The sequence below is a fragment of the Neophocaena asiaeorientalis genome, unplaced genomic scaffold (genome assembly GCF_003031525.2).
Source record: "Neophocaena asiaeorientalis asiaeorientalis breed wild unplaced genomic scaffold, Neophocaena_asiaeorientalis_V1.1 scaffold184, whole genome shotgun sequence".
Taxonomy (NCBI): Eukaryota; Metazoa; Chordata; class Mammalia; order Artiodactyla; family Phocoenidae; genus Neophocaena; species Neophocaena asiaeorientalis.
In genome coordinates, this window is record NW_020185325.1 from 7,306,377 (window position 1) to 7,378,465 (window position 72,089).

A 72,089-nucleotide genomic window follows, 5' to 3' on the forward strand; every position below is an offset into this window, starting at 1 on the left:
TTCCAGGTTGTCCATTTTATTGGCATAGAGCTGCTTATAGTAGTCTCTTAGTATGCTTTGTATGTCTGTAATGTGTGTTGTAACTTCTCCTTTTTCATTTCTAATTTTATTGGTTTGAGTCCTCTCTCTCTTTCTTGATGAGTCTGGCTAATGGTTTATCAATTTTGTTTATCTTCTCAAAGAACCAGCTTTTAGTTTTATTGATCTTTGCTTTTGTTTTCTTTGTTTCTGTTTCATTTATTTCTGCTCTGATCTTTATGATTTCTTTCCTTCTGCTAACTTTGGGTTTTGTTTGTTCTTCTTTCTCTAGTTCCTTTAGGTGTAAGGTTAGATTGTTTATTTGAGACTTTTCTTGTTTTGAGGTAGGCCTGTACAGCTATAAACTTTCCTCTTAGAACTGCTTTTGCCACATCCCATAGGTTTTGGATCATCTTGTTGTCATTGTCATTTGTCTCTAGGAATTTTTTGATTTCCTCTTTGATTTCTTCAGTGATCTCTTGGTTATTTGGTAACATATTGCTTGGTCTCCATGTGTTTGTGTTTTTTATGCTTTTTTCCCTGTAATTGATTTCAAATCTCAAAGCATTGTGGTCAGAAAAGATGCTTGATATGATTTCAATTTTCTGAGATTTACTGAGGCTTGATTTGTGTCCCAAGGTGTGATCTATCCTGGAGAATGTTCTGTGCACACTATCCCCTGGGTCCCAATGTGCACACTACTTTGTGTGTGCCCTCCAAGAGTGGAGTCTCTCTTTCCACCAGTCCTGTCAAAATCCTGTAATCAAATCCCACTAGCCTTCAAAGTCTGATTCTCTAGGAATTCCTCCTCCCATTGCCAGAACCCCACATTGGGAAGCCTGACATGGGGCTCAGAACCTTTACTCCAGTGGGTGGACTTCTGTGGTATTCTCCAGTTTGTGAGTCACCCAGTCAGCAGTTATGGGGTTTGATTTTATTGTGATTGAGCCCCTCCTACCATCTCATTGTGGCTTCTCCTTTGTCTTTGGATGTGGGGTATCTTTTTTTGATGAGTTCCAGTGTCTTCCTGTCAATGATTGTTCAGCAGTTAGTTGTGATTCGGGTGTTCTCGCAAGAGGGAGTGAGAGCACATCCTTCTACTCTGCCATCTTGAACCAATTCAACAAATAAATATTTTTTTAAAAAAAGTAAAGGAAATAGGAATGTAAGCATCTATTTCTTTCATCCTTACAATAACATTCCTAATACATTCCTACCACATTCTTAATATTGTAGGAATTTGTTTCATTCCTACAATAATAATGTAGGAATTATTATTCTCATTTAATTGATGAGGAAACTGAGGCTCAGAAAACTTATTACATTTGCTCACAGTCATTCAGCTAGTAATTGGCAGAACTAGAATTCACAACTCAATTTGATTTCCAAGCAAATAATCTTTCTACTATATCACAAAAAGAAACATCTCTAATAAAATCTGAAAAAGATAAAATCAAAATAGTCAAATGAAGTTTTAATTATATTAAAAGTAAAAACAGAGCATGAGAGGCAAAAACAACCTTAGAAATTAAAAGCAACTCAAATAGCACTGGACTAGAAGTAAGGAGACCTGGGTTCTAGATTATTTCTCACTTTACACCTCTTCACTCTTCTAATACCTAGCTCATCAAAACCAGTCATTAAATATTCATTGCCTCATCCACTGACTGCAAGGTACAAATAGAATTCTTAAAATCAATCAACAAACTGTATTATAGTAAAGTTTCAATTAGCCAGAACAATTAGGAGATTGTTCATTTTAATATAATCCTTGGTTAATTAACCATAAATGAGAAAATCCTTTTTGTAGGTTCAAGGTTGCCATTGGAAATCTTTCCAACTCTATTTTACTAAGCAGAGCAAATTTTATTGTACAGAAGCAGCACTGGAGGACTTGCTACAATGCAGATTCCTAGGTCCCACCTCAAGAAAGTCTTATTTGGTATGTATGTCTGGAGAGATTCTTGTTCAGATCTTAAGATGAAACTAAGAAGCATTAAGTAAAGGATACAAAACATAATAAAACCTTTTTTGATGGCAAGACTTGACAGTACCTCAGCCATCATTCTGACCACTAATCATTTTTTCCAAACCTCTGAAATTAGAGGTTGAAGGCACAGAATCCTGGACAAGAATCTAAGAGTCATTAACCCTGGCTTTTACCTTTGTCCTCTAAGGAAACTATATTTTATAACTTCAAACTGAGGTTAGTTGCCTTCTAGTAAATTGAGGTTTTGAAATTTTTATTAGATTTATGTAACATGGAATACAAAGTGATATTTGGGATTATTAAAAACAATGTTCATGATACATCATACCTCAGGAATTAATAGGAATATGCCAGTGTCACACAAATGGTGTACACCAGATCTACTATTTCACACCTTCCTATTTCAGTAGATCATAGGCTCAGTATATTCATGGTTACAACACAAAGTGCATGGTCAATAGCCATGGGTTGCTAATGGATATATTAGGAATTAGTCTATAAGTAGCAGAATTTAAATGATATGTTAAACAGCTGGTACCGATATTCTTCTTAAAGAGAGAAAGAACAGTCTTTGTTTAAGAAAATGTCCTGATGAGCCACTTGGATGGGAAAATATAGATCAGAAGAAAACAGAAGAACAAAGGGAAGATTAAATTGTTCTGGATGAAAAATGTAAGAAATTTGGGAAAGATCTTCCTTGAGAGTGGAGAAAGAATGGAGAAAGATAAAGGTAAGCAGTATGGCAGGAGGTTAGAGTACAAGCTATGAGTAATAGCTAAAAATTTTCATTTTCTTTAAGCACAGCAATGTTCAATACAATTTAAAATTATCTGTTTTGGCTAAGATAAAAACTTTTTCTCTCTCTCCAAACATTCACTGAAGTCCACTACTCTCTAAACTTATACTTTTCATTTTAATCCCTTCTGAATTGTTCTATTTTTAATGTATACATATATATTCATAAAAAGGAGACAATATTCAAGTACTAAGCTCTTCAATATTTATTATTTCATTTAATCTTCAGACCAATTGTATAAAGAAGGTACTATTATCAAATCCATTTTATGGATGAGTAAGCTGAGTTTAGAGAGGTTAAATAACTTACTCAAGGTCACAAAGCTACTAAATGATGTACTGGAATTCAAACCATTACTAGATCAAACTTATGTTCACAGCTAAATAGGTACATACAGACATATACACATATATACATATATACATACATAGAATAAAGAGACATCCTAGTATCTACATTTAAGCAAAATACATTTTTATAAAATAGAAATATTCAAAATATGAGTAATATTCAAAATACTAGCAACAATGTTATATTACGATTCTTTTCAAAATCTTTCAAAATCACTAAAAGTGAAAGTATAGTAATAATGAATTCTAGCTATTGAATTCTGGCTATTCTGCATTTCTACTTTATTCCTTTATCATATTATCATCTTTGAAGAGTTAACCACTAACTAATTAATTAATTGCTAATATTAGTAAATAACTAATAACTACTTAGTTAAATACTAATTATAGAGTATAATCTGTACATTGATTTTAAAATATGCTCACGAATTTTTTTGACACTCCTCCCTTTAAAAGTGGATCCTAATTCCCCTTCCCTTAAGTGTGGACTGGACTCAGTGACTCTCTTTTAATGAATAGCATGTGGCAAAGTGATGGTATATCACTAGGTCATAAAAGTCTGTAGCTTCCTCATTGCCCTCTATCTTGGATCACTTGCTCTGGGGGAAGCCTGCTGCCATGACATAACGACACTCAAGCAGACCTATGAAGAGATGCAGATAACAAGGAACTGAGTCCTCCTGCCAACAGCCAGTGAGGAATTGAGGCCTCCTGTCAACAGTCAAGTGAGTGGGCCACATAAGAAGTGGATCCTCCAGCTCCAGTCTAGCCTTCAGATGACTGCAGCCCTGGCTGACATTTTGACTGCAACCCTTTGAGAGACCTCAAGCCAGAACCAGCTAAAGCACTCCCAGACCTGTGCCCACAGAAACTGTGTAAGATAATAAACATATGTTTTAAGTCATCTAATTTTGGAACAATTTGTTATACTAGCAATAGTTAACCAATACACTCCCTGCATCAGTGATTCCCAAAATGTGGTCCCAAGGCCAGCAGGATCAGCATCTCCTAGGTACTTGTTAGATGTGCACATTCTCACTCTCTACCCAAGACTTACTGAATCAGGAACTCTGGAGTTGCGGGGCAGCAATTTGTGTTTTAACAAGGCCCCTAGGTGATTCTAATGTACACTAAAGTTTGGGAACCACTATGCTAAGCCCTCAATAATTTGGCTAACAGTTAACAAACCTCAAACCTCCTTAATACCAGCCCTCACTCTCCACTTCCAGGGAAACCTGTATTTATTCTTGGAATATGGTATGATATTTCAGCATCAGATTGTGGACACCCTTCATTCTCATGACAAAACACCAGCTCGGAAAGGGCAGAGAATCTGCCTATCTCCACATTATGCCTGGCACATAGTCAATGTTAAATAAATATTACTTGGATAAATACATGAATAACTAAATACACAACCATTGTTTAGTGAAGATTAAAATGAAGTCTTATCTTTTTTCTTTTCCATTTATCATCACTTGAACTTGAACTCTTTTAAATTGACTTCAGCCAATATCATGTTTGCTATGATATCCATGGAAATGAGATGCTCCCAGTATATAAAAGTAGAGATTAAAATGACTAAGCTTGACTTCACACAGACACTCACTTTGGTGGGTTTTGGAGTTGTAGAACACAAAATGAAGTCCATCAATTATCAGTAATGTACAATATGTCCCCTGGTCCTTATTAGGGACCTTATTTGGTGTTTGAACACCAAAAAGAGAGCTTGAGGAACCTGACAAATGCTAACATTTGCCTGACATTTGTTCATATCATTCCTTTCTAAAACATGTATTATTAGAATATGATAACTCCAACTGAGTACAGGAGTGTAGGAAAATTAACAGATAGTGATATGAAGCCCTCAAAATCAGCCAACTTGCTGAGCTCATAACACTAATTCTGTAGCATTTTTAATTAATTAAATGATAAAAATCTGTATTCAAACAATTGTGGGTTACAAGGTAGAACAGCCTTTTTTCCTAGTGAACATATCAGAGCCTTTGACATACACTAATGTGAAAATATGGAACCTTTTAAAGGAGCAGCTTGTAAAGCTAACACTTTAGTAAACAACAGTCTATTGTAAACCTTTAACAATTCCTTTACTTTGTTTCTTTTTTTTAATTGGAGTATAATTGCTTTACAATATTGTGTTAGTTTCTGCTGTACAAGGAAGTGAATCAGCTATATGTATACATATATCCCCTCCCTCTTGGACCTCCCTCCCACCCACCCCCATCCCACACATCTAGGTCATCACAGAGCATGCAGCTGAGCTCCCTGTGCCATACAGCAGGTTCCCACTAGCTATCTATTTTACACATGGGAATATATATGTCAATCCTAATCTCCCAGTTCATCCCATCCTCCCCTTCCCCTCCTTGTCCACACGTCTGTTCCTACATCTGCGTCTCTATTCCTGCCCTGCAAATAGGTTCATCTGTGCCATTTTTATAGATTCCACATATACGTGTTATCATATGATATTTGTTTTTCTTACTTCACTCTGTATGACAGACTCTAGGTCCATCCACATCTCTACAAATGACCCAATTTTGTTCCTATTTATGATGAGTAATATTCCATCGTATATATGTACCACATCTTCTTTATCCATTCATCTGTCGATGGACATTTATTTTAGTTTGCTTGCGTGTCCTGGCTATTGTAAATAGTGCTGCAATGAACATTGGGGCACATGTGTCTTTTTGAATTGTTGTTTTCTCAGGATATATGCCCAGTAGTGGGATTGCTGAGTCATACAGTAGCTCTATTTTTAGCTTTTTAAGGAACCTCCATACTGTTCTCCATAGTGGCTGTATCAACTTACATTCCTACCAACAGTGCAAGAGAGTTCCCTTTTCTCTACACCCTCTCCAGCATTTATTGTTTGTAGATTTTTTGATGACGGCCAATCTGACCAGTGTGAGGTGAAACCTTGTTGTAGTTTTGACTTGCATTTCTAAAATAGTGATGCTGAGCATCTTTTCATGTGCCTCTTGGCCGTCTCTATGTCTTCTTTGGAGAAATGTCTATTTAGGTCTTCTGCCCATTTTTTGATTACATTTTTGGCTTTTTGATATTGAGCTGCATGAGCTGCTTGTACATTTTGGAGATTAATCCTTTTTCAGTTGCTTCATTTGCAAATAATTTCTCCCATTCTGAGGGTTGTCTTTTGGTCTTGTTTATGATTTCCTTTGCTGTGCAAAAGCTTTTAAGTATCATTATGTCCCATTTGTTTGTTTTTATTCTCATTACTCTAGGAGGTGGGTCAAGAAAGATCTTGCTGTGATTTATGTCAAGGAGTGTTTTTCCTATGTTTTCCTCTAAGAGTTTTATAGTGTCTAGTCTTACATTTAGGTCTCTAATCCATTTTGAGTTTATTTTTGTGTATGGTGTTAGGGAGTTTTGTAATTTCATCCTTTTACATGTAGCTGTCCAGCTTTCCCAGCACCACTTATTGAAGAAACTGTCTTTTCTTCACTGTATGTTCTTGCCTCCTTTGTCATAGATTAGGTGATCATAGGTGCGTGGGTTTATCTCTGGGCTTTCTATCCTGTACTACTGATCTATATTTCTGTTTTTGTTCCAGTACCATACTGTCTCGATTACTGTAGCTTTGTAGTATAGTCTGAAGTCCAGGAGCCTGATTCCTCCAGCTCCGTTTTTCTTTCTCAAGATTGCTTTGGCTATTCGGGGTCTTTTTTGTTTCCATAAAATTGTAAAATTTTTTGTTCTAATTCTGTGAAAAATGCCATTGGTAATTTGATAGGGATTGCATTGTATCTGTAGATTGCTTTGGGTAGTAGAGTCATTTTCACAATATTGATTCTTCCAATCCAAGAATATGGTATATCTCTCCATCTGTTTGTGTCATGTTTGATTTCTTTCATCAGTATTTTATAGTTTTCTGAGTACAGGTCTTTTGCCTCCTTAGGTAGGCTTATTCCTAGGTATTTTATTCTTTTTGTTGCAATGGTAAATGGGATTGTTTCCTTAATTTCTCTTTCTGATCTTTCGTTATTAGAAAGTGTGCATACAGGGAACCTACCTCAACATAATAAAGGCCAAATATGACAGACCCACAGCAAACATCATTCTCCATGGTGAAAACTGAAAGCATTTCCTCTAAGATCAGGAATAAGACAAGGATGTCCACTCTTGCCACTATTATGCAACATAGGTTTAGATGTCCTAGCCATGGCAATCAGAGAGGAAAAAGAAATAAAAAATACAAATTGGAAAAGAAGAAGTAAAGTTGTCACTGTTTGCAGATGACATGATACTATACATAGAAAATCCTAAAGATGCCACCAGAAAACTACTAGAACTAATCAATGAATTTGGTAGAGTTGCATTTGATACATGGCATTATATTGTTGGGCGTTTAAGGAGATTATAGTTTTATGCATTATAAATAACGATGCAATAGGAATTTGTGTGCATCAATCTTTGTACAAATCTCTAAGTATCAGATTAGATTAATAAAAATATAATAACTAAATTAAAAAGTGAGGACCTTTTTTAAGTTCTTAATGCATATTTCTCACCTGTAAAATCCATAAGGTCAGGAACTTTGTCTTATTTGCCCCTGGGTCAGCAGAGCCAGAAAAGTGACTGGCACATAGTAGACCTTCACTAAGGATGTGCTAAATGAATGAATGAATATATTGCAAAGAGACTTTCCAAAATAAACTGTACTTTCAAATATTATTTTTCCCACAGAAAGTTAAGTCTATCACTTGTTGCCATCTTGATCTGATTCGTTGTTTAGCTAAGTTCTTTCTTCCTGATACTCACTAAAGGAATAGGTACATTTAATGAGAGCCATTTCCTGGGAAGTAGTAAATGAGAGGATACAAATTTACTTTTCCCTCTAAGTCCTCCCCCAAATTTCCCTGAGACCTTAGGATTCAACAATTTATTTGACAATTTTTCAGCAGGAAAAAGAAATACACTCCATAGGAAAATATTTATATTTTCCTAAAGCCTGGGTAGGGGATAGATGCTTATAGTTGAATGAATATAAATACTATAAATTACTGGTGTGTGTGTGTGTGTACACCCACTAATGGACACAATAACACCAATTACATTTTGCCTCAGATGAAAAAATGTTTAAAAAAATTGTTCATATTCTTCAAATTAATCCACGTCCAAAATGCATATATTGTTTTCCATTTCTAAACAGTACTATGATCTCAGCTAGACCAGCCTTTGACAAATGCTTTAGTTTGCCTGGCTCACTTTTCTCTAATAATACAAACGAAGTATACATGTAGTAGTTTGATATGAGCTTCTATATCTCAATTCCTAAATTAAGACCTTTCACAGAGCTTTTAATAATACAGTCCCATGCTCCTGGAATTACAAAGTTAAAAATAATTCCTTCTTTGCCTTTCAACAAATTTCAGTTCTCTCCTCTGTGTGCATGTAAATTCTATTAATGCTAATGGAGGCAATGCATGTGCATACGGAGTGGAATATATCTCTAAACCACACTTTAATCTTTAGCTACATAACTCTGGCACCTGTTCAAATGATGCATGTGCCTCAGATACACACTGTATGTCTGTGGTTTCCGGTCTGGATATTAAAATTTATTCACGTATTTTTAGTAGCTATTACAACATTTTGGCCAACTAATTTTCCTATTATTATTACACATGTGTTGAGTTTTCATTGAGTGCTAAATGTGACTGTAAACATTCATGATTTATTATAATGTAATTAGAATGTAAACGCAATTCCTGACCAGGTTATATTTGTTTTAAAAAATGGAAAATTTCTGTTGTTTTCCACCTGGTTAAACATAGGTAGTAAAGAGAAAACATAACGCAAACAAAATAAATATAAGTAACCTGGTTGCTTGTTTCTGTACTGAATCATGGTTATCCTTACATTAAAAAAAAAAAATTAATGCATGTATTTAAAACCCAGTTAAATGATATCATATTAGGTTTACTAAAAATATTTTATTAACCATATTAACTTTTTGGAGAAAGTGGTTAGCTAAATAATTTTGCACAATTTTTATATAATCCTAATTGTTCTGTAAAACCATGTAGCAATTTCTCAAGAGAGCCCTACACAACTCCATCTTTACATTTCTTCTTTCCTTTTCCACTTTTTACAATATTGCCCCAAAAGATTAAAAAAAAAAAAAAGAAGATAATCCTGAAATATGTAAAACATTGCATGGCCAAAATTTATATACTTTGAGGTGAAGAAAAATGGTAATTTTTCTCTATAACTTATCTCTTCTTATTCTGAAGCCCTTTTTTTCCAGTAGAAAAAAAATTCCCAATTAAATGTAATTCAGTCTATTTGCGTTTTGAAATGTGAATATTCAGTCAATGCAAAGTTCAAAATCTCTGTCAGATCTGTTTTTCCTCTTCCTTCCCCTTTCCCTTCCAGAAACAGTAGAGGGAGTGTGAACCTTTCATATCCTCAGGCAGTGATGTAGGGAAGCTCTCCTGTGATCCATGCAGTTTTGTCAGTTCTTTTGGTTGCAGCCCAGTCATTGGCCTCAACCAGTCTTCAGGCATAAAAATCCACCTTCTACAGGAACTTCAAATTATATGGCACACACATACCCTCTCAGACACCTCTCACTAGCCCCATTCTTCAGCGATCTAATCTCTTACACAGTGGCATGTTGGATGTGGCTTTATTCCAATTTCAGGACTTCTCTAAAAGACTTGCAATGTCCTAAACGATGTCTTAAGAAGCCAAGACTAAGGGTCCCTTCACTAGGAACCTGTGTGTTTCCATCACCCTTAACCTCTGCCTGCAAGGCCCCTTCCCAAGTTTAAACCCTAAGGTGTGAAGTCAAGACATTCATTCATCACTGACCTTTCGCTGCCTTTCTCTCTCTCCTCCTCTCAGTGAAAGAATTTTCCACTTTCCCTTCCTATCTCACCAGAACTATTGCTAAAATGTATATTTCTTCTTTTCTATTCCACGGCATTTGCCTTTCTCCTCCCTTATTCCTTGCTAACATAATCCTGGCTATATTCAGGTATGAGTCAGAGATGTGTTTCAGGGGAGCCTGAGCCCCTTACCAACTTCAGAGAGCATTATTTGGAGTAAGCCAACCTTGGTAATTCCATTACTCTAGTGACTAGTTTAGGAATGACATGTGATGCAATTATGATCGTTGAGATATGAGAAGAGACACCCTGGGGCTTCTGGCAAATGTTCAAATGTGAATGTCTTCTTCTCCCATGCTGCCTTTGGATATTTATGAGGACATAAGGTCTGAACTGCTGCAGTCAGTTGTTTTGTACCTATGACAAGAGTAGCCACCATGCTAAGAATGGCACACAGAATAAAACAAAAAATCTGGTCCCTAGTAATGTCATTGGGCCATTGAGCTAGACATCCTACCTAGAACCAGTCATCTCAAGATTTCTTTTTATGTGAGAGAATATTTCCTTACGGTTAAACACTCCTAGTTGGCTATTATTTGCAGCCAAAAGCATACTAAGTGATTATATCTTCTCTGGGGTAAAAATGTCAGAACAGCCACACAGAGAGAAATCAGAGACCAGACAAGGAAAACTGTATAGAAATATAGTGTAAAAAAATTTATACCTATAACAAATATGCTGTTGTCAAGTGAGGTGAGAGATATGTAGTATCATGTCACAATTCTCTCTGAGGAGGCTCAGCTATAAAAGAGTTATTGGTGGACTTCCCTGGTGGCACAGCGGTTAAGAATCCGCCTGCCAATGCAGGGGACACGGGTTCGATCCCTGGTCCAAGAAGATCCCCCATGCCACAGAGCAACTAAGCCCGTGCGCCACAACTACTGAGCCTGCACTCTAGAGCCCTCAAGCCACAACTACTGAACCTGTGCCACAACTACTGAAGCTTGTGCACCCTAGAGCCGGTGCACTGCAACTACCAAGCCCACGTACCACAACTACTGAAGCCCGCGTGCTCTAGGGCCCGCACGCCGCAACTACTGAGACTGCATGCTGCAACTACTGAAGCCCGCGCGCCTAGAGCCATGCTCTGCAACAAGAGAAGCCACCGCAATGAGAACCCTGCTCACCGCAACTAGAGAAAGCCCACGCGCAGCAACGCAGACCCAACGCAGCCAAAAAAAAAAAAAAAAAAAAAGAGTTATTGGTGAATTCAGGTTCCTACCCAGGAGTAATGAGTCCCAGTTGGCTACCTGGACATTATAGAGGCTAGATTTTAATCTCGCCTGCATTAAAAAAGAGTGCGCAAACCGCTATTAGCCCCTATTTAGTGGCATCTTTGATAGAGACCCAGATGTCTACAGTGCTTGAAAGAGAACTCCAAAGTGTTCTTAATGACTCAGATAAAAAAAGACAAGAGATAACTCTGATTTATCAGATGCTGCCTTCCATTTTTTTTTGTTTGTGCTTTTTTTCAGTTATAAATATACATAGTTTACAGAATCAACGAGTTCCACAAAGTTTTCATTAGGAAAAAAAAAGCCATCTCTCTTCTGTACTGCTTCCCAGAGACAACCACTCTTAGCTCTTTAAGGTAAATCTTCTGGAATTTGATAATGTATTAGTTTGCTAGGGCTGCTGTAACAAAATACCATAGATTGTGCCTTAAATAACAGAAATATATTTTCTCACAGTTCTGGAGGCTACAAGTCTAAGATCAAAGTGTCAGCAGGTTTGGTTTCTCCTGAGGCATCTCTCCTTAGCTTGCCTTCTCTGTGTGCCATCTGTGAGAAGGACACACTTCTCACATATCCTTTTCTCTGTGCCAATGCATCCCTGGTGTCTCTCTGTGTATGTCCTCATCTTTTCTTAGAAGCACACCAGTCAGATTAGATTGAGGCCTACCCTAAAGGCTTCATGTTAACTTAATTACCTCTTTAGAGGCCCTAGCTCCAAATACAGTCTCATTCTAAGGTACTAGAAATTAGGGCTTCAACATATGAATTCGGTGGTGGGGGAGGGCACAGTTCAGTCCATAACAAATAATGTAAATTGAAAATATTTATATTGCAGTTACTACATAGCAGTACAGTGGTGATCTAAGCTCACTTACATATTATCCTCACAATAATTGTGTGTGATGTGCATCATCATATCTCCCTTTTATAGATGAGTATTGATATACAGAGAAGTCAAGTAACATGCCTAAGGTCACACTGCTGGAGAGCAGCAGAGCTATCTTTCAAACCTAGGCAGTCTGAACCCAAAATTCGTGTTCTTAATACTAAAGTATGCTCCATTCTTACATTGCTACTTCTCTCTATAGAAGATGAGCATTTAGTTCTCTAAGACAGCAAATACAGACACATGAACACATGCATATACACATGTGCACACACACACCCATTCTTCCCTCATCTTCTCAATATTATTATTTCATCAATTTTGGTTAGATCAATATTCAACATTTAACTTTTATGATTATGTATGTTTTTACAGTTAGGCAGTAAAGACATTATTTCTCTTTCTTGCATAAGTTTTCATTTCCCTGGAGTTAATAGCAATCTTGTTTTTACATTTACTTAGTTTTATGTGTAGTTATCACCAACTTAACCCCAAACTCTCTGAAAATTATTAAATCTCTTCTCAATTTTTTATTCACGGTAGGTGTTCTAGTGATTTCATCTTGAATAATTTCTGCCAGAACTTTCGGACTTACTCAAATCTGGATTGGTCATTCCCTAAAGCCTAGGGCACAATCAACATCTTGGCATTTGCTTAATCCACATCACAGAGATTTTGCTTTGCTTCTTCTTTCATGGACAATACATCTTATAGTTTCTTATACTATGTCCTCATTTTACGGGAGTATATCTTCCAGGAGCTTCCAAAGAAGATAAATGGGGAGGTAAATTTTTTGAGAACTTTCAGGTCTTCAAATGTCTATTCTATCTCACACTTAACAGTTTGCCTGGCTGTGGAATATTAGCTTAGAAGTCATTTTTCTTCACCATTTTGAACCTATTGTTATATAGTCTTTAAGCTTCCAGTGTGCCAAGAAACCATTCTGATACTTAATACTCTGTATATGACCTATCTATTCTCTCTGAAAAGTTACAGAATCTTGTTTTTGCTCCCTAGTATTCTGAAATTTTGCTGTGAGGTGCCCTATATTCACAACTGGGCCAAGCACTCAACCTGGAAGCTCATATCTTAAGTTCTTAGAAATGTTATTATTTTACTGATGATTGCTTTCCCCTTATTCTCCCCCATGACACCCATTTCCTCTATTGTCTCTTTCTGAAGCTTTTTTTATTCAGATGCCAGATATTTACTCACCTTCAGAACACCTTTCGTTGTACTTTCTGAGATTTCCTAAACTTTAAACTTATCTATTGAGTTTTCTACATTTCTACCATCACATTTTTTTTTTAATTTTCAGAAGCTCTTTTTTATTCTTTCGATTTTTCTTCTTACAGTGTCTTGCTTTTGTATCATGGATGTAATATCTTCTCATATTTATTTGAGGCTATTAATCTTTTTCTTTCCATTTTTTTTGTTTGTTTTAGATTCTGTAATAGATAGGGTTTCCTGAGGCTGAGATTTAGGGGCAGGTGGTTAATTGGGGAGTGCCTTCAGGAACAATATCTTTAAGTGAGTGAGGAAGGCAGGATTGGGCCGACCCGAGAAGCTGACCTCTGATGCAGTTGCAACAGCCAATCCCACAGGGAATTCTGAAGCCAGAATGGCCCTTTAGAGTTGTTCCCCATTTTTGTCCCCAACTGAGGCAAGGGAACCATGTCTTTGTGACCACAACTCAATATCTTACCTCTTAACCAGATGTGGTCTGGTCTGAGGAGAGGATGTAACCCTAGGCAAAGTGACACTTTTCAGCCACTCAGCTGAAAGTGAGCCCTCAGTAGTCAACATTACCAGCAGCTGGAGGAAAGCTTGAAGGGCCAATCTGAACAGTGCAACACAGCATCTACTACAGTCTTTATCTTTCAAGTTAAAAACTTTCCTCAGTTAATTAGTGATCTTTGGTTTTTCATATTTAAGAGTGAGGTACTAAAACATTGTCTGAAAGCTCTAAGTTCATGTTAGCACTTGTCAACTGTGAGCTTTACTGTACTGTGTTTGGGCCGGTCATTCCATTGGATTCCCCAGATGTCTTTTCTCTTGACTGATCAGATTTCATCAAGAAGCATCTTCAGCCTAGACTGGACTGTGAACACTCTGTGCACCAAGTGGGAAAAGAGAAATGAGAGAAAGGGTCTTGATATTCAGTATGCAAATGCTCAGTTAATCACTTTGTTTTCAGCAAGTTACCTACCCCTCCCCTACCTCTTCCTGGTACATCTTAATCCAAAGAGTTTTGTGGGATTTTTTCTTTTTTTAACCCAGTCCAGAAACTAAACCAGAAGATTGGGGAAGGGAATTTGCCTGGCTGTGAAACTGGGAACTTAACTGCTTAAAGAGGCTTTCAACCATTCTTCCTATTTTTAGCCCCACCTTCAATCGCATTTCCAGAGGTAACTGGAGAAGCCAATTCCTGAACCTTTTGGATATTCTGCAATGTGAAAGCTTCTCAGCTTTTCCCACTGTCAGCGAAGAATTTGGCTTTCTGGGTCTGCTGAGTCAGTACCATTCATTCATCTGCTTTCCAGCTTTCAGAAATTCGCTATTTCTTCCTCTTCCAATCTCTCTGTCCTTGTTGGTGTATGCCTTTTCAAAAATACCTCTTCTCATTTTAGGAAGCAAAAGTATATGTGTCTACTTAATCTCTGACTTACATATTCTCTTTTTCTTTCCTCTTTCTCACATACACACTTTTAAAATAGGTAGAATATTCTCCTGGTTTTAAAGAAAGTGTCTTTTTTACCCATCTCTCAGCTACCCAGTTGCCTCTTTTGCCTCTAATCCCAAGCAGGTAATCACTTGTATTAATCCTTTGTGTATCCTTCAAGAGTTTATGAATATCAAAGGAAATATGAATATGTATTCTTATTCTTTCCTTTTTAGACAAAAGGTAGCTTAAGACTGTTCTGCATCTTGCAGTTTTCATTTAATATTGCTTAAAGCTTTTTGCATATCAGTGTAAAGCTTTCTCATTCTCTTTAACAGCTGTGTAGTATTCTATTTATCCAACCTCCTATCAAGGGACATTTATTTCCAACTTTTGCTATAATAAACCTATGAATAACCTTAAACATAAATAATTTTGCATGTGCACAAGTATATCCACAGGCTAAGTTCCAAGAAACATGTTGCTGGAACAAGTAGTGTCTATCATTTATAGGGCTGATAGATGTTATCCATTGGTGGATACCAATGTACCAATTTTTAATCCTAGCAGTGGAAGAATGTCTAGTTTATTTATTATCACCCCCCAACACACACACCTTCTAGTGTTTAACAGAGTATATTACAAAAATAACTGAATAGGCTTCCCTGGTGGCGCAGTGGTTAAGAGTCCGCCTGCCGATGCAGGGGACACGGGTTCGTGCCCCGGTCCGGGAAGATCCCACATGCCGCGGAGCGGCTGGGCCCGTGAGTCATGGCCGCTGAGCCTGCGCGTCCGGAGCCTGTGCTCCGCAACGGGAGAGGCCACAACAGTGAGAGGCCCGCGTAACGCAAAAATAAATAAATAAATAAATAACTGAATAGGTGAAACTAATATCTCACAGTACTTTAACTTGGCATTTCTTTTAGTATGAGTAAAACTTTTCATATGTCTGAAATACATTTTCATCTCATTTTGCTTGAGCTGCATTCAATTCTTCATAATGTAGAGTTAAAACTTTTTGGGGAGAAAAATGGTGTGTGTGTGTGTGTGTGTGTATCTGTAAACAGAAATTCAAAGGCATCCTTAAAACACTGTTGAGTCAAACGTATTATTACGGTATGAACAAAAAATATCTCTTGCTACAACTAAAACACCATGTGCTGGTATTTTCTAAGGACAATGGAAATTATCCAAATACTTAATCTAGAGCAAGGTATTTCTCATACAGAAAAACATATCTAGTCAGAAGGTACACTAACTCAAATTATGAGTTCACTAGTCTTGGTTGAGAAATATGCTTGGAAAGATGGTTAGTCCATATCTGGAATACCTTAAAATCAACTGTGGTATTGTGGAGAAAATACTGGGCTTAGAATCAGAAGTCACAGTATATTACATTAGTTAGGTGATGTAATCATTCTCAGCCTCAGTTTCCTGATCTGAAAAATGGAGATAGTAATATCTGCCCCACAGAATTTGTAAACTGTTCACCACTGAGAACCATTAATGTAAATTACTACTAATCAGTAAACTCAGGAAGGAGGTAGTAACATGAGTCAGGTAAAAAACACCTAGAATATAGAAACAGAATTACTTGAACCATAAAAAAAATTAAGGAATATTAAGAAATATTAGTACAAACAAATAGAATAGTACCTGATGCTAAGAAAGCATGTATAATCTGAAGGCACAAAAGAGAATGTCTTCACTAGAAATGAGGCAAAAAGATTTACCAATTTTGTGATTACATAACTTACCCATTTTATGATTATAAATATTATAGTATAAATAAAAATGTTCCATAAAAACTATAAGCCTTTACATCACAGACAAAAGCCAGTAGAGTAGGGAATAAAATATACTGAATTGGCAAAATTTAGAAACGTGTTTTGTGAAAAAGATTTTTCTGTTTTATGTAGGTCATCCTATATATAATTTTAAATACAAATTATTCTCAAATAAAGACTGAATTTATATTTTCATTTTATAATTATTTACTAAAAAAAGTTTGTTAAATCAAGAAAACCTCATCTTATTTCCCTATTTTTATATTTTTACATATAATGTAAAAATAAAATTATGAGAAATATTCATATGGAATATAAAAGCATTTTTTCAAATGTGTGTATACCTCAAAAAAAAAAAAACTAATGTCATGTAACTGTCTGTGAAATGCATGTTCTTCCTCAGATTCAATTTTTTAGTTGCAGTAATAGGTCCCCCTGGTGGAGGTTGAAAGTATATTTTGTCCTATTTTTCTCTCTCCGAATACTATTCTAATTTGAACAGATTAAGTACATTTACATTCTTCCTTGAAGAAATGCATAGAGAAAGGTTTAAGAGAAGAACTGGTTGATTAAAATAAGTTAGAAGGCCTGTGAATTAACTGTCAATTGCACCACATGTAAATTTGTTCTTAACACATTCATAATTACAAGAATCAAAATCCCTCCCCCTAAAAAGAACATCCTCAAAACATAAGATTTAGTTAATAGAGATTAACAAAGTTGAATATGTAACAAGATGAAGCTTTAAAAAATCAGACCCATAGATTACAAGAATGTAGCTAATGACTCCTCTTATTGGTCTACATCTATTAATGTATACAAGGCAAATGGGCCCCTAGAAACAAAAGTGCAATCACTGTTCACTGAAAACTCACAAGAATATTACCAAATTGAAGTACCAAAAGTTATTACACTTCTCACTTTTAGGTTACATGGGATGATACCCTAAGTGATACAAAATGGGAGAAATAAGTGTGCCAACTTCTTCTATGCATGAATGAACAAGTTTTTGAAATGAAACCAGAACCAGGTGTTCCCATTCAATCCCATCAGTGGATTCCCACCCAATCACCTTAGAACAGTATGGAACTAAGATTTCATTCTGTGCTCTTTTGAAAACTGAGGTCAAGCAAAGTCAGTCTCAGGACAAAAACAGAAATTTGGATGATATTGTTTTCCACACCCTAGAGGTCCTAGAGATCCCAGAACATCCAAGATCAGATTGTAAATGCACAAGCCAATGACTACTGAGCAGTCCTTTGCCATCAGTGTCTCTCGGCCACCCATCCTTTTCCGACAACTCCTTCCAGCTTCTCCCACACCACTCCTAAATTTCTGGCTTCCTTGAGGCTTAGGAACCCCTGAGCAGCTATTGATATGGTTAGCAGCTATTGAATTGGGCATTCCTCAATGCCCAATTTATCGGAATCCTGAGCCACGTTTTAAGATACTGGGCCATACATTACAGCAATCCTAATTTCTTTTAATTTCATGTTTCTAGACTTTCTTTAGAAAGTAGTATATGGGATATGTCACTGGGCAAACAATGAGTCTGTGAATTACTGTGCACTTCGGAAACTTCTACATCAACACAGTTAAGTCAGAGTAAATCAAGCTTATATATTTTTTACCTCATAGCCCTCACCTTTTGCCTTGGTCTGGATTCCTGGAACAAATGTCTTGATTATGTAGGAAGAGGTTAACTACTCTGTAGATTAACAACACTAAGGTATAGCAGGAATCCAGTATTTTCCCTCCCCTATAGTCTAGGAGTTGGAGGCATGTACTGGAGAATAAGGGGCTGCTGTAGGTTCTCACCCCCACTTCAACCAGAGATGCTTCTCAGTTAACTCAGCACTTCTCCAATCCCAGGGAGACAAAAGGAAGAAGGAGAGACTAAAAGGGGTAAAAAGCAGCTATTTGTGATGGGGAGATAAGCCTTGTCCCAGGTCTCTGCTAGCCAGTTAATTTGAAACCTCTTTCAAATTAACACTGAATAACTGAAGTTGACTCTGATTTGTCTCTTCTTCCTTCCATCTGGTTTGTAATCTATTACTGCTCATTAAATAATCTTACTGTATTTGTGCTGGAGACGTTTGCTATTAATTTTTCTTTGGAAAAAGATGAGATATAAATTCTCAATAATAGAAACAAAGAACTCTTTAAGGAAAAAAATTTGCCTTTTCTCTTTTTCACATGAATTAGAAATGAAGAAATGAATACCCTTTAGAAATGAAGACCCTAATAGCTGCTAGGAATTAAGATTAGCTTTTTACAATAATTTTTTAAATATCTTTTGATCATAATAACTTAAGTAGAAATATAAACTGTTATGATTTTAAGCTTATTTCAACCAAATGGAAATAGTTAACATTGTTTTGACCAAATGTAAACAGTATATGATTTATATAATTCTCTACTTTGAGATACCCCAGGTTCCCTAAGAATATACTTTCTTCAAATGGACTGAACACTGTGCTTGCTCATATGCTTATGAACATTCCAAAGAAGAAACTAATGTGGCTTTAAAACTTTCCTCTAAGCAATCTCCTAGCTACCTGGGTCTGGGTACACCTGAGAGTCCCTTAGGGGCCTTGGAGATCCCAGAATTTCCAGGATCAGACTATAGAACTGTAAGTAACCTGGGCCCATAGATCAATAATTCCAACCAAAGTACATGCCTAATTATATAAAAATTTGTATTTTAATAAAATTCGCAATTCACAAAATATTTTCACAAGTATAATCTGATTTAATTTTTCCCAAAACCAAGTAAGTTAGTTACAACAGATATTACATTTTCTAGTTTTTAAAAATCTTTCCTAGCTATTTTTTTCTTTTAATCTTTGCTATAGCAGTGAAAATAGACAATGAGATTTGAACACAGTTTTCTTTCGTAAATAAAATCCTTAGAATCTGTATCTTGCTGCTTTTTTTTCTATGAGGGAGTTATTTTGTTTTTATTGCCAATGCTGAAAAGCATCACATCATCTCTTGGGACTTAGGTTAGCAATAATTCTCTCTCAGCAGGATTGGTATAGAAAAAGTCTCCTGGAAAGTTTAGTTTTGGCCAGCTATTTCACATTTAATTGAATATGTTTATCTTAATAGAAAATGAAAAAGAAAAATGTAGATTTTGCTTAAAGTATGGTTACGTTTACCAGCTTGGCAAGGACTTTAAATGCCTGAATTTTCAACACAAGCAAAATGCATGTTTTCTAAGGAAAGACTGCTCCTCAGTAAGCCAAACACAAATCATTAATCTGCTGCTAAATTTAAGGAGGTCATCCATGATACGAAATATAATTTGGAAATATTTTAACCATTTAGCATTTAGCCAATGTATGCTGAATGCTATTTACTCTAAAGAGACAACCATCAGGAGTAGGCTTGTATCAATGAGTCACCAGAATTTATGTTCTACAACAGTACATGTTTCCTAGCTGTCAGGCTTACACAGACCTTTTGGAAGACCTTGGCGATAGACAGTCTATGATGATGCCACAAGGAGAAAATAACTGCTCTTTCCAGAGAACACAGTGGTTTGTTGGACAAATGTTACAATCATATTAAAATTAGAAATATTGGACTCCAGAAGTCTATTAAGTATCCCTGATTTCTTTTATTATGGAATAAAGAAAACCCATTTAAAAATATTTTTAATTAAGTATAAAATGGAAGTAACCATGCTGATCTTTGATTCTATAAAATGTCAGTAATCTTCCCAAAATTATCATATAATGAAAAAATATTTTACGTATTCTCAGAACAGCACAAGACATACAGCTTTCCCAAGTTCTAAAGAAAAAGACAATTTGGATTTTTGTAGACAATTAGATAATACTATTATAATTACACTCAATACTTACAGTACAACTCACAAAGGTAACTCTAACATAAATGTATTATCTCAGAAAAAAACAAAGACTTGATTTCACTAGTTTTAGACTGTATTTGGCAATCTTTTGTAGAGTCTTAGATGAAGTTTTCAATGAATGCTGTAACTGTAGAATGACATATGACTTAACACAGAATCAGGATATGTAGGCAAATTACCTATTTCAATTGAATGGGTAAGCCTAGGCTGTTTAATCAAGATCTCCAAGACCCAACTAAGCTGCCATCCAGATGACTGCCTCATTTCATCCCAAGAATTTCTCTTTGCAACCCAAATCCTAAACAAGTCATCATTCTACCATTAAAATAACCTTTACTGACCCTCTTCTCTGACCACTGAGACCGACAAGAGCTTTGCTTTAGACTATCAGCTAGGTGCCTCAAAGATCTTCCCACACACCCTTTTACCAAATATACTCCTAAGCCCCAGGTTCCTTCCGTTTCCTACCAAGAATTTAAAGAGTTCTTTCTTCATTCAAACAGCCCCTAAAATAAAATCTTCTTCACAAAGGGTAAGTGGAAAAAATGTTTTCTCAAAATGAAAATATTTTATGACTACTCAATAATATGCACTTTATCAATAAGCATTTGCTTAATATTGTATTATTTTTTTCCCAAACATTTACTTTTTCAATGTGTTGACTCCATGATTTTAAAAACAGTCTATCTAAGCTTATTAGCTTCCAGAGGACTGGCACCAAATGTTAACTCACATGGAATAATACATAATACAACAAATGCCATGCTAGATTATGCATAAATGTTTAATGCTTTTGCTGCTGAGCCTCTGAATTCCAGATTCTATCTCTTAGTTTTGCAGTTTTAAAAGTCTGATCCTTTACACCTTGAGATAGTTTATAAAAGTCATTGTAAGGAGATAATACAATCTAGTGGCTATGAGTGGGTCATGGAGTCAGAAGACTTAGGATCATATTCCAATTCCAATGCCTATTACCTTGAACAAGTTACTTAAGCCTAAGCTTTGGTTTTCTTGTGTGTAAAATAAAGACAACCCAACAGTATCTACCTCAGGTTACTGAGATTAAAATATATAATGTATGTAAATACCTATGTGTGCCTGGAATATAGCAGCACTTAAGTTACTAAATTTTTTTTTTTTTTTGCGGTATGCGGGCCTCTCACTGTTGTGGCCTCTCCCGTTGCGGAGCACAGGCTCCGGACGCGCAGGCTCAGCGGCCATGGCTCACGGGCCCAGCCGCTCTGCGGCATGTGGGATCTTCCCGGACCGGGGCACGAACCCGTGTCCCCTGCATCGGCAGGCGGACTCTCAACCACTGCACCACCAGGGAAGCCCAAGTTACTAAATTTTTAAAGACATTTCCTTTATAAAACTTAGCTGCAGAATGGATAGAATATTCATATGGAAAAAACTACTTCTATAATTTCATGTAAATACAAAGGAAACAGGTTGAATGAATCTCTAAAATAACAATGGTTACTATTCCTAGAGATCAGGTGACAGTTATGTCCTAGTCTGCCCAGGCTAGTTCTGAATTACACCTGTTGTGCCAAGATTAATAATAGTCTCCCCTAAGCTCCTTCACTCTCAGGTAAGCCGGTTTAGATCATAAAATATATGGTCAATTGTGTTGGTCATTAAAATATTTTTCCCCACAGCTCCAAACCACTATTCTGTATTCAAATGTGTAACAGTAGGGTTGGAACTGTGTAAACTACATTTCCCCTTTGCCAGCTGAATTTTTTTAAGCTCCACTAAAAAGAGGACTAGAAGAATAAAACAGGAAGGCAGGAGGGGAAAGACTCTTTTGCTGTTTCCAGTTTGCCTGGAGTTCCCGTCAGCATCCTCAGGGCAACAGTTCTTCGTTCCAGGAGCAGCACTTGGTTCCATCCTCCAGCTTTTTCTCAAGATTCCCCAAACCAGCCTCACCATTCCCCATCAGCATTAGCACCACCTACCAGTGCCCCCTTCCTCAACCATCTCCGAGTCTCTGCTCCATAGGACCTCTCCTCCCAGCTTCTAGTTTCCAGTAACTACAACTTTTACCCTCAGCTATCCCAGTGCTCCTTTCCTGATTTTTTTTTTTTTTTTTTTTGGTTCTCCAGCACCAATTTAACCTATTCCCTATATTACACTCTGTGAAAATATCCAGTTGTGCTCCTCTTGATGTCTGAGGTCTAACTGAAACTGACACTATTCAGAGGAATAGGAGTGGAGCTGGCAGTTAAAAAAAAAAGAATTTTCACTTTTACTTTATATATTACTTATGTAATTTGTTTAACTTCATATTTTAAGTGATTTTTTGAAACTCTTTTGCCTTCTTCACATTGGTCTTCAGAACATTAGAAATTATCTTTAGTGTAGAACACATCACTAGCAATTCCCATGAGAATTTACATCCAGAGATTAGCATCAGACAGAATGGTTTAGGGAGTTGAGGAAATTAGCAACTCAACTGGATCATCTAACTCATCATGGTGTTTGCTAATGCAAGACCATTAACACTGGCGCATCAACTAAATTTGAAAGTCTTCCATTAGAAGTGCTGTATGAATTTCCTGCAGTGAACGATTAAATGAGCCTAGTGTAGTACCCACACCACCTATTAACTGCATAACAAATATGTTTTTGATTTCCTCCCCACCCCAACTACCTACCGCCAGACCCTAATCTAGGAGCTGTTAAGAGGCACATAACTTAAAGTAGGCTTTGATGGTTTACATGTAAGACAAGATCTTAGCTGACAAATCCCAAACTATCAAAGCTTACCAGGATACCAGAACAGCAGATGCAGTAGGTAAGTTTAGCAAGAAAGTTATTTTCTTACATCATGAAATGCCATTGTATAATAAATATAACTATAATGGTAAATGACTAATACCCACCTCCATTTCCTTCTTGTTTAAAGCAAATTCATTCCTTTCTTCTTATTGCCACCTCTACTAGCCAATTTTATAAGCCTCTGACTCTACGGTTATTAACACTGGAAAAAACTTGAAAATAATTCATACCCTTCTGTAGGAGAAAGCTTTCACAAACATAAAGAACTGAAGTGAGCACTCTTCCCTCAACCCACAGTAAGAAGAAACAAAATGCTGGCATCCCAAGGAGTAACCATTTATATTAAGAATAAAGAAGTTATCTCTGTAAGTGACAAAAAAGTACCTTAGGTTACTTATTCCAATGAAGTGGTAGAAGACTAGCAAGCCTAGATACATGTTTGTGTTTTATTCTTCATTTTCTTTATTCTTCAATTTCCTGGAAATCAACATATTTTGTGATTGAGATATAGAAGGCAAATTCATCAGTAAACGTGATACAATTTTTTAAATTTCACAGTCTATTTGTTGCCCTGGATATTGGTATTACTGTGAACACTGATTTCATATTCAAAACTGAATTTTAATATGGTGAACAATTAACTTGCTTTCTAGATAACTATTTGAAATATCACCACTGTTACATTATTCTCTACTGATTTTTTTGTTAAATTTCTAGTGGATAACTCTTTCTGTAATATTCTAGGAGGCTCACAACATTTAAAGTGCCTCAAATTATTACTATGACCTATCTCCCCTAACCACGTGTTTCCCCCTAACATACACTTCTACAAGGAAGAAGAACCCACCAGTATGTGGAAAATCTGTCTCCACTGTTTCCTGGTGAATCACAGAACGTTCCTTTATACAGCTAAAACAGAGCCTTAAATGATTTCTGTGGCTTACAGTTTCCTATTTTCATCACTGTGACGTTTAATTGAGTGATAATTATCTTAACAGATCAAAATTCCAAAATTTAAATCTTTCACTTTGTCAAGAAGTTAGATGATTCAAACTATATTCAATTAGTTTAAGAAAGAAATATCCAGATTTAACTGTCATAACTTAAGACACCAAAAGTGTTACAGAACATAATATTGAATACATGAGGATAAATGAGTCTATATGCACAATACTTTTTCCCTCCAAACTGAAAGACATGACTCATGAAAAAGGAATTATGCCTATACGGAGTCATCATTTTGTACTGAAACATCAAATGTCAAACTTGTAATGGAAAAATGTGCTCTTCTATTGCAATTTATATTTCAATTTTCGTTTCTGAAACCAACCATGTATAGAGAAAAGATTTAAGAAAGATACTCTTGAGGGTTAGCAGACATTTGGAATCAAAATAAACAGAAAAGTTACCAAATTTTGAAATACTAAAAAATAAACATTTTATTAAGGAAAGTCTGAAAAACATGTGCACCAAAAGTGACTACTAATGCTAAATAAAAAATCTTCAAAAAATGTGTACCACATGATTCAATTTTTAAAACTTTATATATAAAAGCTATATTATAAATACAAAGCTAAACTATTAGAGTACTAACAATACTGTTCATATAAAGAAACTTAACAGTAGTAAAATATGAATACATAAGATGCTTATTTTTGGTCCTTTTGGAAAAAAGAACTAAGTTGTTTTTTTTTTTAAACACGGCTTCAGGCACAAAAATAGAATATAAGATGATAACTGCAACATTCTTAGTGTTTATCCTTGTAATTCTTTAAATGTCACCAGTCATAATAGCAATGAATTCCTCTTGATTTACTGTGGTAAGAAAGAAAATGTAAGTCAGAAATACAAATTTTTTTCAGAGAACACTATTACTATTTTACTAAGTATCTTTAAATTTTATATTATACAAAATTCTTAATAAACCAAAACATAGCTTTTTGCTTTTACTTCTTTGGTAGGAAGTTGAATATGTTAATTAAATTGAACTTCATGAATACAAAAATACATAAAATATAATAATATAAATATTCTATAGTATTAGCTAGGAAAAAGACATAATAGTATATAAATAACAAAAAATTCATCATAATCATAATATGTATACACAATAAAATAGTTTTAAAAACAAAATTTTAAATTTCTTAGATAGTTAAACTCTCTTGATAATCGTTATTGTACTAGTTCATTTAGCAAACCCTTTCTTAATAAATAAGCTTAAATATATCACACATGTAAGTTAGAATTCTGAAGGATAAAAATATATTAGAATTAGAAAAAAAGTCAAATCATTGTTTTTTGGAACTTTTATATATTTAAAAGCCTATTTTAAAGAAAAACTAATTGAAACATAGTTAAAGAAAAAAATACTGCAAAAAATAAGCTATAAGGAGTTAAGAGGAATGAGCCATCCAGGAGCTGATAAATAACCAAGAATTCATGCATTCAATATGAAACATCTACAAGACACTATGATAGACACAGAACAGAATACAAAACCTGTAATACAAAACTGAAAATACTTTCAGTGATTTTATAAATTGTAGTACTGATCTTTAACCTTTGCAGTTAAACGAATACATTTCAATATCTTATGAAAGCTATGACCCCTCTCTCCCTAGTTAAAAAAAAGAAAATCAAAATATATAAAAATTTTAAACAATTTCATCAATATGTACCTTCATTTAAGAACCCCTGATTTAGAAAAATCTAGAGTGAGGCATCTAGACCAAAACAGGAAACAAGGGTATATTTTTAAGAAAAACAACATAAGGAAAGCAGCCTTGGAATGATCTGACTACACATTATTTTAATAGCATAATAAAGCCATGATTAAAATATTCAAAATCTGAAAAGTACTTATGTTTTGTTACTTAAAAGATCTAAAACTTTTTTCCCTCAATTTGTAAACTCTCAATACTCAAATTCCAAATTAAGCTTCATATAGTTCTAAAACAAAGCAAATCAATATTTATGTTATTTATATGTAAACACTTTAAAGCACTGTAGCATTTCAAAAGTATTTTAAACTATTCCATAATTTCATACCTAAAAACAAAATACTTAAGTCCAAAAAAGTGAACCTAAAAGCTGAAGGGAAGAAAGTGGCTAAGGAATTTAAACTAGGTCCTTTATCATCAGTGAGACTTTCAGACAATTAGGAGAATCTGTGATGCCTTTATACATTTGGTTTTATAACCTTCTCTATCAATCATACTTATATCAAGTTCCTTGATGTAAGGAACACAATACCTACCTTAAAATAGGCATTTGATAAAATATATATTGAATCAAAAATACATGACACTTCATTTTTTTCTACACTGCCTTTTTAAATAATATTTTCATAAATCAATCATTTCATAGGGTAAATCTTATTACATGTCATTAAAATAAAAAATTTTAGAGAAATTAAGTACCTTAGAGACCATCTGGCTTTGAGGGGAAAAAACAAATTTTAATATCTGAAGTGTCAGTTGAATATTTTACTAACACACTGTTTCCTATAATAGTATGCAATTTTAAAAACTCCATAAACATAGAAACCTAATTAATATTTTACTTTACAGCACAAGAGGCAATACAGTGTTATGGCTAAAAGCATATTGTCAGTATGGAGGTATGAGTTTAAGTCTGGCTCTGCCATGTATTAGCTTTGTAATAACCTTGGACAGGTTATTAAACTCTCAGAGCTTTAGTTTCCTCATCTATATATATACATGTATCCTATGCATAAATGGGTATAACATTGTATTCACTTCACAAAAGCTATTATGTAAATTAAGCGACATAATCCACAATGTAACATGCTAAGCACAGAATCTAACATATATAAAGTACTAAACAAATGCTAACATTCATCATAATTATTTAGAAGATGGTCCACTTTGGTTTTTTAAATGTTGCTTCCACTTTTCCAAAATGATTTACTGTATTTTATTTTATATATCTTGGGAGGGATTCTTTCTATATCATTACCACAGCTGTATTTATATTTTGTATTATGTCTTCTTTTCCTTTAATTCCTCATTCACCATGTTTATTATTCTATACATACAATAAAAAAAAAAATTTTCATTGCTCTCAAATACTGAAGTGTGAAAAACTCGTAAAAACAGAACAATTACTGAAGTCCAAAACAGGTAGCAAAGTATTATGATCTTTACCAGTTTAACATATACAAAGAAAACAGGTTAGTTATATCTAAGAAAAATTCTGCCTACAGTCCAAAAAAAAAAAACCAGATTAAGTGATCAGATTAATAAATTATTATAAAATCTAACTTCCCACTTTTTCAAAAATGGGCAGATTTTCAGATAGCTACAGAAACCCAATATAAATTAAGGCAGTAACCCAAAGCCACACTAAATAGATTAGGGTTGGAGTTCTCATTGTTTCTGAATATGAAAATGCCTTTCAATAATAATTTTCTGGACTTGCCACAATAACAGCTATCCTTAGTATATCTCGTTTGAGAAGTAGATAATGTCAAATAGCTATATAAACTCTGCAATCAATCACAATAGCATTTAAATATAACTGAAAAAAGCAGTATATGTATGCATGTGCAATGCTATTATTCGTATGGTCTACAGACAATATTTGATGCATACATGAACTCCCAGACCCTGCACAATACCTCAGAAGGCCTCCACCCCTAGATACCCACATCTCAGATTGGAAACTACTGGATTAGACTATTTTAATATGATAAGACCACCCTCCTATCCCCCCCAAAAAAGACAAGTCTTAACAATAAAAGATGTGTCAGGTGTATTTTATTTGTAATCAATCACTTGGAAAAAAGAAAAAAAGTGTTATTTGCCTGTTATTTTATTTGTAATCAATCACTTGGAAAAAAAAGCGTTATTTGCCTGTTAGTCATGTGAATAAATGACAGTAGGATGCCCAAGCAACAGGTGTACAGTGACTTAAAGTGGAATAATGCAAGCAGTGAGGACCAAAGAAATGTTTTAAGGATGTACTAAAATAAATCTCCCAGCAATGGAGCACAGGTGTGAACTCAAATTCAAAAGCAGCAGGTAGAGCAAGGTATGCAAGAAATGGACACATTTTCTAAGAAAAGTTTCACATGAAGTTTGAATTTAAGAACAGGTTACTAACTGGTATTTTATTCTAATGTCAAATGAAGCTAATAACTAAAACCTAACTTGCATGAGCCTAGTACAGGAAAAAGAAACTGTTTATAACTCTGGTCGTTTGACACATATTAAGTAGCTGGAGGATGAAAAAGACATACCAAGATTCTCTCTACCACTGAAGAGAGTACCTTTACATAAAGGAACTCATTTAAAGCTAATTTAGGGTAATAATCAACAGCTAGGGAAGACACAAACATTTTTTAACTGTGAAGACAGCAGATTATCAATCCAAATATTAGAATTACAGCTTAAGAAGTCCTTTAAGTTTTCTCAAGTTTTAATCATCTCTGTTTTAAAATATAACTAACTATATTGATACCTTCAAAGAGCCAATACTAAAAATAGAAAAGTTGTATAATGCTTAAATAATAGTCACATAATGAGAAAGCACAATAATGCGCAATTCTAATGGACAATCTGAGCTGATAACTATTTGCTACTGTCTTATTTCCTTATTGAAGCATGCCAGTATTTCCAAGGTTTTAGATATATATTTTTTTTATGTAAAAATGAATAGTTGGTACTATAGCAACATATATCTACTGTAACGCACACTCCTCACTGCTTAAGTCAACAAACGTCAGAGTACTCATCATGTTCAAGAAAATGCAGGAGAATATAAAGAAGAAAAAGGAAAACAAGCTTACATTTAATGCTAGGCACCTTCAATTGTCTTCATTTAATACTCACAACCATCTGGAAAGGTATTATCATTCTGATTTTTATAAATAGGAAAACTGAGACTCAGACAATGTTAAAAACTTGCACAAAAGTACAGAGCTACTAAGTAACTGGTAGAGATTCAATTCAAATCCAGGTCTGTATGATTTTAAAGCCTCAGGCCTTTCACACTATATGATTCCAAACTACTCTTCAATGGCTCACAATATAACTGGAGAGACACACATGTATATTAACAGAAGGCAGTGTACAAAAGGTCAAAATAGTTTATTTCTCTAAATGTTATGGGCCCTTAATGGAAATCTCATAATTTATAAACAGAGACCGCTGAGGGAGGCTTTTGAGAAAAAGATGGAGTTTAAAATGAACCTGAGAGAACGACTAACATTTTAGCAGACAGCAATTGGCAATTAGAGCATTCTAGGATTAAAGAATAGCATGAGATGAAAGGCACAGCATAAAAAGATAGGACAGAGTATATTTTGTCAAAGTGTGTATACTATATGGGAGGTGAGGGTTAAAGTAGAAAGTAGAAGAATACAGTGGGAAATAAAACTAGATAGTTATGGTATGACAGATCATAGAAGACCTTGGACTTTACTCCATAGGCACTGAAGAATCATCGTAAGTGTTTGAACAGGAAAATGACATCACCAAACCTGCATTTTAGGAAAAGAATGCTGCTAGAACAAATCAGGAAGAGAAAAGAGGCTTACAGGCATAGAGGGCAATTAGGAAGCTACAAGAGACTGTAAAGTCAGTGAGAGCAGGGACAACATCAGCCTCTTTGATTGGGTAGCACCAGTCAGCACACAGAACACTGTACCCAGCAGGCATTCAAGAAAATAATGAACAAAGCTATGATAACATTCCTACAAAGAAATTAGGGCCTGAATTAGGACAGTAGCAGTAAACAAAGAAATAAAACAGATTAAAAATATTTGGAGGGTAGATTCAACAGAACTTAGACGTGCATGTAGGTTGAGGAAGAAGACATTAAAGGCTGAATCTTTACTGAGTGGCTGAAATTTTGGAGATATTTCACCTCAAAGAAAAGTAAAGCAGTTTCTTGAAGTGTGGAAGCTCATACTATAATCTGTACAGTTGGTTTTAAAGGTCTGCTTCATTCTAAACTGAGTATGTGAAATATTTATGTAAAAATCCCATTATAGGATGAAAAACATTTACACTAAATAGTTTGCAAAGGGTCTTGAAAATCATTTGGTTTTAGAAAAAATTACCATATGTGTACAGTAGGCATATTTGGAATATATGTTTTACTCAAAACTTACTTTCTCCATCACCATCTTTATCAAATTCTTCTATCATAGCCCGAAGTTCTTCATCACTCATGTTTTCACCCAATTCTCTGGCAACACGTCGCAAATTCCTCAGGCTTATTTTACCTGAATCATCATCATCAAATAGTTTAAATGCCTTCAATATTTCTTCATGTGGATCTCTTTCCAATATCCAGTCTGTCACTATAGTTAAAAAAATACGAAAAGTAAACCTTTATAGTCTCAAAGGCATTCATTTGTGAAATCAACTAATTATTAGATGAGAATTAAAGCTATGAATCTGTCAACATTTAGTTTGACAATAAAAATGCCAAAGTCCAAAAGCCCAAAGAGATAAACAGAAAATTAGAAAAACCAAATCCATATTTTAGAATTTAACCTTTACATTATCAACAATTTATCCTATTATATCACACATAAGCAAAATTTTGAAAACTACATTTATATCATATTTAAGGTTTACTATTATCAAGAATTGTACTAGGCTCCACTGACATCAAGCACACAAGTCTATGAGTAACCTAGTTGTAGAGATGATATACCAACAAAACAATTAAAACCAACTAGATAAAAGTTGTTTGCTGGCTAAACTTAATACTAATACTGATTGTTCTTCAAATTTAATACAACCACAATCTCAGACAGTAGATGAAAATTCCATTCATATCCTCATGATTTAAAAGAACCTCTTGGTTTCTCACAAGTAGTTATTAAAAGGATTAAATCTGACTGTAGTAAGAAAAAAAAAAGGTCTGAAAAGGAGATCTCTCTAAAGTCAAATCCATTTTGTTCATCAAGATAATAACTATCAGACAGCTTAATTAAAATTAAATGTGAGTAAATTCAAGCCTCAATAGTAATAATTATTTTAAAATACTAAATGTAATAATATATAATAATAGAGTCAACTTAATATTTTCAATATAACCACAGTCTTTAATCAATAGCCATAATAACAGAAATTTTTAAATCTGTGGTATAAAATTTTTTAAGTTACTAGATAAAATTCTGAAAATATCAAAGGAAATATCTCTGAAGTAATTCTACACGCTAGTCTACCACTACAACAAGACGTATTTATGACCTTCACTGTCCCATTAAAAATAACTCAGTCCTGGGCTTCCCTGGTGGCACAGTGGTTGAGAGTCCACCTGCCGATGCAGAGGACACAGGTTCGTGCCCCGGTCTGGGAAGATCCCACATGCCACAGAGCAGCTGGGCCCGTGAGCCATGGCCACTGAGCCTGCGCATCCGGAGCCTGTGCTCTGCAACAGGGGAGGCCACAACAATGAGAGGCCCGCGTACGGCAAAAAAATAAAAAAATAAAAATAACTCAGTCCTGTTGACGTTTACAGAATCACTAAAAATTTGCAAATGCTTATAGATGGAAAATACTGGAATATTTAATGTACCCAGAAGAAAAATACAATTCAAGACCCCCACAAATAGTTGTTTTGCTGCTGTTTTCATCATATTTGGTTGAATAAGCTTTAGAATAAGCACCTATTCAAGCTAACGTTAAATCATCTGCACATATATTCAATAGTTTTCTTTTATCCATTAATTTTATACAAAAAGTCTTCCAAGTAACTAATTGAAGTATATTACTATAAGTATGCAAATCATCAAAGCTCATAAATATTCAGTTAAAAAGGAGTTGGCATATATACAGCCATAACACCAAAATAAAATACCACACTTAACTCTATGGCTCATACTCAACTTATTTTGAATTTAGTCCCAACAAAAAAGCAGGACAAGGAAAAAAAAAGTGTTAAGAAATTTTCTTCACCAATTAAATAATTTACATGACAGGTGAACCAAAAAAGCAGCTTGCTGAAAATATTAATGTATTTAAAGAAGCAACAGGGTGATCTGGGGAACAGATGGGGCTCCAAGATGTATAAATTCCTATCCCACTGGTGCTTTAATTGTATTAGTTACTTCAGACTTATGTGTCTATATAATCTTTTATCAATACTTTGCCTTAGAATGCAACTTTTCTTTGGAACTATAAATACCCATCATTCTGGACAGCTAAAACATTGTAACTTTATGGTGACTATCCTCCATGCCTTAATCTTCTATTCTTATCCTACAAAGTAGAATTATAAGAAATACATTTATTTTTCAACGAAAATAAATTGACTGACATACAAGCAGTAAAGATAGGTTCAATCTATTTCACAAATTTCTGTCCATGTAACTCAATTTTCAAATGATTTAATTATACTCTCAGAAAGGTACTTACTCAAAATAGTTAGCCCTTATACATTATAACAATCACTTAATAAAGCAAATTCAAAAACATCACATTAAAACTTTAAACCCAGTTACTTATATCCTAGAGTACTGAGGTTACCACCTTTTTTACTCTTGAATGTACCTCTTTTCTTTTTATTCTCACCACCCTCAGCATAAAAAGTCTATTACAGTTATCCCTCAGTTTCCATGGTATCCATGGGGGATTGGTTCCAGGACTCCCCTCAGATACCAAAATCTGGGACGGATAGCATTTGCATATAATCTATGTACATCCTCCTGTATACTTTAAATCATCTCTAGATTACTTATAATACCTAATATAATGTAAATGCTATGTAAATAGTTGTAAATATGATGTAAATGCTATGTAAATAATTGCCAGGCACTCAGCAAATTCAAGTTTAGCTTCTTGGAACTTTCTGGAATTTTTTTTTCCTAATATTTTCAATCCGCAGAAGCAGAACCCAGGGATAGGGAGGGCCAACTGTATCTTCTGCCTGCAATCTCTTCCCTCCAACACATCTTTAATAATCTCAAGAGTTACCTCTCTAAAACATATTATCTCCTCTTCTTTAAAAACTGACATAGATCCTCTGCTGACTAAAGTCCAAACTCTGTGTCATGCAAGACTTTACCTAGCTGGCCCAGTCCTACCTTTCCAGTTATTTCCCTATCCTCTAGAGCAGGAGACTAACTGAAGTTTTCTGAACATGCTACATGTCTGTTATTACTCCTTGTTGTTGCTGTTTTCTCTGCTTAGAATGCCGTTCTATACCCCTCCCACAATTTTCCCCTTGTGATGAAATCCTATTCCTGTTCCCAAAGCCTAAATTAAAAATCCCCTCTGCAAAGTCTTCAATTGCTCTAGATCAGGAATTGACAAACTTTCCTGCCAAAGACCAGACAGTAAATATTTTAGGCTTTTTTTTTTTGCAGGGGGGCGGCGAGGGAGCATAAGGTCTCTGTCTCAACCACTCACTCTGTCATGGTACCACAAAAGCAGCATAAAAGAATGGATGTGGCAGGGACTTCCCTGGTGGGGCAGTGGTTAAGAACCCACCTGCCAATGCAGGAGACACAGGTTCGAGCCCTGGTCCGGGAAATATCCCACATGCCACGGAGCAACTAAGTTCATGCACCACAACTACTGAAGCCCGCGTGCCTAGAGCCCATGTTCTGCAACAAGGGAAGCCACCACAAAGAGTAGCTCCCGCTTGCCACACATAGAGAAAAACCACACGCAGCAACGAAGACCCAACGCAGCCATAAATAAATTAATTAATTAATTAATTAAATAAAAAAAAAAAAAGAATGGATGTGGCAGCATACAGGCAACAGCTGAATTTGGCCCAAGGGCTGTAGTATGCCACTACTGCCCTATACAAAATTATAAGTCACCACAGAGCATCATAGCTTGTTATCACCTGCATTTAAATTGTAAACTCCTTGAAAGAACCTCTTAGTAACTTGTGATTAATTCCCCTCCCTCACCCCAGCACAGTACTGAATGCCAAAAAATTCAGCAAATGTTTGCTATGCAAAACAAAAAACAATATAATATTCTATTCTAAATAGGCAATAAAATAATAAATAGTACATGCCAAAAATAGATAAGTACAAATAGCTGACTTATCTTGGTCTTACTTTAAAGCAGCAATTCCTAAAACACCTGTAACTCACAAGCCTCAGGTTGTCTAAATTCTAAACTTACATTAAGTATATTTTAATACTTTTTTCTAGCATTGGAAAGAATATGAAGTGCCAAACTTTATCTAGAAATACCTGTAAATATCTGTGGAACAATATCCTTAAACAGTAATAGATAGGAGATAAAAGTAAGATTCAAATATTCTGATTTAGAGTTATTTGTCCCAAACTATAAAACATATATTCATCTGTGGCCAGTTACTATTTTAAAATGATTTAAAAAATGGGGAAAGTAATAGTTTTTGATTATTTGATTCCCAAATAGTAATAAAATTTTATTTGACAGTTGATATTCTCAATAGGTAACCTTAGGATAGTTAAAGTATGTACTAAGCCTGCCAAATGGTTGATCTTTGAAAGTCAGGCTGAAGTTTACTCATGACCATTTATTCTAAAAGGAACCCAGTATTTCTGTGCTGTTAATAACATAGAAGAGATGCAGGGTCAGGAAAGGTAGAGATTACATGGGACTCTGGCTTCAACTGCTAATAAAAATCAAAATTTTAAAACTGTATTCACCTAAGATGAAATAATGTGTTTTGTAAAATTACTAGAGGCAAATAGTGCTTAAAATAACCTACAACTACAGGAAAAAGGTAATGATAAAAATATAAATATATGGAGCAGAATATTTTTATGTTCCAGTGATATATATATTTTCCAGCCATTGAAACAAAGACTAATTTTTGAAGTAATAATAACAACAAACACTTAATAGAACTTACTACATACTAGGCCCTTTTCTAAATACTTTACATAGTTTTAGCTTAGTTATTCCTCCTAAGAACCCTATGAGATAATACAACTATCCCCATTTTATAGCTGAAAATGAGGCACAGAGAAGTAAAATGACCAAGTTACACAGCTGGTAAGTGGCAAAACCAAGATCTAAACCCAGGCAACCTGGTTCCAAAATGTCCATGCTAAACCACTACACTGTACCAAATGTACCTGAATTATAGCTCTTTCCTAGTAGTATCATTTCTACTGTATCCTGATCCTTGTTTCTATAAACAATCTAAGTTGAAACTTGAACTAAGATCATAAACCCCAGAAAGCTTCAATACTGGGAAAATAAAGATGGCTCTCTACCTCTTCTCAAGTAAATAATTCTACGAACTAGAGAAAAAAAAAAAAGAATATCCTCTCCAAAGGGACAAGCTGCCTCTCTAAATAGTCATCTATTAGTTCATAAATTGGGGATCTTCTGTGCAGTGCTTCTTTTTGGTCTTTTAGATTTATTTGTTCTTTAATTTCTTTTTTCCTTCCTTTTGGTTTGAATTTTCAGATTTAAAAGAAATTACTAATGATATGAATCTATTTTTTCACACGTACTAACTGCCATTTCTTTTTGTTTCTCATATTACTTCTTGTTGAATATTTAAAATAAAGGGTTTGTATCTCTGTGTGTAACTGAATTTTCCTAGATTTTTTAAATATCTAAAAATAACTAAATAATATGCTGATATTATAACCCAGTGGGTTGTTCTAAAATGTCCTCTGCTCCCAGTCTGCCAACTGCCTCCCTTACTACAATCTTCTCCCCACCAGCAACTTTAAAGAGATGACTTTATTCATTGATGTCAAGGTCATCCAGAGTAGGTAGCCCCTCATAAGCTTTGTCAACCTGAAGGCATGCACTTCATATACAGCTAAAGATACCAACTGCTACCAATTTCCTCTCCTTCCACTTTGCCAACGAAAATCACATACTAGGATGGTGTTGGGAAATATTTTCCAAACAAAAATATACCAAATTTTATCTTTTACTGTGAGAAATAATTTTTTGATCACTCTTTTAGTTCTATCACATAATATAGGTACATATTACATGGAAAGACATCTTCCCAGGAGAAGCTACACAATAGTTCCTTGGTTAAAATCTTCAGAACAAAAGACAAAAAGATAAATCCCATTTACAGTGAAGCTATAAATCTTATTTTTTCTTTGAAAATTAGCAAAAAAAAAGAGTACCAAAAAAAAACCCCAAAATAAGATCCACATTACACAGCAATGTTCAATAGCAAAATTCCATAACCCAGAGACTTTCAAAACTATTGATAGTAACCAGATAATTTCCTAACAAACTGCTGATTACAAAGACTATTGTAAAATAGTCTTTACAATATTGTAAAATACACACCAACTTCATTAAAATCTTCAAAGGTGATTTTCCCTGTGGCTTCTCTGTCATAATCTTTAAGAATCTTCAGTACATCAGCTTTTTTTACATCAAACCCCAAGGCTCTCATTGCCACCTTTTGGATTAAAAGGGAAAAGCAAATTATAAACATTTTTTACAAAAGAAGTGAATTCCAATTCTTAAATAAGTTTTTACTACTTAAAAGATGACAACACATCAATAAAACACACACTCTTTTGCATGTTTTATGTCTCTAAAGTAACAGTGATAGTTCTTCTTCATTACTGAAATTAAATAGCAATTTTTTTCATTTATATATCCTTTTTTTAATGACAAACTAATCAGTGAGTGTTTATAGAATACATTCTACAATGTACTGACTTCAGTGCACAGATAATTTTAATAAGTTATTTTTTCTCAAAGGATTAACAAACAAATCCAAAAAAAAGGCATACCCTAAATATTAAAAAGTTATACAACAGAAGAGATTATAAAAATTAAAATAAGAATTTTCATCAGACTCAACATGATTAGTTATCAAGTAGGTGGTCTAAGAACCTAACCTTAGAGAAAGAAGAGATCTAGTTACTAGTAACAGGAAGGAGAGATGTTACTGGTTAAAGACGTCTTATTTGGAGAGATTCGAGTTGTTCCTTGAATCGTATATGGATGAAGTAGAGTAGAAGAAAAGAATGACTAGTATTAAAACACACACAGAAATAAAAAATAGTCTTAAAGGAAATGAACAAAGCAGTTTACCTTACCTGAATGGGAAAAGATCAGGAGGAAGAAAGCAGCTAGCAAATGAGAAAAGTAGGTGGTAGTAAAAGTGTGGAGGGCATTCAATACAAATGAAAAAAATCTGAACTTTATCCAGTGTACAATGAGGAGCCACTAAGGGTTTATGAGCAATGAATAATATGATGAAAGAATTTTAGAAAGACGAATCTAATGATAGTGTACAGGAAATGGAGAAACCATTTAGGAAGTTCCAGATATAAAATAAGATCCCAAACCAAGATAATAAGAATAGCAACAAATGGAAGAGACATTATAAAGAATGGATTGAAGCTGAGTAACTAAAAGAAACAGTGGAAAAGTGAGCTAAAGAGATACAAAAATACTATCTTTTGCATTGTGCTGAGTTTAAGACCCAAACTACCTTCAACACCAATTTCCCCTTGGTTCTTTATAAATAATTCTAAAACCTAAAATTGACATTTTTTCCCCATTAGCATTGTGTCAACACCAGACATCACTTATGTTGTTTGCACCAGAGAAAATAGGTTGAGACTGTTAATAACATGTTCAAATTAAAAAACAAATAACACTCCCTCAATCTGAAAAATCAATGGATCACCAAACAAAACAAAACAAAACACAGTGGGAAGAGGAATATAGTTAGAAGTGTTTAAAACCTATAGTTTCAAATTATTTAAGTATGTGAGTAGAAAATAAGCCCCTTCGTAGGAATATATTTTTACAGTTAAAATATTATTCATTTTACCATGTGAAAAGCAGTTTCTAAAAAGATGTTTTGAGTACTATTCAATTTTATTATAGCACTTAACGGTAAATGTTTAAAATGGTTTCATATTTCCAAAATCAGTTTAATTAAAACATTTAAAAATATATTTTTAATCAACTGTCAAAAATGCAAATCATTTTAACAGAAAAAGATATATTTTAAGTATATTACCTTTAATTCATGATAATCTATTGCTTCATCTTTGTCTGTGTCAAAAAGTTCAAAAGCATCTTTAATTTCTTGTTTCTGTTCTTCAGAGAGTTCTCTTCTTTTTTTCCTCTTTGTTTTGTCTACTACAAGCTCATTTCTATGAAATGATAAGAAAAAAGTCTATTTAGTCCACTTTAATCCTATTCTCCTAGGCTTCTAAATAATAAAATACCAAAAATGCAATAAAAATTAGCCAATGAATAATTTTCTAAATTTCGAAAAAGGAAGTACTTTGTAAAAATATAAAGAAAATTTCCCTACGTGAGTCAAAGCCCTGCTCATTTTATAGTCTAGGCTGCTATAAATGTGTACTTCCTAAACTGAAAAGTGTTACAGGTTATTAAAAGAAATGAGGACCTAGCTTTCCCTCTTCCTAGCTTTGTATTTATTCCCACTAATATTACTGTGGAAGAAACAAGAACTGTGAATAAGAAACACTAGTTTTATGCCAGAAACCCCAACAAAAAACAAAGCAACCATATCCCCATCATTCTACAATATAGACTGTTAAAAAAAAAAAAAAAGAATTCACAACTGATGATCACTATAGATTAGGTTTACTTTTATAGTGCTTATAATTATCAAAATCATTGTAAAAAACATCTAATTCATCAATTAACTTACTATTTTGGCATTGTGGGTTAAAATGTTTTTAGATTACACATTTTTAACAGTTTGGCACTTCTTTGTAATTTCTCCCATTAATATTAACAAATCAGCCAAAATAATGAACCTAAGCATACCATGAATACTAAGCACCAAAAAAAGTACATAATATTTATGCTAATTCTATATAATAATGTGAAGAGTCAACAGTCTTGTAAATCTCACTTAACATATACATCTAGACTTAATTTCTCATAAACTCTGGAAAAACTTTAAGAAAGTAATTTACTGTAAAAGCCAGAAATGTCTTCCTTAAGAGGTGCCGATCTAAGTGTTCCAAATTTTCAAATGGGGCTACAAAACTTGTATAAGAACAAGTTTTGAAACGGAAGAATTCTATAAATTTAAAACATGTAGAACCCAGTGGAGTTTATTTATTTGCATTTTAAGTTGTATTGTTCTCTGAAATCTACCCCCAAAAAGGCAAGAGACGACTAAAAATGACCAAAAGAGGTATGATAAAGCTGAGGAAGTTCTTTCACAAGAGACCTGACTTCACACAAACTTGCAACTCCCGGGGATCATTTTCTTCCCAAGATTCTGAAGGGACAAGTTCGCAGCCCACCAACAGCTGACCCCATCCAAGGATACCACGATTATCCCTTATTATAACTCGGTACCTTTTTAGTGTGACGTAACTACACAGACATTTTTAAGGTAAAACTTCTAGCTGGGGTTGGGGGCGGAGGCAACAAACAGTGCGTTAGAGGTTGGAACTGAAGGAAAGGTAAAGAAGCTTAAGACATTTAAGAAACTAATAGATTACCAACTATAATCACTAAAATGTGTCTCCGATTATACCGTAAAGCATGGCCGCAGGAGAAGAGCGAGGAGAGGGTTTTGTGTTATTTCCAAAATTTACGGGTAAGTATGTTAGCAGGTCTGCGAGCTGGAAGTCGCTGACAAGGAACTGAAACAAGGGACGCTCCAAGGCCTGGTTTCCCGCAAACACCGCGCATAGAAACCTCGCGATATTACACTGCCTCCCCGAGACTAAGACAGCCCAGCTTTTTGGCGGTCCAAAGCCCAACGCCTTGACAGAAATGACCACCTCAGCAGAAGTGTGCGGAGCTCACCAGAGCCTCCAGGGTGAGGGGTCCGGGCCCGGGAAGGTTGGCCAAAGCTCTCTCCTCTCGTCCCAAACTGCATTCCCTTCCTCGCCTCGGCCCCAAGCTGCCTCCCTTCCACACACAGCCGCCCTGGGGCCCGCGGCGGGGTGTGGAGAGCATTGCCGCTTGCTCATTACCGACCTCAGAGCTAAACTCATGTTCTCTTCGGACAGAGACGTTCCTCTCGAGAACGATTTTAACCCCTACCCAAGGTAGCACGACTTCCACAAGCCGCTCAACAGACACCAACGACCTCCGCGGCCTCAAGCACCTCCCACAAGGTAGACACGTCTGAGCTGGATTGGTTGAAATCGCTAATGTCCTGCCCATTGAGGCAAAAGCGTCACTAGTCCTCTGCTTTCATTGGGCAATTTTCGCGTCAATCAAAGAGATCTCCCTGCCGGCCTCCCCCGCTACGCCTACGGCCCTTTAGATTGGCCTATTGCTTTTTCTCTCTAATTCTTTGCGAAGCGAGGATCTGAGTGTCTGTTTGGCTCTTCGGTCGGAAGGTGGCTGAGCTAGGCCTCAGGAGAGAAGGCCTGCGGCTTGTGGGCCAGTGTCCGGAGACGGGGCGGGAAGGGAAGAGAGACGCCGCAGGCTGTTCTCTGGCTAGAAGGAGGGAGAGGCTTACGAAAGAGGTCTGCGAAATTTCACTGCCTTGTGTTCTACATTTTTGGATGGTTTAAGTACATGGGGAGTTTGTTTAAAACGCAGATTTAAATATCCCTCATTTTGATTCTAGTAGGTGTGAATCTAAGATTTTTTTTTTTTCCTTACAAACGCCAAGTGATTCTGAGGCAGGTGCTATGGATTATATTTTGATAAGCACTGGGTTGAATTATTAGGCAATTTACGGTGGAGCTGTACCTAAAGGGCCGTTTGCTCCCCTCTTCCTCCTTTGAACGTTTTTGTCCTTATTTTCAAGGTCTGTAAGCTACTTATACACATGATGTTACCTTCACTTACCTAACCAAGTCTCTTGAAGCTCACTTGGGTATTTAATATCTTTACCTGTTCATCTCTCCTACTAATCTTGAAGGCCAGGATTATACCTTTCATTTAACGCTATTCCTAGATGCTCAATAAATATTTGTTGCACTGAATGGAATCTTGCTGTGAAAACTCACAAAGTACTGAGCTAAACTGAAAATCTCATAAAGGAATGAAATTGCTTGAGGGTAGGTCGAGCCGGGGAAGGAGGAAGATATATAAACCCTGTGGTATAAATATAAAGGGATACATGTACAGATTTAGAGAAGGGAGAGGACACAGCAGGGTAGAAGAAAGACTTCTTGAAGGAGATGACACATATGTTAGGCCTAGAAGGATGAGCTAAATTTGGTTAAGTAAAGATGGTATGATGGAATAAAGCTAAATAAAAATTAATATTTACAGGATAGTCCCCCGAAAAAACAAAAGTAGAAAACTTCAAAATGTCTTTATAAATCACCTTTGAGTCTAAAAGGACAGTAAAATTGCAATTACATACTTGAACATAATGACAATGAAGAAACTATGTATTAAAATTGTAAGATAAGAGACCAAGCTATAGAAGAAAATTATTATTAAATACGAATGAAAATAAACCAAACATTTATTTGAATATTTTAGAAATAAACAAAATTAATTGAAATTAGGAAGAAGAAATTACTAAAGATAAAACGACAACAAAAGGATTAGAAAACAGGTTTTAAAAAGAAAATTGTTAGGGCTTCCCTGGTGGCGCAGTGGTTGAGAGTCCACCTGCCGATGCAGGGGACGCGGGTTCGTGTCCCGGTCCGGGAAGATCCCACATTCTGCGGAGCAGCTGGGCCCGTGAGCCATGGCTGCTGAGTCTGCGCATCCGGAGCCTGTGCTCCGCAATGGGAGAGGCCACAACAGTGAGAGAAAATTGTTAAAATAGTAAATTGGTAAGATATTCTCATAATCCAATAATAAACTGGTTTTTGGCAATACCAATAAAATTGACAGAGTTAGAGAAATGTAACAGGTAAGGGAATATTGTCACTAATAAAGTTGGTAGTTTAAAAGGGAGGTTTAAAAATTATTAAAATACTTTATACAACTTCATTCTGCCAATAAATATTAATGCCAAAATGAAATAGTCACTTTTCAAGGAAAACAAAGATAAGGACTCAAAAAAGGTAGAAAACTGATTTAGGTTAATAGCTATAGACAGGACTTAAAAATGATGCCAAAGTTCTGTATCACAAAATAAAAAGGCATCCAGCCTACTCAGATGTATGGGTGAGTTTTAAAAATTCTTAAAGAGCTAATTCTTGTGCTTTAAATCCAAAGCATGATGGAGAGGTTCTTAGCTTAATTTTTGAAACTAGCACAACCCTTAGCATCTTAAAAAGCATTTAAAGTACTGAATGCATGCTCCATGATGAGAGTGTGTGCATGTTGCTCACCATTGTATGTGTTGGCCTCATATTTGATATTCATTAGTGAACATATGTGCGAAAGTCCTAGATAGTGACAAAATGAATTTGGCATTGTCTTAAGGAACATTTCACTATAACCAAGTAGTGTTTATTTTAAAAATATATAGTTCAAAATGTAAATCTGTAATAATCATAACTAATTAATCATAATTCTAGGTTAAGGTGATCATCTCAAACGTCAAAAAAACACTGGAAAATACTCAATACCCATTCCTAACAAAATACATATTAATAAACCAAGTATAAAAGATACTTTTTTTTTAACATGACGAGTAATGTACCTAATAAAATGTTAGTGTTTTTCACACCTGGTCTCTGAAACACTAGAATTTTGTGAGATGTTTATGGTCATTTCGTGGAGAATGGATTTTGTGGGCAAATAATTTGGGAAAATAGAATATGGTAATCAGAATGGTAAGTCCAGAGCCAGAGCCAAAAGTAGATAAAACTCCTGATTTAAGAAGATAGTAGCATTAGTATTTGTTTAGTCTTCCTCCTGAAACCTTAATGAAACAATAGTCGAGAAATTAATTTCTAATACTGAAGTGACCTGGAGAAAAACCATCAGCAGACAAGATATTTCGAAAAATATTTGAAAGATCTAAAGAGACAAGGAAGCCTGTTAACAAATGACACAGATCATCAAAGTGGCATCTCAGAATTTGCAGGAGATGACTAAAGGTTCAGAGAGAGTTAATCTGACTGGCAGAGTCCCAGAGAGACCCTAGGATTAGAGTTATACAGTAGAGGGTAGAAATGAGAAGAGGGCTAAATACAAAATGTAAATTTAGAAGCTCTTTAGGAAAGCACTGTACTTCAGTTTCTCCAGATTCCCCTCCTCATTATTCTTTCTCTTCACCTCTGTCTAGAACCTCACTCTTAAAAAAATGAATGAAAAATCAAAAACCATCAGAGATAGGAAGAAAATCAATGGCATGAAAGATAAAAATACGGAAAACAAACAGCTATCTAGGAAGACTGAGCTTAGGAACCAAAAGAAATTCATAATAAATTAATAATATTAAGCTTTCTAAGAGGTGGTCAAGAAAATACTGTATTGGAGGATGGGATACTTTGAAAAAGGAACATCCTGACAGTAAGAAAAGACTTGAAAATAAATATGATTGCAGAAATTAAAATTTTAATACAATGGTGAGATGGTTTAATTGAGGAAATATTTCAGAACATATAGCATTCAGACAAAAACATGGAAAAATTGAAAAAATGTGGAGGATTAATTCAATAGGTCCATCATATGATTAATAGGAATTCCAGAAAGAGAGAGCAACAACTGGAGAAGAGGCAGAAAACTATCAAAGTAATAAATACTTGAAGAAAAATTTCAAGGTACTGAAGAGTAGCACAAGTCTCCAGATTGATAGATATTCCTAGCGCTGAACAAAATAAATGGTAAAGAAACCACACCTAGCCACATCAACAAGACATTTCATAACATCAAAAAGAAAAAAAAAAGGCCTAAAAGCTTTCAGAGACGAGAATCTGATCTCCTATAAAAGAATAATAATTGAATTAGCATTAGATTTCTTATCAGAAACATTAGATAGATGACAATACCGTCAAAATTGTAAGGGGAAATTATTTGAATTTAGGATTCTATTCCCTGTCAAGACAAAAATCAAATGTGAGAACATAATAAAGATTTCAGAAAATTCAGTCATTTATGCTCTCTGAGAGGTATACTCCATAAAAATGAGTGAAATAAAAAATAAGATAGACATAAAAGACAAGAATTATAACCTAGTGTGGGAGGTAGAATGGCTCACCAAAAATGTCCATGCCCTAATTCCTGAAATTTGTGAATATGTTATATTACATGGCAAAAGGAACTTTGCAGGTGTAATTAAGGTTACCAACCTTAAGATTGGGAGATTCTCCAGTAGGCTCAGTCTAATCACATGAGCCCTAAAAAGCAGGGAACTTTCTCCATATGAGGCAGAAGAGGTCAGAGAGATGTGCATAATGAGAAGGACTCAATCCACCATTGTTGGCCTTAAAAAGAAAAAATGATGTTACGAGTCAAGGAATGTGGGCAGCTTCTAGAAGTTGAGACAACCTCCAGCCAACAGCCAGCAAGGAAACAGGGACCTCAGTCCTACAAAAGCATGAAACTGAATCCTGGCAGCAACCTGATTAAGCTTGGAAGCAGATTCATCCTCAGAGCCTTCAGAAGGGAGCACATCACTTCTGACACCTTGATTTAGGCCTTGTGAGACCCTAAGCAGATAACTGAGTTGAACCACACTGTACCTAGACTTCTGACCTATAAAACTGAGACATAGTGAGTGGGTGTTGTTTTAAGCCATTGAATTTGTAGTAATCTTTTATGGCAGCAAGAGAAAACTAGTATGTTTCATAATTCAGTGAAAAGAGAAAAGGTGAGATACAAAAGGCTTAGAAGGCAATTAGTCTAAAATAAATAGATGGACACCTAGAATGTTTTCAGGAAGGAAAATTGAATGGATTGCAAGCAATAGATAGAAAAAATATATGTGTAAAAGACAAGTATGATAATAAAACCAATAAAACCCAAAAAATACAAAGATTAAAAAATTGAAAGGCAAATAATGAAGTAGGAAAAATATTTGCAAAATACATGAAGGACAAGGAGGTGTTATTTTTTATAATTGAAAACTGTTTACTATGCAATCTGACCTTGACATGTTCCAAACAAGAAAGAAGTTTATTTTCTTGTTCTCCAATACTGCTTTCAAGTATATTTTACCCAATCTCTCCTTCCGGTTACTTTCTGTCTAAGGCATATCTTATAGCTTTCTTTTCATGGTTGATTATAAGAATAAGTCCCATTTCTATAATTATGATTTCCTTTCTGGTATTAAAACATCCAATCTAGTCTATGGCAAAAACACATCTAGTCCATTGCTTTTCCCTAATAGTTAGATAAGTTGTATTGGAACTGAGTAGCCTTGTGGAAAAAAGATAAAGATGGATTCATACCACAAACTTAACACCAGGATAAATTTCAAATGGATGAATGATTTAATAATAAAAAATGAAGTCTAAAAAAGTACTACAAGAGAGTGTGAGGAAGTGCTTTTATAATATTAAGAGTGGTGAAGTCCTGCCTAAATGCGACACAAAAGTCAGATGCTATATAAGCGTGTTATAGGCTGAACTGTGTCTCCCCAAAATGCATATATTGAAGCTCTAACCCCCAATGTAACTACATTTCGTGGAAGGTTCTTTAGAGAGGTAATTAAGGTTAAATGAGGTCACAAGGGTGGAGCCCTAATCCAACAGGACTGATGTCCTTATGAGAAGAGGTTGAGAAACCAAGGATATGTGCACACAGAGAAAAGATCATGTGAGGACACAGCAAGGAGGCAGCCATTTGCAAGCCAGGAGAGAGGCCTCCAGAGAAACCAACCCTGCTGGCACCTGGATCTTAAACATCCAGCCTCCAGAACAGTGAGAAAATAAATTCCTGTTGTTTAAGCCACCCAGTCTGTTGTACAGGGTTGGCCAAAAACTTCATTCAAGTTTTTTCGCTACATCTTATGGAAAAACCTGAACGAACTTTTTGGCCAACCCAATATTTTGTTATGGCAGCCCTAAAAGATTAATACAACACGCAAAGATTGACAGATTCTACTATATGATAATGAAACATTTCTGTACAGCAAAAACTCCATTAAGCAAAGTAAACAAGCAGACAAAAGCATTGAATTCAAGATAAAATAACTGCATTAAAAAAATTGATTTGTGTTGGAGAATTGTATCCTCATATATTTCCAAAGCAATGCCACATAGGTGACTTTCTGGTCCCAAGGGGGAAAATGTAATTTTACCACAGGGTGTCACCAGTCTAATCTAATGGTTTAAGTTAGCATCAGCAACTTGGAGTATTACCAGATATCAAATATCTGCTAATATAATTAATATGACGTACCCAACCCAACCTCTTACATCTTTTAGCCAAGAATGTTTAACTTCAATTTTATTAAATTGTAATGTTTAATCTTCCATTTTATAGGAAATATAGGAGATAAGGAAACCTCTTTTTTTAAAAAAAAAAAGGCACCATGAGGTAACAATCAGACAAGTCCAGAAAGTAAAACATTCTACAGGACAAATGGCTATTCTCTTCAACAAGTCAGTGCATGGAAAAAAAGGGGCTGACCTAGATCAAAAGGGTCTTAGAAGAGAGTACAACCAGATAGAATGTCCTGAATTAGATACTGGTTTGGACAAAGCAGCTATAAAAGGCATTATGTAGACAATTGAGAAAATTTGAATATGGACAGGGTGTTAGATGGACAGGGTGACAGATGATACAAGCAAATTATTTTGTCAGGCGTTCTAATAATATTTTGTCAATCTATGAAAATGTTCTCTTGTTTAGAGATACAAACTAAAATGTTTAGAGGTGAAATGTTCAAAATATTTGTAGTTTACTTTAAAATAGCATACCTAAAGCAGTTTAAAACTTTTTTAGTGCAATGATAAATCCTATGACAAAAATAAGACAGGAGAGTGAGATAAGAGGTGAGTTGAATACTCAGAGGTTGAGTACTACAAATTTGGGAAGGTCTCTGAGAAAGTGACATTCATACTGAGATATAAAATGATTGCCAGCTGTGTTACCTCAGGTCCTGTAAAGTCCAGAAGAAAAGATAGAATTGGATGTGACAGAGACTAGGAAACATCTGTGAGAATAAGGTGTGGCAAGAAGAAGGCAAGAGAGTCTTCAAACAACAATCCAGTTGTGACACATGGAAAAGGAGAGCAGGAAGGAAGGAAAATTAGGTAGGAAGAGCTTCAGAGTGAAATGTAGTTGTGAGAAAATCTTAGGCCAATGAGGAGCCCCAAAGCAAGAATTGCCCTTTCAAGGAGTCCTGTGTTAGGCAGAAATAGCCTAACACTAGCTCTGATATCCCTGCAGTACTCACTCATTGGCTAGATCTCAGGGTAAGTGTGGTCTCAGTGTAAGTGGATCTGAAGGTAGAGCAGCTCGAAGGTGTTAACTAATGATCCTCACAGCAGGTTCTTTTAAAGGGAGATCTGACCAGGATGCCTTCATTACTGTTGCACAAACCTTGCAAAGGTCTGGAGGGAGAGTATATCAAAAAGAGGCAATAGCACAAAGGCCCTAAGATAGGAACGAGATTGGCATGTTCAAGGGAAAAAAAGAATTCAATAAGTTTGAAGCACAATGAGAGTGGCAGAGTGGTATAGAAAGGCAGATTGATAAACAGAGTCCTAATCACATAGAACCTAACAGATTATGATAAGGAGATGAATTTTGTTTCAAGTGTAATGGAAACCCATCAGCATGTTTTAAGCAGTGAATTATTATGATCTGATTTAGGTTTTAGAGCCAAACTTCCTGAAACAATCTATACAGCATCCATTTCCTCATATCTCATTTTCTCCGAACCCACAGCAAATCTGGCTTACATCCTTACCTCTCTACTGGAAGAGCTTTTACTAGGTCACCAAAGACCTCTTAACTGCTAAGTTCAATTGCTTCTTTTCAATTCCCATCCTAGTTGTCCCCTGGGTTGCATCTGCACATTGACCACTCACTCCGTAAAACTGCTCTCATGGCTGCTTTTTACTACTCCTTCCTTGTTTCCTTTGATGGCTTTTCTTCACCTACTCCCTAAATGTTTATTTTTTACAGAATTATATCCATGCTATCTCTAGGCCCTCTTATCTCCTAAATTCCAATAATCACATAACATGCTAACAACTCCAAAATTTCTCAGATTTTTTCCTCTAGCCCTCTACTCTCAGTCTTTCCATTTGCATGTTATGCATGTCCATCTTAATGGAAAATAATATACCAAAACAAAAATATTTTCTCCTAAAAGACTTCTTACGTATTCTCTACATTGGATAATGGCATCGCTAGTCACCCCGTTCACGTAACTCATTGGAATAACATTTAACGCTTCAGTGTTGTCAAAGTATAATTTTCAAAATTTAAAGATATGACTATCATACAAATGTAGAATGAATATGAATATGTTTCCAAGATCTATTTAACTTTTTAATCAGGAAACGAGCAAGATGATAAAGCTGGTTTATAGAAAAATTAGAGAAACTGAGTGTACGTAGGTCGTCACAAAAGGTGTGCTGAAATAAATTTGCTAGGTTACAATGTCCTGCAGGTTAATGTTTTACAGATCAAAATAAACTGTAGCCTTTGGTGTTACATTCTCTACCAGACAAAAATCATTTACAAAAATCTACAAGTTAACATTTTACTCAGTTTTAGCCCTAATCAATGGCAAATGTATCAGTGGAGTAGACCTACTCATACAGTCAGTTGATTCACTACAAAGGCACTAATATCATTCAATGAGAAAAAGATCTTGCAATGAATGGTGCTGCAGCAACCAGATGTCACACAAAAGAGAAATGAACCTGATTCTTACAAAAATTGATTTGAGGTGGATCATAGACTTATACATGAAAGAAAACATTATAAAGCTTCTAAAAGAAAATATAGGAGAATATCTCCATGACTTTAGGGCAGATAAGATTTCTTAAACAGGACTTAAAAAGCATTAATCATAAAATTAAAAATTGACAAATTAGATATCATCAAAATTTTACATTCCTCTCATCAAAGACACCATTAAAAAAGTGAAGAGGCAAGCCACAGACTGGGAGAAGACATTTACAGTACATATATCTGACAAAGCATTACAAATCAATTATAAAACTACAAAAACCAAATAAGAACATTAGATAAAATATTTGAATAGGCACTTTGCAAAAGTGGGTATCTAAGTGGCCAATAAACATATAAAGAGGTGTTCAACAGTATTAGTTCTTAGGAAAATACAAGTTAAAACCACAATGAATATTATCACACATGCACCAAAATGACTAACGTTTTAAAAAATGAAAGTTTTTTGAAAGACTAACAATATCACATGCTGTCAAGGATGTGGGCCAACTCTTAAACACTGCTGCTATGAGTGTAAAATAAAGCAGCCACTTTGTAAAATTGTCTGTCTCTACTAATGTCAAGCTCACTTACCTTATGACACAGCAATTTCATTCCTAGGTATATACCCAAGTGAAGTAGTATGTCTCCCTAGAAAGATTTTTACAAGAATGTTTATTGCAGCTTTATTCATAATAACTCCAAACTGGAAACAACCCCAATTTCCATTAACAGGTTAAAGGACAAACAAAGTGAGGTATAGTCATACAATGGGATACTACCAGTGATAAAAGAAAAATAATAAAGGACTATTCATAGAGTCAACAAAAAGATGGATATTCATGGATATTGTTTTAAGTGAAATAAGTCATATGCAAAAGAGTACATGCAAATGAATTTGTAGCACATTATTCCATTTGTATAAAGTTCAACAACAGGCAGAACTAATCAATGTTTGTCTAAATCACAACAGTATTACCTTTGGGTAGGTAGTAGCCGATGATATGTACTGAAAAGAAGCACAAAGGAACTTTATGGAGTGGTGGAAATATTCTATATCTTGATTTACATGGTGGTTATAAGAGTATATGCATATGTAAAAATCTTCTAACTGCACAGTTAAGATTACTGTACTTTATGCATTTTATTAGGTATGTTATCCATTAAAAAATATTAGTTTTTCACAGGGTCTTTGGATGAAAGTCTTGTAGAATTAGGGAATATAGATTGTAAAGGGTTAAAGAATGATGAAGCAGTGATTAACTTCACTTTGAAGAAATTCAGCTATCAAGAGGAGGAGAAGATTAAGGAATTAATAAAGATATCAACAAGTCAAAGGAAGTTTTAAAAATTCCTTTAGAATAGGGGAGAAGCCAATTGAGAGGTACAGGTCAAAGATAGGAGTGAGGTAGGAGAAGAGAAAGTTGATAACACTAGATGCCTTGGAGTCAAAAGTGGAGGATTATCTAAATAAAGGGAAAAAAGATAGAGTGAAAAAAGAGAGGTAGGGTGAAGATACTCAGAGACCGTGAGGTGGAAGATAATTTGAGGACTTTTACTGTACCTGTTCTCAAACTTCTTAGTAAAATAGGAAGTCAGGACATCTACTAAAAGTCAGGAGGTGGGATGAAAAGATGACTGGAGGGTTTGATGAAGCCAGTTAGCTATTTCATTAGCTGTGAAGGACTAGTTATTTACTTTTTAAGTTTCCTCATCCCTGTGATGGAGATTACATTTACTTCACAGAGTTGTTATGAAGATTAAATAAATTAATTAATCTAAAGTATCCATTAAGACAATCAATAAATGTTAGTTTCCCCTTAAAAAAAAAGAACCACAGTTTCAGAAAATCATTCTTCATGAGTAGTTTGAAAAACAAATTGAATAATCTGAAGTCAGGATAAAAGACCCAGTGGAGGACAAGGAACCTAGTCCCCAGCACTTCCTTAACATTTGTGAGGGCTGGTGCAAATGAGACTCCAAATACCTTACATACAAATATTTTAAAGTTATAAATCAGGCTGGCAAGCTGTTAAATAAAATATGTTCTATCTTCCTACTTTGACAAGTATAGCTTCATAATGACCTGAAGTCCAGGTTCAAAGTTAGAATTCTCATTCCTTAGTGTTTCATACTGAATCCTGGTAATGTGGGAAGATCCAGACCAACTCAGCCTTTCCTTCCTTCTTCCAACTCCACCCCACACTGTGAGGGGCCTATAGTGTACATGTGTGGATACGCCAGCCTGGAAGCCCAATCTTCATTCTCACCCTTGGCAAATAGCGGCCACTTGGCCACCCATGTGCTTAGGGTTATACACTCCAATGGCAAGGTCCTTGTTGTGCAAAAACCCTAGAGGCAGGCTCAGAGCCATTTGCACAGGGAATTCTGTGGTCCCAAGTATCTGGAACTTGGTTGTGAAGTGGGTATGTGGGCTTTGGGTGTGTAGCGGAGGAAAGTAATTTTCCCTCTACCCTTTTGAGTTCTTGCCTGAGATCCCTGTAATAAAAGATTAACAAGAGAAAAACAAACAGAAGTTTATTAACATGTTTACCCCTCTGGGCTAATAAGGGTCTGTCTCTAATAAAGGGAGGATTTGTATCCTTTGAAGGGGGTGGGTAGAGAGAGCTTTTCTGCATTTGCTGCTTCTTAATTGCCTTCGGCTCAAAATCCCTTTTTTTTGTCAGAGGCACATTTTAAGGTAGCGTATTCTGCTACTCTTCAGATGGGTATATCTTAGGCCCCTGAGACTCCTCACCTCATATGAAGTACAGCTGAGGAAGAGCCAGAGTGGGTTCCAAAGTGTGGTGCCCTGAGTAGGGACCTCTTGTGCCCAGAGCTCAGGGCAATATAGCTAGTCACACTTAGGTCTAGGATTAGCCACACTTCCTGCTTCTAGCAGTGAATACACATAGACTCTAATACTATTAACTAGAAAGAACAAAAAACTTAAGATCAAAATATGCTTAAAATATAATAAAAGTGAAGTGGAACATATACATCCTTAAGAGGCTGCTTTCCACTTACAAAGTAAGCCATCTAGCCTTCTGAGTTATTGTGATGGATTGAAAGCTTCCCTATGAAGCACTGCATGAAATTGAAAATGACATTTATCTCAGATCTCTTCAGATCAGAATATTTAGTCACCAGCAGTGGTCTGGTAACCTGCTTTGGGGAGCCTTGGCTAAAGCAAAAAAATGTCATGGCTTCTTTGTCTGGCTTTACATTTCTTAAAAACCAGGTAAATTGTATTTAGGTAGTCATGATTGTAGATTCATAGGCTGTCTTTGAACCCAAATTGTGTTCTTATCACAACAGTTAGAAACATAGGATTTTGCATTTTTTGGATGAATTCTCATTAGTAATGAGTCACTAAACATGCTACTGAATACAATACAGAGAAGAAGATTAATAGAGTTATTTTTAGCTACCACCTACATACTATAGGCAGACAATATCAAGAGCAGGAGGGAAATAATGGTTCTTTTAGTTTAATAAATCATAATGTTCCTAAAAAAGTCTTCTCTTTCCTCCCAGACTTGGGGCATCCAGTTATATAAAGTGATTACTGTCGCAACAGCTAAGATATGAACAGAAAGAAAAAGAGAGAGGGGAAAGAAGGGGAGGTGGGAGAGAGAGAGGGAGGATTGGGCTATTATACAAAAAAAATGATTAAAAGAAAAAAGTGTTTTGACTGAAGAGTAAAATGTGGTAACTGGTAACTAAAATAGAAACAAAACACTGAAATAATTATGTTTAGGGCTTGAACAACTCAATATCTGAATATCAAAGTAAAGAAAAACTTTCTGAATGTAGATAAAAGAAACACAATAGTAGCTTGCATATGATAGGGTGGGGAATATATTTATATTTCCAAATAAACCCTCAAGTCAAATTCAATAGAATGTAAAATACCATATGAAATAAGAAGATCAAAATTTACATGTTGTATAGTATATTATATATTGTTATATATAACATTTAATATGTTTTTATATTAGAACCTAAAATATATGGAAGACAGCTCACATAAAAAGACATATAAATAGCTTTTAAACATGTGACTTGCTCAGCTTTTCTAAAAATAAGTTAAGCGCTCAAATAAATTACACTGAGATATAAATCTTCACCTACTAGATTTGCAAATGTCTAAGTCTGGAATTATAAACTTACTATGGAAAATAGCAGGAAAAGCCTTCCTTATGCATTGTTGATAGTTAGGTAATTTGGGGCAACCTCTTTGGAGAGCCTTGGAGTTCATATGTATCAAAATTTTAAATGCACATACCATTTGAACTAACATTCATACTTCCCTGAAATTATCCTGTAGATGTACTTGTGCATAAAGTATGTGCAAAACTATTCATTGCCATTTAGAAAAAGATTGGAAAAACACTAAATGTCCATGAACAGAAGGCAGTTAAATATATTAATTTACATCCATAGCATGGAATTATTATGCACCTGTTAAAAAGAATAAGGCAGATCTGTACATACTAATACTAAATATGTTTGAAATATATCCTTAAGTGAAATAAAAGAAAGTACAAACCAGTGTATGTAACGTATTATTATTTGAGTTAAAATAATAATAACAATAATAATAAAGAGAGATTAAGCCCACTTCACAATGTCAATGCTCTTCAGCCAAAGACTAAGAGAAATAACTGTAATTGAACAAGTGAGTTTATTTATTTATTTATTTTTGCTGCAAACACCATGAGGGAACTGTGAGGTATCTCAGAAAAAAAAGTGTAAGAAAGGACTTGTCTCTGGTTGAGTAATTTGAGAGGGTCCAAGGAAGCAGGGGGAGCTATAGGATTGGGTGTCTGAACAAATTTCATCTATAGGGAGGACAGCCTATAGGAGGATAAAGATATAATTGGATAAAGTCTCAGCTCTCCACTTGGCCTTGCTGGCATGGGTGGGGATGGGACCATAGCTTCTTCTGTGGTAAATTGGTTATTTTCTAACAGTTTTCTGTCTTGCTAGGCTGCCCTCTTCTGGTCATTTGGTTCAAGGGAGCAGGCTTTCGCTGGGCCTTTGTCAGCGCCCATTGTCATTTTCAGGTTGCCGGCTTCTCCGGTATTCGTTCTGGGATGATGTGCATGAAAAAAAAAAAAAAATCCAGGCAACTCACCGTGTTGTTTGTTCTTTAGATCCTGAAGTCCTTAGCTACTCTGCTTTCTCTTTACCTATCAGAATCTTCATATGTTTGTTTTATATGTTATGCCCAGTATTTTTAATTGTAATTGGAAAAGTACAGCTATTCCATCTTCCGGGAAGTGGAAATCTCCTGGATATATTTTTGCACTGCTTGAATTGTTTCATTCAAAGCGTGACTCATCCATTCAGATAAATAAAAACCTACATAGATACATGCCTTGCTTTTTAAGAACTGATCATTGCTAAATATCTATGAAGAAAATAAAGGAGAACAATAAGATAGAGAGTAAAGTATGTAAAGCTGCGTGGATGGGGTGGTCAGGGAAAGCCTCTCTACAACACTTGAACTGGGATCAGAAGCCAGTCTAGTGAAGAGCTGAAAAAGAGCAGAAGAAGGGTAAATGCAAAAGTACTGAAGTAGCAAGAAGCTTGGCAAAATCCAGGAACAGAGAGAATTCTAATATTAGTGGAGTACTAGAGCTGGCTAGTGTTGTCTTACTTATCGACATAATGAAAAGAATTAATGAACATTCATATTGCAACTACATTTGTTTTATCAGTTGCAACCACAGCTTGAATACAGACACAAGGTTTTGACAAAAATCAATGAGGGAATTCCGCAATAATTGATATACTATATGGAATTTATAATAAAGAATATTTTCTATTTTTACTAATATTTACAGCTTTGTGCAACATATTCTTTATATCATTAAAATTTATTCTAAAATGTATGAACCTTTGTATAAACACGTGTGTGGGTGTATGATGCTTCAGAAAAAAGTGAAGGCTAAGAATAAATTTGAGTCATCAGTATTTAAATGGTAAAGCTATATAACTAGATAAAATCAACTAGAAAAAGTAGCGTGTGTTAAAAAAAATAAAATTCAAGATGAAATTCTGGGCATGTGAAATGGAATGGTCAATATAAGAAAGAAAGAAAACCAGGAGAAAATGTTGTGCTCAAAGCCAAATAGGAGGAAGTGGTCAACTCAGTTGGACTTGGCAATATTGGTAACTTCAGCAAGAGCACATTTAGTGAAAGGTTGTTGTTGGAAGCCAGACTGGATTAATTTAAAATAGTCATAGCATTTCTATTGTTGATCAAGATTTATGCAAAATGTATTTTGAAATTTTCTCCTAAGTAAGAGAACTATAAGGTAGAAAGAAAACTACTTATATACATAGGTTTACCTGATAATTGGAGAAAGAATTTCTTCCTTTAACCTGACTCTATTATGAGACCATCCCTTCTTGCTTGCCCTTCCCCTCCCTATCATCACTAAGAACCTTCCCACAAGACCACTGTTTTTCATACATTCCTTAGGACACTGTATAAATTTTGAAGTATTTACAAATGAGATGATGTGATGTCTACAGTTGGCTTCAAAATAATCCAGTATGTGTGTAGGGTAGGAGAGTAGGGATTTGATGAGGGTGTGGATGAAACAAAATTAGCCACATGTTGAAAATTGTGAGGATAATCAACTCAGGGGTTGATTATAGTACTATTTTTCTACATTTGTGTATGACTGAAATTTTCCAGAATAAAAAGATTTTTTAAGTGTGGGGGAAGAACAAGGATAGTCTTTACCATCAAAAAACTTACACACAACTTGAGAAAGACCTTATTCAAAAGAGTTAAAACTTGGCAGGTGAAAGGGGGAGATTGTGCACTGACAGAGATGGCTATACCATGTTGATGGAGGAAGCCAGACTGTAGCATGATTCAAGCATAGTAGGAACAAACATTCATGGAATGCTTATTTCTGTGTGCTATGTCTTACAGGTGTTTTCTCATTTACTGCTCATACATCCTGTGAGGTCAGTGCCATACACACACATACACACACAAAATGAATGCTAGGACATGTTAAGTTATTTTTCTTGGGTCACAAATCTGGTAACTGGTAACTTCTGGGTGAGTAATCTCCCTGGAAAAGCCAGAGTGAGGAAGTAATGGGCTAAGGAAGAGATGACCAGAGACCACCTACTAGCTTAATAAGACCTACAGAAGGTATGTTTAAAATGTTTGATTTTGCTACGAATATTTATAAACCAGGAACAAGGAACAAAAATTTGCAATTTCTAGCTTGTCTTAAAGAATCGAAGATTTAGCATTACAGGTGCTGCCCCCGCTCACAGCCAAGGTACTGCTGCCCCGTTTCTGTGGGACTTGAGCTCTTTTATGCCGGAATCCCCTTCACTCGTTTTATTGCAAATGAACTGCTTCACTTTGTGCATTATGGCCTGTATAATTATTTGAGTTCATTTATATACTAATTATACTCAACTTGGAGTGTTATGACACACTAGTGTGGGTCTGATCAGTGAGAGAGAAAGGAATATAGTCATAGAAACAATGTGATTTGTCCACCACATGTTGAGAACTACAGTCCAAACCACTCGTCTAGCCATTAATCCTGTACTCTGTGCCTATTGTAATGTCTCTTGCAGAGTTTTCTTGTGCTATAAATGTTAAGTGCCATATGAATGAGTGGTATAATAATAAATGCTTGATGATTCAGAGGAGGGCACAATAATTTCTACAATCATTAAGGCAAAGAATTTTAAAGTTGGGTTGAAATTTTATAAGAGAGTCAAAAGCATTTCAGATGGAAGGAAAATCAAAGGAAAAATGCATGCATTTAGGAAAGTACAAAACACGTGAAGGGACTAGGATGGCAGACTAGTATATTTAAAGCTGAGACTCCTTCATTCCAGTAACTGTAGTATTCCATCAGGATTGGATGGAATCACAGAAATGTTAATACTAGAAAGGAACTTACAGGTAATCTGTACTTGAAGCCCTTCTTTTCACAGATAACAACCAAGATTTTGAAAAGCTAGGTGATTTGCTTAATGCCACATTTGCTTAATTGGTGAAGGAACTGAAATTAGATCTTCCGATTTTTGATATTCTTCCTCCATACTTCCCTTCAATGTGAGTTATTTTCATTATAGGCAAGGAGAGGAAAATATGAGTTGAGTTCTGGATATATTATTTTTAATGACCTCAAGTAGCAGCTGCCTTTTCCTTTCATCATTCACTTCCACTTAAAATTTTTAACCAGGAATTAAACCATGAAAGTGCTAGGGGAATCTGAAAGAAGAATGAAGGGTTAAGAATAGTTGATGTATCATACCACTTTCTGCCATTACATTATTATATTTACCTCATTCAAAAGGGATCGGCTCAGCTTCTAAATTCTACATGACTACCATTCTCAGTAAGAGGAAGAAACTACATAATGAATTTTCAACCTTCTAAAGTGGACATGAAATGAGGAAACATATGCTGGCAGCCAAGTCTCAGGCTCAACCTTTATAATGATAAGGATCAGAATCTGAAAATAATAATCAGTCTCAATATTGCTCGAAAGAGACTGACAGGCTGCCTCTGGCTTTCACTCCAAGTTAGTGATGCCTGGTTTACATCTTGGAATTTGAGACTGGCAGTATAGCATAGTATTAAGATCACAGGCTTTGGATTTGAATCCAGGCTCTAGCATTTACCAGCTAAGTGATAAGAACAATTTATTTAACTTCTCCAAGCATTAGATTGCACATATATAAAACAGTGATAAGAATAATTTCTACCACTCTCATTGAGTTCGTTGAGAATTGAATACCTTGGTTTGGGTTTCCTCCAGAGCGATCTCTTAGACAAGGATTTAGGTTCGAGTAGTTTATTTGGGAGGTGATCCCAGGAAACATGGTGAGGGTGTGATAAAGTGAGACAAGGAAGGGAATCCTACTGGGGAATCCTCCACTAATGGGCTAGGAAACTTGGAAGGATAGTTATCCATGACCTCTATTCCCCACTGATTGAGGGCTGCCCCTGGGGTATTAACTGTTATACACTTCTGGCTTACCCTGAGCACAGGTCAGGCACACTCCAGGGTCAGAGAAAGCCCTCACAGAGAAAGTTTCAGGGCTTGAAGTAAGAAGCTTTGGATTTTTCCAGGAACTGTCAATGAAGACTACAGAACCTCTGGAGGGGGCTGAGAGGATATGGGCAGGGCATTGACAGCATCTTCTGTAGGGAGATAATGTGTTTGTCATGGTAGCATTTGGAACATAACCAGCCCTAGCAAATGACATTAGTTACTTAAAGTACAAAATACTAAGATTCCAAAGGGAAAGTCTTCCCAATTAAAAAGAAGAAGCACTCTTACCAAGGAGATGAGATGAATGGACTCAAAACAAAACCTAGAAGTCATCCTTCACTCTACCTTCCTCTCATCCCATCAATCTAATCACTTTAACATGTTCTGCTCCCAGCAACACTCCTTAAAGCAGGCATTTCACGTTTCTTGTTTGAATTATCAGGTAACCTTCTAACTGGCCTTCCTGCCAGTCTCCCTTTCTTTCCCCACCACTACCCCACTCAACCCCTTCATTCAGGACTATGAGAATGCTTCTTCTAAAACCCAATTCAGAGGGAGTTACCTTCTACTTCAATGATTCACCACTTATCTGTGGGTGAAAATAAAACTTTTCAGCTTAGGATACAAGACTCTTCATGATCTAGTCCTGCTTACTTCTCCAATCACATTTCCCCTGTGCCTCACTCTTAACTCCTAAATTCCAGATGTAAGAAACTTTCCTTGGTTCCTCATATATGCCACACTTTCTCATAATTCAATGCCATTTTTCATGCTCTTCACCACCTTTCTTCATCTAGAAAACTACTAGTTTTTATTCAGGAATTCAAGTTGGGATCTTTTTATAAAAACCTATCCCTGACATTTACCCTTCCCTCTTGATCTAGATCAGTGATCCAATAAGATTTTTGTATATCTCTTAAAACTTACCACGTGTATTATAAATGTCTGTTTACTTTCTTACTTACTAATTAGACCAATGTGCTTCATAATCAGATACTGAGCATCTGTATTCTTAACAAGTACCCAGGGTGATTTTTATTCCTACTGAAGTCTAGGAGTCAATTTATTATACTAAGTGCTTCTTAAGGGAAAACATTTTTCTCTGTAATTCTAGTGCCTATTTATAGCACCTGGCATGTAGTTGGTACTCAATAAGCAACTCCTGGTTTAATAAATACTACTGTTTACATTTTGAGAATTTCCATTCTTTCACAGAGATTTTATCAGGTTGCCCTCTATGGTAATATGACTCATTAAAAAATTATTCCCTGTACCAATGGTATTATAAAGTGGGAATCTCACTGGTGATCTGCCAGTCCTCCAGCTAAGTGGCTATTAAATTTGACCTGTTGTTCCACTTTTTCACCCTTGATTGCCTTTAAACCTTTTCCACGGAAAGTATTTAGTCTTATTGGTTTTGTTAATCGTGTCTAGAAGAATAGTTCTCAAACTAAGATGTATCATAAAGACCTGGAGAGCTTGTTAAAAATAGATATGGCCCCAATCTCATAGATTCTAACTCAGTAGTATTTGAGAGGGGAGGGGCAAGGCTCTATATTTTTAATAAGATCTTGAAGAAGAAACTATCCCCTATAACAAATAGATCTACATATTATATAGACAGAGAAAAGGCTGACATTTCTACAAACTGACAGACACGTGTTTTATTTCTTCTAGACAAATAGTGTGACCTGTTTCAGCAGAGACTGTCAACACACTTTACAAATAGCACTTGAAGTTTAGCAGTTCTATAATATTTTGCCTTGATTGACTTGCCTGGTAACTTAACGTACCTAAAGAAAATACATTGTCTAATTTTTTTCTTTTTCTTTTAGTAGATATAAATGTAGATTACATACTTAATCTACCAGGATCCTTTGCTTTTATTAAATAGCTCCATGACAGCAAAATTGGAAATGTAGTCAAGGATTAGGAATGTGGTCACCCAGCTTTGGCTTGTGTGTGCTCACATGGCTTCGTTCCTGCATGTAGCCTTCTTACTAGATGCCAGAATCAAATCTTTCTCCAAACCTTGAGTTTGTGCTTTTTTCCATTAGAACCACAACAGGATCTGTAGTTACCTGAACCCTGACAAAAATTGTGTGTGGGTCGGTTGGGGGCCTGCAGGATGAGAAGGAGTATACACAGTAATACTACTTCCTTCTCCTTCTTTTTGTTTGTTTGTTTTTACCATCTACTATCAGTCATCTTTCTTTTATATATATATTTTTCCTTGAAGTATAGTTGATTTACAATGTTAATTTCTGCTGTATAGCAAAGTGATTCAGTATACATATATATATACATTTATTTTTGTATTCTTTTCCATTATGGTTTATCATAGGATATTGAATATAGTTCCCTGTGCTATACAATAGGATCTTGTTGTTTATTCACTGTATATAATAAACTTCTCCTTACTTCTAAACACTACTCAAGGGTTATATGGCAATCTGTGCCCCTGAACCATTTTTGGAATAGAAGGTTTCATCATTTCACACAGATATCATAAATGGATTCTATCTGTCCCTCTGTCTAGTTTCTGTGTCTCTCCTTTAGATTTTTATGTACCCTAGAAGATGCCATGAAAAGACATCTTTTCTCTTGTTTGTCCCAGGCTGGATGGATTCCATCATGATACTTTCCTGACCAAGGATGAGAAGGCTCTGCTAAGTTCAATGTAAACATTATGGTTCCCAGAGTATAAAGTTTGCTTTAAAAGTGGAATCAGAGTACTCAGAAATTTTTATTTAAAAATTCCCCTTTGAAGAAACCTGGGTACATGATGATCTGAAAATCCAAGGGGAACCTGGAAAAATCCCTATCATAGCCAGATGCAGTCAGAATATCTGCAGGAGCTATTGTCTCTCATGCTGCTATTAGAAATGAAATAGTTCTTGGGACTTCCCTGGTGTCACAATGTTTAAGAATCAGCCTGCCAATGCAAGGGACATGGGTTCGAGCCCTGGTCCAGGAAGATCCCACATGCCGTAGAGCAACTACGCCCATGCACCACAACTACTGAGCCTGCGCTCTAGAGCCTGCAAGCTACAACTACTGAAGCCTGTTCACCTAGAGCCCATGCTCCTCAGCAAGAGAAGCCACCGCAATGAGAAGCCCAAGCACTGCAACGAAAAGTAGCCCTGGCTCACCGCAACTAGAGAAAGCCCATGCACAGCAACGAAGACCCAACACAGCCAAATAAATAAATATTTTTAAAAATTAAAAAAAGAAATGAAATAGTTCTATAGTACAACAGAGTAATTCTGTTTTACACAGGAGTGTAAAAATTTATACCAATGCAGAAAATAAATGATAATATCTGTGAATTTTCTGTTTACCTCTAAATGAAATTTTGCTGTACTTTTAAGTATAATTTTTATGTTTAAATGTCAAAGTTTTGGGGTTGGAGAGTTTTTTTATAGAAATACATTTCTTATAATCAAAATGAATGATAAAATAATATTTATTTAATGGGATATTCTTTTGTAGCCAATTTGGTGTAATGAAGCTATTTAATAAAAGCAAAGGCTCCTGTTATAAGAGCCTAGCTTTAGACCATACTTTAGAGAACACGCTATTATAATTGTATGTAATGTACACCTATTTACTTTATATAGTTCCTTTTTAAAATTTGATTTGAACTATTAATTTTATCATTAATTTGATTTTATGATTTGGTTTAACATTGGTTTGTGTAACATCTGACAATTTATTCAGTGGAACATTGTCTTTTATTAATATTTTCTTCAAATTATGAAAACATCTTTGCCTGTTCTAATTCATATTCTACAGAGCTTAATAATTAGGGAATATAACATGAAAAAAAGAGTGACAAAATCTGAAACAGTAATTTTAAAAAGTATATTAATAGTTGCTTTCTAAAAGCAAGTTTTTTGTTGTTATTTTAACTTAGGGCCACATAAAGAAACTATTAATGTGAACCTTCATGAGAAAATTTTTCACTGAATTTTTTCAATTAAACCACTAGATGGCAATATCTTTGTTTCTTTATGAATCCACTAGACAAATGGCTCTTGAAGAAAACTCTCAGTTATCATATTTTTTTAAAGCTCTGACCTCAGCTACCAAATTGCTACTGCTCAATTCTAAGGAAAGAAATACACAGAGGAGAAAACTCCAGTCCAGTTAAAGAGGACTCTATTGTATTTGGGTAGTAAATTAACATCCTTCCTTAATAACCAGAGGTGTCCCTGGGTCACTGAGGTGAAAACTCACTTTTGAAGTTTGGCTTCACTTTGGAGCACACAAACTTCCAAGATTTTAGGCCTGTAAGGATACTCTGTACAGAAAGACAGCTGAAACAGTGTTCTTGAATCTGTCTTCATTCTTACCACTAATTTTTTTGCTTTCTCATCTGATTTCACTATTTCTAAAATTTCTCTTTCCCCTTTATGGATTAAAAAATACTCCTTTGTGGAGGAGATTCCTTTACCACAGAAAAGTTTACATACTGAGTGCCAAAACTATAGTCACTATACCTAAAATATTCTGTACCTAAAATTGTCACTACAACTAATTTTTGTATAATTTAGGTTTACATATTTAGCAACCTGTCTGAGTTTCTTTTTCAGTTGGAGCTATTGAAATACAATAATCAAAATATCAGGGGATTTATTTGTTGCTTTTTTTTTGCGGTACGCGGGCCGGCCTCTCACTGTTGTGGCCTCTCCCGTTGCAGAGCACAGGCTCCGGACGCACAGGCTCAGCGGCCATGGCTCACGGGCCCAACCGCTCCGCTCCATGTGGGATCTTCCCGGACTGGGGCAAGAACCTGTGTCACCTACATCGGCAGGCGGACTCCCAACCACTGCGCCACCAGGGAAGCCCAAAATATCAGGTATTTAATTGCTAAAGTATTATGTTCAAAAAGAAAAAAATATATTTTTTACTTTTATGTATATATAAAATGAACACACATGAAAGATTTTATTCAACTTAATAATAATGGGAGAATCAGTTTAAAATAAAATTTCAAAAACATACATGCATACACAATCAGGAATGCTGAAAAGAACTTGCTAATAGATGCAAAACTGGTTAATTACCAATAAGGCAATAAAATTTAATGTTTGTGGTAATCCTTCCTATGAGGCAGAAATAAATTTTATATCTATGACACAAAATTAATTAATTTTCCTTGGTATGCACAAGCATTATTTGCTTTATTATTAGTTTTGTACAAGTTAATTTCTATGCTATTGAGATGTAAAATAGCCTCCTCAGTAGAAAGTCAATCAAAGATGCACAATGTTATATAATCAGATAATCCCCAGAAGGTCTGCTAAACTCAATTAACTCTTTTGCCTATTTCCAAGTAGTGGACAGTTTTTCCTAACATTACTACTTTTTAAAATAATTACGTTGTGGGGATGAGCAATATGGTTGCAGAAAGAACCTTATTCCATGTGCTGCAATCTTAGGGCAAACCACAAGGAGGCACTTTTTGCACTAGATTCCCTGCACAGATGGTGACCAGGACCAATGATTAAATCAGGCATACTGTCATTAAGTTTTGTAATAAATTAAGCAGACAATGGATTTCCTTAGCTCTGGAAGTAGATGTCAGAGGAGGTAAGCAAAGAATTGTCCCTAAATTAAAAGAGTAGAAATTACTTGTCTCTGACTTGGCTCGCAATTTTGAGTGTAATGTGGCACCACAAAATATTCTCAAACCTGGAGATGTGTCACAATTTCTCCAGAAGTTAGATTTGGAAAAAAATAAAAGAATACAGTAAATTTCGTGAACTAAGAAAGATCAAGATTTGCAAACACAAATGCCTACAAGGGCAGGGCTTTTAAGTAAAATGAGTCAAGCAGGCTGGATATAATACAGGACACAGTAGGGGAACGATGACAAATTGGGAAGCTCATGCCCCATCTAAAGAGGGAGACTACTATGTGGGTCCAGCTGTATGAAAATATAGATCCCCGAAGGCCAGATTTTCAGATTTTTCAAGAGAAACAAGAAAACCATATTGTTATTTGAATTCTCCTGATTTTTTTTTTTTAATGATGCTGGCCACTTAACCAAAGTAAATAAATAAATAAATAAACATCATGTGTCTTCTCTTCCTTCCCCATAATTTGCCTAAGGGAATTTTCTAGAATCCTTCTCTCATGTGAAGGCTGTTGAAGGGGCAAGTTCTGAGAAGTGAGAGTATGATTGCAGAAGTAGTGGCAAGAATTGAGCGTCACGGATGAGCAGGTCAACAATAAGTTTGTGTAGACTACACACCTATGAGCCCATTGGTAATTACCAGAAATGGAGGGGCCTTTAAGGGTTTAGACTTTTCATAACTCAGAAAAACCTAGGACGTCAAAGACCACTTTTATCACTTATTGTCCTCCTCACCTCTCCCACCCCAAGTTGTCCAGTGCTGAGCTCACTGAAGGGAATCAATAAATATTTCCTCATTGAGTTTTCATTCAAATAACAAGTCAAACAGAAGGATCAAAATAACAACCTTAATTTTTTGTCAGCTGTTCGATAATTTAGACTGTGTGTGTGTGTGTGTGTGTGTGTGTGTGTGTGTATTATCTTAATTTCTTAAACTCAGTGGGGAAGAAAAGCATGAATGAATTAATGGTAAGATTCCAAAATGGAGCTGGAAATATACTATCGCCATCGGCCTCTTTACCCCTTAAGGGTTTCACAAAACTGTAGATGATGTGTATTTTAACTGGTCACAGCCCCTGTAAGGCCATATACTAAGGCCTCCACACCCTGTTGCTCCACCTGGAGACACCCGACCTAAACTAAACAAATAGGATTCTTTTTCTCGGACTTTTGAATACAGATACTGAGCCAATGAGTCAGAAGATGCTAAATGCTTGAACTGAAAGGTCAGGGCGAAACATGAGAACGGACAACAAATCAAAGCTAAGAACAAGATAATTTATGGGGGAGCAGAGATGCCACAAGTAAACAGAGACAAACAGAGTCCCTAACACCCTGAGGGAGGTGAAAGGAAGTTGTTGGGTTTATAACAGTCTTTTTCCATTTTCCAGGTGACCCAACTGTATTTTATTCTTCAAATGTTTTTCAAATGGCCAGTTTTATCCCTTTGATAAATCCCCTCTTTACTGATGCTGATTTGAGTGTGTATTTGTTATACTTGCAACCACACAATTTTCTGTCTACTAGATGCAGCACTGCCAGATGCAAGGAACTTGTCTTTGGCAGAATGGAGAGACCTCATTAATGTGACCTGAGAACACGGTGTGGTCTCCATGGTGATTCTCACAGTTGATTCTCGAGTACTTTTTATCATTTTGATTCTGAGGTTAAATTAAAGTGTTGCTGAAGAGACATGAAATAGAACCTCAGCGTCAAATTGAGTCTTCCTTGGCATTTCCTTTGTAATTTTCTCAACACAATACGTTTCTGTTAAAAATATCATGATGACTGCTAGGCTTACATTTAAAGGTTGTAGTTTTTGCAGTTTTTGCCATAAGAAATATCATTTAAATATTTAAAATTTAGTACATCTTATTGTCTATTTAATGGCCAGATATTTCTAAAAACTTGAAATAACCTAAATAGTTCAATGGAAACAAATCACCTAAAAACAAATGTATTTCTCCTTGATTCATTGATCAATGGTTCAATTACCGTTTTTCCCCTTTCCCATTGTCTCATTTTTCCCAATACCTTACCAGAATTTCTACGTAGCTTGATAATATAGAACACACTCCCAATATTCTCAATTTGTGTATTCATTTGTCTATTCCCATAGTACAACATATAGTTCAGTACTATGTACCTTGTAAATGTTAAATAAGCAAGAATTGAAATGAATTATAGAAGATGCATAAAGCATAGTTTTTTAAAACACCTTTTTTCAAGTCTTTTACTGGCAAGTAGCTTTGAAATTATATCTAATTATACCTAATTATACCAACTATGTGGACAGTTATGTTATGGATAATTAAATTTCATTATTATTCTTTTGCTATGAACTTACAGTATAGCAATAAGAACAAATAGACTCCTCAGCTTCTTTACCTCTAGTAACAAGCTTCATTGTACATTAGTTTTTACCATCAGTAAATAAATATATAAATATTAAGTGATACTGAGCTGGAGAGGATCTATTAAAACCAGTCTTTTAGGGAAATTATTCTAATGGTAGTACTCAGGATAAGAGAGAGAGAAATGATGGGAAGCACAGTAGGAGGTTCCTGCAGTAAAATCCATGTGTTAGACGATAGAACCTTGAAATAGAGGGAAGCAGAAGGGATGAAAAGCAAAAGGCCAGCTTGAGCGACATCATGAAGATGATGGCATTTTTGATGGGGAAGAATCAGGATAACCAAGTGTTTGAATCTGACTACCTGTTGAGAGAAATGGGGAAATCAAGAGAGTTGGTTTTGTGGCAAGACTGTCTAAGTCAGAGTGATGATACAACTATTCCTTTCATGATCAGTGACAACTTTTATTGTTATATTCTACACTATTGGCACCATAAATAGTTATTTTATCAATATTACACATAAGAATCCAATCATTTGGAATAATCAGGTCTACCTACATTGAATAATTCTAGCCTAGAGCAAAAATTGGTCTGAAATAGCCTTCTTTTTTTTTCCCTCAGTTATTCATTAGATAAATATATTACTGAGCACCTACCTTGAGCATGTTTGTCATATTCAAAGAACAACAAGGGGGCAGATGGGACAGGAATTATGTGAGCTGGGGTAGAATGGGAAGAGATCAGAGAAGTAAGGGGGTAGATTGGTAGCAACTTATAAAACTACATAAGCCATCATTAGGACTTAACTTTCATTTGAAATGAGAAAAAAAAAACTGTTAAAGGTTTGGGGCAGAGGAGTGATGTGATCCACCTTATGAATTTTAAAATGTCACTCTGGACAGTTGTTGAGAAAACACCATGGGGAGCCAGGCAGGAGAAGGGAGACCAGTTAGAATTTGTTGTTGCACTAACTCAGGTGAGATTTGATGGGACAAGTGTAACAGTGGTGGAGATAGTGAGAAGTACTCAAACTCTGAATTTGAATTAGATTTTGAAGGCAGAACCAATAGGATTTGTTATAAGTGGAGTGTATCAGTTAGGAGTTTAGAAACTGTATTCGTCAATTAGGAACAGAACTCTACCTAGACTGTTTTTTTTTTTTAATGTAAAATAATCCCAGAAGTAGGCCATCCAAAAAGGTGCAGTGGCTCTCTGTGTCTTCTATCCAGCTAAGTCAGACCTTTTAAACAACCTTTCCAGAAGTCCTACAAAATATTAACATTTTGACTTATAACTCCTTAGCTAGAGCTTAGTCACAAGGCTATGCTTAACTACAAGGAGTGTCTGGGAAATGAAGTCTCTCAAGTGAGACTATTATTGCTCCCTGACAAAAAACCCTGAGGTTCTGATACTAAGGAAATAGGAAGAATAGATATTGGTGGTACCTAGCAGCTTCTGCTACATGGGTATGAGATAAACTGAGAGGTCAAGGATGACCAGAAGAAAAGGGCTTTTACCCTTCCTATGGCATGGACCCTTTTAGCCCTTGGTGAAGCTTATGAACCACTCTCTTAGAACAATGTTTTAAGTGTATGAAATGAAATGCATAAGATTACAAAGGAAGCCAATTATATTGAAATATTGTTATCAAAATATTAGAAAATATGTGATATATATGCTTCTTCATAATTGCTCCTATAATTCAAAGCAATGATAAGTATTAAAGATATTTTGAAATTTCTGCAACAACTGTATATGATATAAAAATATCTGTGATTTTTATTGGTGACAATGTCACAGATACTACTAACACTACTGTGGTTTATTGCCTGTGATCATAAATGAAGGAAATATTAAATTTTAGTTATAGGTTCATGGTATTATAGGTGTAAATTTTTCCAAGTTTATAGACTCCATCACCCCTTGAGCCTTCATGAACCCAAAGTTAAGGACCCCTTTCCAAAAGGATTTTAGCCTGTGCAACTGGAAGGATATAAGATGCCATTACTGAGGTTTGAGAGAAAAAAATCCAAAGTCCACTTTTGTACATATTAAATTTGTGATGTCTATTTTACTAGTTAGGTTTAGATTCAGTTAAAATAACAGAAAAATTCAAACTATCAGTGGCTTACATAACATTAACACATAAAGGTCTGAGATAGGTAGTCCAGAGTTGGCACGATGGCCCCACTATGTCAGTAACCCAGGATCGTTTCATCTTGTTGCTCCACCATGTTTTTTCATTCCTAAGTTTCCTCTATGGTCCAAGATGGGTTTTGGACCTGAATCATTATATCCATTCTAAATGCGTAGAACAGAATTCTGGCAAAAAGGTAAATATTTGTTGAATGAATACGATAGAGACACAAATATTGTAATCATCTTCCCAGAAGTAACAGCTCAAGTTTTAAGAGGAGATGAAATTTTTAAGGAAGAGAAATAGTTATGTGTGTGTGTATACACACACACATATATGTATATATAAAAGCATATATATTTGAGATTTTTCCTTAAAAATCTAATTTTTATATAAAAGTTTTGTTTGTGTATATATACATTTACATGAAAAACACACACACACACACGTGTAGAAGGGTCTGCGTCTAGAAGGGTTCTACACTCAGCTTAATGCTCTGCCATTGCCATCTTGAAACTTTTCATGATTTCTGAACAAGGCACCCCACATTTTCATTTTGCACTGAGTCCCACAAATTAAGTAGCTGGTCCTCTGAACAGACTCTTTGTTTTGGTGATCCAAAACCTTAGATCAGTCTTGAGATTGTACTTTGTCTGCTGGAGAAAACAAAACCGTGATAAATCTTGAGCTAATGGTCCTGGAATACAAATGGTGAATCACAAGTTTTAACAGCCACATAAAGTCTTAATTCCCAACAGATAATACCTATGCTAAGATACACATATAGAATTATTACGTAGCCAAACACATACCTGAATAAGCACATATAGTGACTTGATGGAATCTAGATTAATACTGCTTTTCTGTATTCACAATTTGCAATACAGGACAAAGAAATTCAACTTCCTTGCTTGTCAGAAAAGCCTCTTAAGTGGAATTCCAGGTTTTGAACTATTTAATCTTTAATGGATGACACCAAAACATAAAGTTAAAAAACAACTTGGCAGTGAAACAAAAAGACTGGTGGCAGATAAGTTTAAAAAAAAAAAATTCTTGACAGACTCTATCACTAGAAATGCAGCTGGTTCTAATCTGCATTCACCAGCTACTTTATTCCTCATTCAAGCATTAGGCTGCTCTTCATCCTCTAACCAGCCAAGGTGACTGTCACTGTCAGTCCCAAATATAAGGGAAGCCAGCTTGGAGAAATGTTTTGGGCATTTTGCCTAGTCTAAGAAAAGAAAAGGATATGACCAAATCGTCATTTGTCACAACTGGCTTTTTTTTAATTTAAAAATATGTTGATTACTTCAATCCAAAAGACGCTGGATATCTTGGAAATGGTGGAAAGAAAATATGAGTCAACAGATCTATTGCTTAAAGTTACCCAAACTGACATTCAAAATTTCAGTATAATAATATCTCTAGCAGTGGTTCTTAACCCATTCTCTGAGCATCAGAATCACCTCCGGAAATTTTAAGCACTCAGATATCCAGGCTTTTAAAATTACAGCCCTTCAGTTATACTTTTTTAATTGGTTTGTGTGCATCCCAGGCATTCATATTTTTAACACTCCTACATGATTTATATGTACAGTCAGGCTGAGAATTGTTATTTCTTTCACTTTTATATAAAGATATTAAAATATCTATTTTCCTATCACCCAAATACCTCTGGATTTTTTTTTCTTTTTCTTTTTTAAATTGTAGGGCAGGTCTGGGATGGTCTGACTTAAACTTTAGAGTTAATAGTAGACTTGCAATTCACTTTTGGTGAGTCCTGTGATTACCTGAGAAAGATAGGCAGCCATCTGCAAAACAGCTACAGAAATCAGTATGTTTTGAGCTGATTCACACAACTTTAAAGAAGGCTTATGCAGCATAGCATGCTCCAGGGTGAAGAACAGCAGGATTTTATTTAACAATAGTCAATGGACTTCCATGCAGTGCTGGAAAGGCCACTAACTGATGTGATAAAAGTTCAACTACTTGGACACCTTGGGAAATAAAGCATTTTGGGTGGCAATTTTCTGGATAGTTGTATGTTTCTTCCTTTAAGCTTTAAAACCTACTTTAACCATTTGGGATACAAATAGTTCTCAACTGTGTTACAGACTTACTATTTTCCTAAGAATTTTATTGAGTATAATTTAATCTTTTCTTTTTAATACAGATTCTTAATCATTATCAACTATTATGGAGTAATCAGTCAGGAAATTGTAAAGAAAGGTAGAAATGGTGAGGTGAGCCAGGGTTATCCAAGGTCAATAGGACCTGCTTTCTAACTTGAAGGCCTAGAGAATCATTCTTATCATAGGTGTTAAAAGATAAACTGAGGCATATTAAAAATGTTAAGAGTTTATTTGAGCAAAATTCAATTTGAATTAGGCCGCATCCAATCTAGCAGATAGAAAGGAGCTCCAGGGAGCTATACAAAATAAAAGACTTTTATAGCCTTGAGAGAGCAGGAACAAAGAAGTTATACTAGGTAAAAAAGCAGGTGGTTATTGCAAAGTTGCTTTTTTTTAGGGGATTACAGGGATCTATCAGGCAGATTACCTAACTAGTGGTGATCAGGCAATTCCTGATTGACTGATTTAAGATTCCATTTCTGGTAGTGCTGAAACTGTAATTAAATTGTCTTGGTTTGGTGACATGGGGCTTAGAATAAGCAACTCCATTTTGGGCCTGTTGTCTTGTTTTTACCATAGCCTAGAGCCATGATCATATAAGATTAAACTCATACTCACTGGGGGGAGGGATAGTACAAGAATGCCAAGTTTGTAACTCTAACTCTCTCACACTGGAAATACTGATGTTAACCTAGCACGCTTTGGCTAATCTTCAAGTTCCAAGGGAAGCCAAATCAAAATTAGAAACTAATTTATAGATTCATCTTAAGAAATCTTAGAGGCTCAAGACAGTTTTCTCTATGTATAGGGAGTATAATGTAGTGGTGAAGAGTGTAGACTCTGGAATCAAGCTGCCTGGCTTTTAATCCTATTTCATTCATCTGTGAACTTTTGGTCTCAGGTTCCCCATCTGCCACAAAAGAGTGGAGGATGGCAAGCTATTACCAGTACTTACTTCATGTACTTTGTTGTGAGGAACAAATAATGTAAGCAAAACAAAACAGAGTTGGGCATATGATAAATTCTGTAAAAAAATAAAATAAATTCTGTATAAGCAGGCAAATATGGGAGTAAGTCATATTAAAAGATAATTTTCAAAAACAGTTAAAAACAGGAATTCCCTGGCGGTCCAGTGTTTAGGACTTCACGCTTCCATTGCAGGCGACATGGGTTCGATCCCTGGTCAGGGAATTAAGAGCCTGCAAGCCACTGGTGCACCCAAATAAATAAATACTTAAAAAAAAAAACAAAAAAAAATTAAAATCAAGCTCTGATATAGCTATAAAGTATACATGTATCAAAGATTCTACTTAACTTATTCCTAATGAGAGAACCAGGAAAATGTCATAACTGATTCAAAGGCAAAGTTAAAGAATGAAGTTTTTTTTTTTTTTTTTTTAACATGTTAGTCAGAGTTTTTTTTTTTCTGAGGAACAGAAACTCATTGCAGCTCGGCCCCTCCTTTCCCAATGGAAGAAAGCATGTTATTTAAAGCAGTGCTTCTTAAACCATCTGTGGTGAAAAATCAGGTGTTTGTTTTGTTTTGAAAAGCTTTTTAAAAAATTATTTTATTTTATTTATTTTGGCTGTGTTGGGTCTTCATTGCTGCACACAGGCTTTCTCTAGTTGCGGCGAGCAGGGGCTACTCTTCATTGTGGTGCACGGGCTTCTCATTGAGGTGGCTTCTCTTGTTGTGGAGCACAGGCTCTAGGCGCGCCTGCTTCAGTAGTTGTGGCTCGCGGGCTCTAGAGTGCAGGCCTAGTAGTTGTGGCACACGGGATGTGGGATCTTC

The 72,089-nt window shown here is 35.4% G+C and overlaps 1 protein-coding gene across 1 annotated transcript; it reads right to left on the reverse strand.

Moving 5' to 3' along the window:
* Positions 1-24,742: 24,742 nt before the first annotated feature.
* On the reverse strand, positions 24,743-40,360 carry CETN3 (centrin 3). Its single transcript, XM_024734371.1, has 5 exons — positions 40,234-40,360; positions 38,279-38,414; positions 36,580-36,694; positions 30,456-30,647; positions 24,743-25,135 (listed from the first exon to the last, which is right to left on the reverse strand). The coding sequence occupies exons 1-5, from the start codon at positions 40,248-40,250 to the stop codon at positions 25,092-25,094; spliced, it is 504 nt and encodes a 167-aa protein (XP_024590139.1). The 5' UTR covers positions 40,251-40,360; the 3' UTR covers positions 24,743-25,091.
* Positions 40,361-72,089: the final 31,729 nt, after the last annotated feature.

Coding starts and splice junctions, on each gene's coding strand:
- CETN3 (XM_024734371.1), bottom strand. Junction 36,695..38,278: donor TAGATTATCATGAATTAAAG/GTAATATACTTA, acceptor TTAATCCAAAAG/GTGGCAATGAGAGCCTTGGG. Junction 30,648..36,579: donor TGAAGATTTTAATGAAGTTG/GTGTGTATTTTA, acceptor TTTTAACTATAG/TGACAGACTGGATATTGGAA.